At 33.0% G+C, this 72,089-nt stretch overlaps 1 long non-coding RNA gene across 1 annotated transcript; it reads left to right on the forward strand.

Annotated features, from left to right (window-relative positions):
• Positions 1-9,865: 9,865 nt before the first annotated feature.
• On the forward strand, positions 9,866-49,597 carry LOC116423548. The gene is made up of 3 exons (XR_004234157.1): positions 9,866-9,914; positions 44,722-44,825; positions 49,154-49,597. It is a non-coding gene; the product is annotated as an uncharacterized LOC116423548 (long non-coding RNA).
• The last annotated feature ends 22,492 nt before the right edge of the window (positions 49,598-72,089 follow it).

Consider the following 72,089-nt stretch of genomic DNA (forward strand, 5'->3'; position numbering starts at 1 on the left):
GATACATCTACCTATATATGAAGGTTTACCCTTGGAGGAAAATGAGTAGTACGAAATTTTACTTAGATTTACTTAGATCAGTAAGACCATTTTTAAAGAAAAAAGTCTTTGTAATAGTTATCAGTGAAAGCTAGATTATATTGCTTTTTGGAGAAACAAAGTCATAATCTCAAAGTAAACATGAAACAAAAAGCAAGGGGAAAGGAGATTTAGCAGTTTCAGATATCAAAGTATACCACAAAGCAGTAATCATTAAAATTATTTGGTATTGGTTTAAAAATAGATAAGTGGAACAATTTAGGTACAAATGATAAATAAACAAATAAAATACAATTGCGTGTATTTGATAAGCTGTAAGACCTCATCTACTGGAATAAGAATTCACTATTTGACAAAAATAATGCTGAGGAAAGTAGAAAATCAATATAGCAGAGCATTTTATATGAGGTGCCAAGATAACTTTCAAATAGATAACATGATTTGGGCATAAAGAATAACATGATAAACATATTCAAGGAATTATAATACACTTTAAGATATAATGAAACAAAAGAGAGGATTGCAGAAGACAATTTAATTTTAATTCAATTCAATAGTATTTCTTAAATATCTTCTATGTGCTAGGAACTCTGCTAAGAGCTGGGGATAAAAATAAAAAGACAATTTTTGCCTTCAGAGAACTTTATAATCTAATGGGAGAAGACAATATACAAAAGGAGACTAGAAAACATAAAGGAAGTGGGAGAACTACTAGGGGATATCTGGTAAAGATACATGTTGTTCCAGAAAGTTGAAAGCAGCAGAGCTACCAATGCAAAGTAAAGTGAGTTAGAAGCCCAGTTTCTATCCTATAAAAAGTAAGGCTTTGGGAGGAGTTTGGTCCTTCTGGTTACAGTTCACCAAATCAAAAGCTAGAAAAGGCTGAGAGATATCCAGGATTCAGTTAGCAACACAGTGATGAAATTAGAAATGATGTACTTATCCTGGGAGGTTGAAACCAAGCAGATAAAGACAAAATCCACAAAAAGGTCTTGCACAAATAAATAAATGAATAAATAAATAAAAGTAAGAAAACATTACTGAGAGTAGGGAATCATTGCAACAAGGCTCTATAGCAGTCTCTTTCTAAGAGCCTTAAGGAAGTGATTCAAATTTAAAAGAAGTGTTAATCCTTAATTGATAAATGGTCAGAAGATATGAACAGGCAGTTTCTAAGGAAGAAGTTCAAGCTACAAATAACTATATTAAAATGCTTTAAATCGATAATAATTAGATAAATGCATCCTCAACTTAGTTCTAAAATCAATTTATACGGTAATGAATAAATTGAATTAAGATAAACATTTCTCCCTTCCTTGGCATTACTATCCTCTCTGTTATTTCCCTCTGTTAGGAAGAAGAGCTTTGAATGTAGAAATTGTCCTTGTTATTTATATCTAGCCTCAGTACAATGCTAACTAGATAGGAAGAACTAAAATTATTTTTCACTTATTTATAATAATTCAGCTATTAATAAAATTACTTTGGATATAATAAATAGATGAAGAGAGAGCCATAATACTAAAATGAATAAAGCATAATAAATAAGAATAAAATAAAAAAGGAGTTAGAACAACATGAGATATAAAGCATACTATTTTAGGAAGTGTATTGGATGTGGAATCACAGTGGTTTGTGGGCTTTAATTTTATTTCAACTACTGACAGGTAATGTGACTTTGAGTAAGTCATTTCCATATTATTGAGGGATTCTAACTCAACATTTGTTGAAGTCCCTTTCTTCACTGAGTATTACTATATATCAGACTTATTTGATTTGTAAGAAAAACCAAGAATACTTTTAAAGTAAATATGTAATTAATAGGACAGTTTATAGCAATTTGTATTTTAATAATGCAAAGTTATACATATAAGCTTACATCATATGTACATATATGTATATATTTTTTTCATATATGACTATATTCCTTTATTTTTATATTCCTTAGGGCATAGGATGAATCTTATGATTTCATTAGTGTATAGCATTATTCTCTGAAATTTAGAGTTGCCTTGGGGCATGGAGAAGTTATTTGCCACATAGTCAATGTCTGTTCTGCCTCTGAGAATATATATTTTTGAATACATAAACATATACATGTGGAAGTATATACACTCAAATAATATATAGCTATAAACATGCACTTATGTATACATCTATACAAATATGTTTAAATCACTTAAGAACTGTACTAAGATTTTAAATGTGAATATATCTCATATCAAATCTACATATTTATATTTATGTCTATATATCTGTAGTCTATATGTCATTTATCAATTGATCAATCTCTATTTCCTTTTGGAAAATCCTGTTGTATTCAAGGGACAAACCTAAGGATGCTTAGTGTCTGTGATGTGTTTATGTATTTACATGTTTCATCAATAAATTGTTGCCTATTAGTATACTAAATTTAAGATTTGGATTCCTTCATTTTTCAATCATTTATCTTTTATTTTTATTAGTGATCAGAAATTATTGATCAAATTTGAGGAAGGAGCGAATGTTTATCTTTCTGTTTTAATAGGCTGAAATATACATTTCTGAGTTACACTAGGAAGGGTTGTTTTTAAAAAATTGGAATCACTGAATTAATGATTACATATATTTGAGGAAGGCCTGTGCAAATTCACCAACCTCACTTTCTCTTCCAGAGCTATTTGGTTGCTCCAGTGGCAAGAAACTGGCTCTCATTGACTGAATAAGTACCAGGTCAAGCTCTTCCCCATATACATGCAAGCATGTATTATGTATTTAGATGCATGAATTTATGTGTATCACATGTTTTACATAAATATGAACATTGTATATTGTGTATATCAGTGTATGTATATTAGTATATATGTATATTTCTATACACACATACATATATGTTACTATGTAAGTGTGTGTATATTGGAAAAAAGAGGTCATTTTCTGGCTTATTTCTTTCCTATTCTTAATCACTGAATAAGCATTGCCTTAATCCAACTGACACCTGTTAAAGACCTTAACTTAAAAAGGGCAAGTTCTCCCAATACATTCAGGACCATATCTAGTTGTCCTGATCTATACCTCTCCAGTGGAGGGATAGTAAAGTTAGTGACTATATAAAGTCCTCCCTCACTTAAATCCAAGTCACTTGAATGTCATGAAAACCTATCTGATGGCATGGTCCTTGTTGAGAAAGAACAAAGAAAAAACACTTTTCCTACAACTAGACATTCAAATATTATTCGCTTTTGCTTTTGCTTTTCTCCTTCCTCCCTCTGTCCCTCCTTCTCTCCCTGTGTGTGTGTGTGTGTGTGTGTGTGTGTTAAGGAATTTGGGGACAAGTCTATTATGTATGAATGAATAGGTATTTTGGTATCCTATATATATATGTGTGTATATACATACACACACACACACACACATATATATATATATATATATATATATATATATAACATATACATATACATATATAATGTTTTGTTTAGAGATCCTAGAATGTATAGCATTGAAAGAACTTGTGACCATTCAGTTCAATCCATCATTTTAAAAATAACTAAACTTAAATCTAAAGATGTTATAAGTGCTTTGACATGTTTCACAAGTTGCTGAAGAGAAGTTCAGACAAAGATACTTAATACATTTTTCAACACAGTTCAATTTTTTTTCATATCCACTAATTTCTCTTGAAAAAAATTTAGCAAAGATTTTATATGGAAATATTTTGAACTGATTTTTAAAGAAATATAAATTATAATTTAATATTTATCTTTGTTGTTTGGATTTTTTCCATTTTCACTAATCATTTTCAGACATAATTGTAAAATGTGTTGTGTGTAAAATGTGTGAAATCATTAATAGTGATGAAATATTTAAAATATTGGCATTTGAAGATTATTAGTTCAAAATGGAAAGGAAAGCATAGTGAACTCTTTAAAATGTTTTTTCCTAAGCAATTATTCTCAATTTCAGAAGTAACAAAATAATGAGAAAACTCAATTTTTACACATATAATATAGAAAATGATGTCTATGGAGCCCTTGGTTGCTCATTAGTAATTTGTAGTTGTCAAAATATTTATTTCCCTTGCATCATTTGCTCTTTTGCTTTTATAGGTTAGTCTAAATTTCTGAGTAGAATGAAATATCTTACCCAGAAGAGATATAAAACATACATATAGTATGAAGGGATAGGGAGCAGATAAATAGTGCATTCTAGTCAGTGACTCTTAAGAAGAGTACTCTTTCAGAGTGTTTTTCATGATTATATTGCTAAATTATACTGATATTTTTGTTGTACATAATTCTGCCTATAATTCTTTATTTTCTTATTCTTTACAAAATAATATGAGACACGATGAATAAACATGTTCCCATTTACAATTCACTTGAACAGTTTTTATTTGTTAAAATACAGATTATAGAAGAAGGAAATGATTTGTTGTAAATTCTTGTGAATTTCACATTTTATTACTTGCCTATATACTTATTTTCAATTTTTGATCTTTCTTGGGAGTATGCTAGTGAAATGTGAGTAAAATGATCCAAAATAGAACTCCAGAAAAGCAAATTAAAGTTATTAGCAAAGGGAGAAGGAAATATCTGTAAATTATAGCATCTATAGACAGCTATGTTTGCAACGTTCCCTTAACCAGCCTATGATATTTGCTAACTGAATTTTTTAGCTTTTGCTATTTGTTCTTGTTACAGACCCAGATGGCCCAGGGTGATCTTTAATTTGTTGGGCTCAAAATAAAATATTGCCCTCTCCAGAGTTTAACAAAGGTTGTCCAACTGTGAGGTTTAAGAAAGTACAAATAAATCTGTTTCACTCTGCAATTTGACCAGAGCCTAAGTATAAAGATTAACACCTTTCCTCTGGGACTTTTCAGCTGCTCATATTCAAATGCCCTTTTTACATGGCCATCTTCTTCTTGCTTTCCTCATAGATGTTTTAGGCTAGAACCAGAGTGAACATTTTTTTAACCACTTTCTTTTTTAGGAATCCAATAAATTTTGTCTTTACAAGCCTGATGAAATCTTTACTTCTCTTCAAATGAGAAGTATGCAATAGAAATATTCTATAATATTATTTAGGTGTTAAACTCAAGACCTGCCAAATCAGATAAAAATTTAATTGAGAAATATTTAGCAAAATAAATAGATATCAAATACAATATATATAAAAATGTAATTGAAAAATATTTAGCAAATAAGTATAATATAAAACATATATGATATAAATTCATGTTATCTACAGGGATCCTTTTCTATTTGAGTTTGACAACACAGGTATAGAATATAAGCTCTTTGAGGAAATGGTCTATAGTCTTTTTTCCCCTTTTAATCTATGTATATTCTAAGCACTAAAAAATGATTGCTAGAAGTGTATTTATATATTCTTTTAAAAGGCAAAGGTTTTTGTATTTCCCTTTACTGTTCTCCCCTTTAGGTACTGGCAGGATCCTATGAAAATCTGAAACTGCTTCTGGCCTGATTATTTTATAAATTAAAAATATTATTAAGAGAAGGAGATAATCTGGGATTTGCCAGAAAAATTTGAAGAGTTCATTGACCCTCCCTTTATCCTGTAGTCAATTTTTTAGAATAACAAGAAGAGGACGTTAGAGGCAAACCTTCTAGAAAATTAGAGCTATACACTTGTTCCTTGTTAAAAGGATGATTTTTATTTCAGTTACTGCAACTGTCTCCAGGTTTCTAAGATAAGTGGTGACTGAAAGTGAAGTGGCTTTGAGATCAAAAGATTTGCCTTCTCTGTGGCTTATAAAACTGGGCTTGTCCTATATCATCCACACTTTTTGTCACGAACTTCCAAACTAGATTGCTGTATTGGAAGAGGAAGGAGAAGAGACTGATTAATTCATTTATTTGTTTATTTTTCCCAATGAGTATAAAATGTTTAGAGTAGAAATGCAAGAAAGAAAGCCTCTGTTCTCCTGGGTGAATCTGAATTCTTGAGAATCCTTTTCCTGATTTCTCTGTTTCTAGAATTGCAGTATTGAGAAGGATATTTCTTCTTGGAGATATTTCTGGCTAATTGCGATTTCAAAGTTTCTAATTTGGAGGGATGAGATTCTCAGAGATAATTTCCTTAATAAGCATACCTCTTGAAGAAGAGGACCATTCCACTTAGAGAAATAATTAGACTTTTCCAACTGTCCATAAAATTTATATGAGTTGGTTTAAAAAAAAAAAGTATACATTTGAGGTGAATAGAAATAATTTTCAGTTCCATTTACCTTATATGGGAATCTAAATATAATAGACTGAGTATCTAATGTTTTCTGTATTTTTAAAAATTGGGTTTGGCACATTCACAGAGAGGCTCTGATGCTACTTTTCCACATGGAAGAATTTAAGGAGTCTGCTTCCAGGAGAAATGTAATGACATGTAATGGAAGTATCTTGGAGGGAAATTGGAAAATGCAAAACAGTCTCTAATTCATTTCAGTTGACTAACCATGGTGAAAAAGTAGGATTTTTGACCGCATACTCTTTGGTTGCTCTGTACTTCTTTGCTGGTAGTGTCCAAAGTAGTGTTCTCTTGTAAAAGGAGAGGATTTGGGATTTCTCCTTTGTAAGATCATGTAGCTTTATAAGTACAAGCACAGGTTTAGATTCTTCCCTTGATACCATTTTTCCATCTTTAGTATAGACAGGCATTTCCTTAGGAAACAGTACTGATGAAAGTTGACCATTATTTTCCCCTGTGGATTTCAGTCTCCAGCTCTGATAGAGATAAAATGGAACAAATAAATGGAAGAGATAGTAGTGAAGGAAATAAGGTCCCTAATTCTCCTTTACTCTAGATATAATCCCTTTCTTCACTGCTTGAGGAAAGTGACAGATACTAGATCTGATAAGTTGAATTACTTCCTTTGGATATGGTTTTGTTTGGAATTATGTAGAGAGCATATTCCTTGAGAAAAGTCCAATCCCACCAGCATACACACACACACACACACATACGCACACACACGCACACACACACACACATACACACAGGAGCTCAGGATTTAGAGAACCTTAAGAAAACATCCCATCCAACTCTCCATTTGTACCAATGATAAGCAAACTGAGAAAGAAGATCTTAACAATCATACAGCCCATGAATAACAGAACCAGGACCAGCCTAATTCCAAATCTAGGAGTCTGGACTGGATGAGGGGGAGAACTTGCCATGTCACCCATAGCATTTCTATAAATATTGTTTAAATGTGGTAACTAGTAGCTTAATTACAATGAGAATTTTTTTTTTTTTTGGCTGAGGGAATTGGGGTTAAATGACTTGCCCAGGGTCACATAGCTAGGAAATGTTAAGTGTCCAAGATTTGAACTAGGGTCCTCCTGACTTCAGGGCTGGTACTCTAACCACTGCGCAACCTCGCTGCCCCTACAATGAAAATTTTAAGGATTGGAATAAATCAAGTTAAAATTTTAATTATATATTAAAGCAAAAACTCAAAATTATTGGTTTGCAATCGGGGTTTGAATATAAAGAGATCCAGAAGTTTCATATATATGAAGGGAATAGTAAATTTAGGTTAGTATACAACACTAGATTAAGATAAGTAGCTAGAATGTATATTAGTTGAACACAGAACTTGTGAAAATTATTATTCCTATATATTTCCTCTTAATTTTTATACAAATACATGTTCATATTGATTTTAATAAAGATTTTGTTATATACTAAAACAATACATCTAGAATGTCCTAACCATTTCTATTTAAAAATGTGCAGACAGGGCTGGTTATTACTATATAACAAGACAATAGGACAATCTAGATGATTGATGTCAAAAATTCCAAGGATTATGAGTCTCCAAGGGACAAGATTAACTACTTAATCCCATGGAGAGTGACTAAATGCCATACCCGGTAGCAAAGTATTCAAGAAGTTAGAATATAGAGATCATTATAATAAAATTAATAAAGATCTCAGGAAGAAATAGAAAACTTGAGTATTAGAATTGTATGGAAATGTATCATTTCACTTTCCACGTAAATTTCATTCTCTGTAGGAAACTACATGAAGAATTAAATCATATTTTGAATTAAGGTTTGAGGTTGCAAAAAATAACAGAATAAGAAATTTAAACAGGATAGCATAGGAAAGAAGTAAAAAATAACAATGTCAAGTCATAACAAAACAATTAAAAATGTTAGAAATAATGGCAGGAGGTGTTGAGGGATCAAGAAAATAAAAATAATACTAACAAGCCAATAAAATAGTGCTATTTAGCAGTTTACCATATTATGATTTGCTATAGTTCTATTTAACTTTGTCATTTGCTTTTCAGACAGTAGACCTTTGAAAGAGTTGCTTCAATTTCCCAACTTTACTGATAAGAAAACTGAGTATAAAAGGTTAAATAAGCTCAAAATTATAGAATAATTGCACAGGACAGGATACTAACTTAGATCTTCCTGAGTGCGCATCTATAATGCTATTGTACTTCAAATCTGTCCTGAACTTCCCAAGACCTGGATTGTGATTCTCACAAGTCCAAGGCATCTCTCCCCTCTTCAAATAAAAACATTCCAAATAAACAGTTAATTTGTCCCTTACCCAGCTTCAACTTAAACCAAGTAAAACTCTTGGCTTCATACGTGGTAGTTTCATCTCCTGGCAGAGCTGGGAAGAATATTACAATAACTTTGGAAGAAGTTTTTTTTATTTATGCACTTGTGCATTATATATTATTTCTGCATAATGTGTATTAAGGAGAACAAACTTATATGAATGCTGTACTCTTTCTATCTTCTTTTACTATGAGATGGTTTTTGTATTCTATATTTTCCCTCACAGTTCAATAACTTTTGCTCTTGAACTTGGTGGCTTTATTTGGAATTACACTAGGAAATTGACTAAAATCTCTCTAGACATTGACCCAGTTATCCATCTGTTGGGAATATACTCCAAGGAAAGTTGAAAATGGAAAATGATCCTATTATGTACCAAAATTTTCATAACAGCACTTTTTTTTGTGGTGAAAAACAAGTAGAAATAAAATCGATATCCCTTAGTTGGGGAAGACTAGACCTAATGGAATATTTACTGTATCTCAAGAAATAATGAGTATGAAGAATTCAGAGGTAGAAAAAGATTAATAAAAAGTAATCAAAACCAGAAACATACACCCAAGTGTAAATAAATCTGTGTGATCCATATACATGTGTATATATATAATGTTGTATTTATATGCATATATAAGTATGTATATTTGTATATATGCACATACAAAGAGAAAATGAGAATTATGAAGATCAAGCAAGCTTAGAATGGAATATAAGAAATATTGAAAAGTTAGGTTTCCACAGAATTTTCTAAGCATCAAGATAATATGATACCACTTGGAAGTACCATTGACCAATGGGTTTTCAGAATGTGAGAAATTAAGAAAGGTTAAGATTCCACAAAACAATTAATCCTCACTCTCTCAGAAACATTGAGCAAACAAGAAATTGGGGTGCTAGGGAGGTACAGGTGGACTGAGCCAATCAAAGTTTTGAGAAAACCACAAGCTTAAGATAATAGCCCATCCAGCTCAAACTGATTGGGGTCAATGACTGACTTTACCAAAACTCACTAGCTTATTAGACTAATTAAATATTAAACAACATACTGGGTAGGTGGAGTTTCCTATCTTTTTGAGCTGGGAATGTATGATGAGGAAAGGGGGGATATGCTTATACATGTTTAGGGGAAAATATGTAATTGAGCGTCTCAGAAAGAGTGTAACCAGAAAGGGAACAGACCAATCCATCCTCTCAAGGGAGGGTACTGTGCTGAACTAACAAATATAAAGCTTCTCTATCTTCTCTGCTCAGGATTCCCTTTTCCTGAAGAGGAGTGGAGGCTGCTTCTGGACAGAAATGGTAAGACAATTCCTTAAAGTTCTTCTTTAATAAATATTCCTTGGGCAGCTAGGTGATGCAGTAGATCCAGCACCAGGCCTGAAGTTAGGAGGAACTGAGTTCAAATTTGGTCTCAGACACTTAACACTTCCTAGCTGTGTGACTCTGAGCAAGTCACTTAACCCCAATTGCCTCAGATAAACAAACAAACAAACAAATAAATAAGCAAATAAATGAATGAATGAATAAATAAATAGACAAGCAAACAAATATTTCTTGATATCCAATTTTTAGTAGCAAGTAGGTGTTTCTCACAGGAAGAATTATCACAGAAGAATTATCCATCTTTCTCTTTTATTTGAAGAAGTGGAGTACTAAAGGGTGTTTAATATTGCTTATACTGTATTGGAATGTGTTACTTTGAACTAATATTTTTCTCTTTAAAAAACTATTAGGAGATGGCTTATAGATAGGGTGGGGAAGGAGGTGTAGAAATAAAATTTTATTAAAATATTTTATAATGTCAACCTTATTTCAAGTTTTATTTTATTATATTAAGTAATCTAAAATTGCATACAACAAAATATAATATACCTGATAGTTTTACTTGAAGCCAATGATTTATTTTGGAAAGTGTTCATGAAGAAAAATGAGAGATGTAACACTTTTTCTAAATAATTTTATTTGTTCACAATACATGCATTTTAAAACAGATGAATCATAGCCATGAACAAGTTATCAAAATATATAACAAACATAAACCCAATTCTCTAATATATTAATAAGTGGGCTGGTATTCACTCAAAGTCTTTTAGAGACCCAGAGAGTTCTGAGCTACTTATTTATTTAAGCTCTCTCTCACTCCCTTTTCTTTTTATCCTTTATGTGGTTTTGCTAAATAATTTTATTAGCAATCATAGATTCATTCACTCACCATCTCTATGCTGATGATTCTTATATCTATTGAATATATATATATATATATATATATATATATAGAGAGAGAGAGAGAGAGAGAGAAAGAGAGAGAGAAATATATATATGACTATCTCTAAGAATAGAAACAGTTCTAGTTTCTGTCCTATTTTCCAGTCAAATATCTCCCACTGCCCACTGAACATCTTAACATCAACATTCCATTAATATCGTCTTTATGCCAGTCATTCTGGTTATAAAACTGGGGTCATTCTTGACAAACTCACTGAAATTCTCTTTACCTTTTCCCCTCTTCCCCCTTAGCCTCATCCATTATTTTGCAAGTTCCTATAGGTTTTGACTTAACATCTGTCCTCTCACATTGCTACCACTTTGGTACTGGTTCTCATCACATTATGCCCAGAATATTCAAATAGTCATCTGAATGAACTCTTATTTGAGTCTCTCCTCACCAGTCTATCCTCCATTCACTATCAAAAATGTCTTTCTAATATACAGTTCTGACCTTCCTACTTATACATACACACACTCTCTTCAGTTAATTTCAGTACTTCCCTAAATACCTCAAGGATCAAAAAAAACCAAACAAACAAAAAAAATCTTCTCTAGTTTTGAAAATACTTTATTCCTTTAAAATGCTTTCATACCTGTTCAATACCTTTCCAAGTTTTCTTATACATCTTTAATTCTCCCTTTTTATTTTGTGAATGACACTAAGTTCCTTAGTTACTTGAACTATAAATTCCATCTTCTGACTAGGCATTTTTGCTAGCTGCTTTTTATGTCTGCAATTCCTGTCTCCTCTGCAAACTCCCCTTTATCTCTCTCATTCTGGTTTATAACCTAAGACTCATACCCCTCCCATTCCCTCAATCCTCCCCTCCATATTATAGATTTGTTTCAGACTTTATGTAGAATCCAACTTCCTGCAAAGACACTTGTCTTGATTGTATTTATGGAAGATAATGTTTTCCCCTCTAAGACTTTCTCCAGGCTATTTTGTTTATATCTTGTTTGTACATAAGTTGTTTGATTGTTGTCTCCCTCCATTAGACTTTCAGCTTCTTGAGAATAGGAACTGTCTCTTGGCTTTCTTTTAAAGCCCAATTTTTGCACAGTTCCTGGCACATTATCAGTGCTTAATAAAAGCTTGTGGACTTTTAAGGCTGCTACTTTTAATTAAAAGGAAGAAAAATTGAAGATGCAGGAAAACACTATTGGCACTAACAATTGTTGGACATAATTTGACTATAACTACATTATTTAGCAGTTTCTTTCTAGCATGTCTGTGCAAATACAATAATTGGATTACAAGGCCTAATTTATTCTCATTTAGTAGTGAATTGTATGAAGTCATAGACAGCTTGTTCATCAAATTTTCATAAGGAACAAAAGTGAGATGGTGAACATGTGGAATGACATAATCACAATCCAAAAAATTCTCAATGGACTAAAACAAAAATACTTGAATCTAGTAAATTAAAAGTATAGATAAATGTAAGATTTTTCCCTTGGTTTGAAAAAAAAAAACTTTACAAGTAAAATGAGTTAGCTCTAAATAGACAAGAAAGGTTCTTTGATTCTCTAATTCTATGATGGCTATGTAGTCTTAGGCAAGTTATAAACTCCCTTGAGACATATGTCCTTTGTCTGTGAAATTATGGGATGAGGGGGAGGGGAAAGTTAAGAATAATTAGGAAGTGATTCCAAAAATTGACTGAAAAGTACAGAGAAGAGATAGCAATGTGTTTATTATTTGTTGACAGCAAAATAATATTGAACTCAGGAAAGGAAAAAAAAAAGCTAGCTTAAAAACTTTCTTCCCTTCAAGGTTTAGAGAAATCACAAAGAACTTTTTGAAAGACATAATTAACAGTAGCATAATTAATGCAGTGCTTAAGGTTTGTGGAGTGTTTTTGATCCTCGCAGCAACCATGGGGAATATCTGTTAGTGTTTTTACCATTTTATAGAATAGAATACTGAAATTGGGGAGAGGTCCTTACAAATTTGAATAGAAAAAAATAGGATTATTTTCACTTATATCTAACTGAAATCCATCATTTCCTTCAAGTATTTAAAAATTGTGTTGAGAAGGAGTCCTTTGGAATCCATATGCTTTAGCAGACTATTAAAGGAGTCCATCACACAATATGCCCACACACATACACAATTAACAATTGTGAGTTAGAACTCAATATATTTATATCATTTTTTAATATAGGAAATATTAGTTTATGTGTATACATTGTCAAATAAATTAGTCTTGTTCAATGAATTACTAAATATTCATTAATTACTTATTCCATATTTTACAATGTACTAGTATTTGCAGGGGTACAGAAAAATATCATTGTCTTTGGCAAAAAGAGTTCAATTATACTTCTTTTAAATTATTGTAAATATGCCAGGAACCATAGAGCAAATGACAATTAAGTAAAGCATTTACAGAACAATTCTATGTAATCATAATCTTTCCAAACCCCACTCTCCAACTTTGTGGCTCATTCAATTAATTAAAAAAAAAAAAAATAGAAAGTTCAGTTCTTAGAGATTATCATAATAATGAAAAATTGTGGGTTTGGAATCTTTCCATCTCCTTTTTTCTATCTCCTGAACCCATCCATAAAACGTTAGGGAAGAATTTCAGTGTCCTTATGTTACCCTATAGCTTCTTTGAGTCCACCCATTTTGCCAATGGCTCAAACTTGCCAATTACACAGTTAAGATTTCTTTTCGCAACCATGCCTTCAAAACTCCCATTCCTTCACTATACTCAGGTCTAGAAGTGATTAGAAGAAAGCAAACTAATTAAATACATTAATGATAAGGAATAAAATGACTGATAGTCTGCCATTGTTATCACTGCTGGGGGATTTGAGTTTTAGAAGAAATTACTTGTTAACCTAAAAGATGAAATCTCTAATGGTGGAATTTTAGAATATAACAAAGTAAAGACCAAAAATCTTTGAAATATAAGGGAGAGAAGGATATTTTTGGACTGGAGAAACCTGTCTAAAATTCCTGAAATCAAAGCATTTTAGTGACTTCATACTTTCTACATTTAAATACCAGCCCGCACACCTTAAAAATTCACCAAAGGTAACATTTCTTGAAGTAATCTAGCATTTTGTAAGAGAAAGAAAGCTAGCTTTGGACTCTTTTTTCTTTCAATACACCAGATGGCATATGACATTTTGAAGTGATACATACATTATTTCCATAGAAAATGCATTACTTTTACTCTCATTCCAGGGGAGCAGGGATGATTTTAATCCATAGATAGTATTATAACATTCACTCATCATTCTCATAAAATGTTATCTAATGGAAAAAAGAACTTGCCTGAAAATAAGGAGATAAAGATTTTTTTAATACTCTAGTTGTATTTCTCTGTGATTTTGGAGAAATATCAGGTTTTATTTTCCCTGTTTCTGTTTTGCAATAGTAATATTCACAATTTACTTAATTCAAGGGTGAAGGATGGGATTAAGGGGGAAAGAAATCATTGTTAAAGCAATTGCTTTGTATGGTTTTGGAACAAATTAAAAAATACTGAAATCCTTCTCCTCTCCTAAGGTCAGAGCCACAGAGCTCCTGGCCCCATCTATTGCTATTACTTGCTTAGTATATATAACCTTGGGCCTCAATCATCCGTTGCACTGTATCAGGACCCCTAAGTCCAGATCCCTTCTTCAGGTTTCACTGAGACCAACCTCTGAGATATAAGTAACAATCCTGCCATTTGAATAGTGCCAGGCCCTTTTGTTCTGGATCTGGCACTTATTCTAGCCTTAAGACACAACAACTGCAAACCCTCCTTTGGTGGGCTGAGAGGCTTTGCATGGTGCCTTCCTTGATAGATGCTTTCCTCAACTTTATAAAAAGTCATTTCTTTTGATTCAAACAAGGGATACATTTTAAAGATTTCACCAATCTCTGATGCCCTGTGTTTGTCTTACTGAGCTAATAACTGACAGCAATTCTAAGAGCTGATGTCTCACTCAATAAAAAAAAATTTTTAATTCACCCTTCCCATATCCTGTTAAAAGGAGAAAATGTTTCCCAGACTGTCATTACACTTGATTTGTTATTTTTGTTTTCATATTTCATGAAGCATATTTATGATATTTCTAAGCATCTATATTCATACAGAATCAATACCTAGGCAAAAACAAAATATAACTGGAAGTTAGTTTCTTTTTTATTTTTTTTTAATTATAAAAGTTATTTTTGAAAGGCAATAGACAGGAATTGAGTTGATCTGACATATAATCTGACAAACAGGGATTTTGATTTGTTTGATTAGAAAGTGCTTACTTTTTCTGATCATTTATTTGTGTTCTATTCTTGTATATAATATATATAGTACATGGAAAAATACAAAGGAAGGAATAATTTGGTACATTTAAATTATAATCAATCTGATTTTCCATTCTGCATGTTGAGGAAAAGATTCAAATAATCTTGCATTAGGACCTTCTTGGTGAACTTATGTTTACATTGCAAAATTACTCTCTTCTCTCATCTCCTAACTCCCTTCTTTCTCTACTTTATATGCCTAGGTCTTATTTAGTAGCAGGTAGAGGATAGATTCATCTTTATGAGTTCAAATGTGGCCTCAGATGCCTACTAAATGTATGACCCTAAACAAGTCCCTTAACTCTGTTTACCTTGATTTCTTTAACTGTAAAATGAGCTAGAGAAGGAAATGGCAAGCCATTGAGATAGCCCAGGCAATTAAATTCAATTTTAGAATTTAGAAATTTAGAAATCTTTTAATCTTTTATTACAGGCTGGGAAAGAACTCTCAGTAGAGATCCACCCTGAATAGAAGTAGAGACAGACTTATAAACATCCTTGTTCAGCCTTGCAGTTACAGTGACTCGACTTTCCACTTACAAGGGGAAAAATAGGGGTCTTACAGGATTTCTGAACATAGTTGAGCAAGGACTTTGTAAAAACTCTTCCTTTAATTTAGTTTAAGCAACATTTTCCTATAAGCCTAGGGCCCCTTGACCCAAGGGCCAGTCTTTTGCCCATTTCACTATTACTGTATTTTTCCAAAAAAAATCCCAAATAGGTCACAAAGAGTAACACCAGACATGACTTAGAACAACAACAACAAAAATCTCCTGATGTGGTCACATGTATTTGAATTCATAATACTTAGAATTATGATTATTTAAAATATCCAATGGCTCCAACCCTAAAAAAATATGCAGTGCAAATGAAACCATTTCTTGGGATTCTTGGAATACGTGACAGTACTTAACACAAGAGTATACTCTTCTAGTTTTTTTTTTTTTTTTTTTTTTAATACTATCTAATAGAATACCAGGGTAAAACTATTAATCAGAACTGAAACTTAAGTAGGGACTCTTGGGATTTGCCCCAGAGTAACAAATTTAGAGGTTTCTGACAATTTAGAAACACTGTAACTGAAAACATTATTAGCAAAACTAAGTACAACATTAAAAGTTAACAATCTAAGATAAAACTTTCCTCTAATGCTTCCTTTTCTTTCTTCCTTGGCAGACTCCTGAGGAATTGTGTCCCACTAATGACTTGTGTTGTCTTTATTTCTCCTCATAATGGGATGATATTCAGCCTCCTCTCTCAAATGAGCCAGGCATATTTTATGATACTTGTAGGGTAAAACATTACTACTTACAGTAGTTTGCATGTATGTATGTATGTGTGTGTGTGTGTGTTTCAAGTATCTCTAGTATAAAATGCTTTTGTTAGTTCTTCTCTGACTCTTTGAAATTAGTACATATATGGGCTACTGACTGCAAAAGATCAAATGTCAATTTATTCCAGGAGGAATCAAGTTGAATAACATGTAGGAGAAACATGTGCCTACACTGTGGAAGATCCTCACTGTTCCCCCTCTGAACTTGAAATCTAATGAATTCATATTGAGCTTCCAAATTATATGAAATTAAATAACTGAAGAGAATTGAGAGAGACTAAAGACTGAAAGCTTCCACCATTCCTTGTCTCTGAGCCCCCTTCTTGTAGCAGATATTTATTATGAGGTTACATACTTTCAAGTGTGATGAAGAGTTGCTACATGTTCTTCTCTGGTAGTGAGTGATTCAGTATTCTGGGATATTGACTCCAAAGGAATATTATGAGAAGACATTTTTTCCTAAGAAACTTTTTTCTTAGTTTTTTTATTGTTTATGAATTATGATGCAAATATATGATGTTTGCTCTTTTTTCCTTTTTCCTGCCAAGAGTCACAAGAGATTAAACAAGAAATATTTAATCTGAATGGCTGTTCAATCTCTTTAAAATCCCTACATAGAAGAAATAATCTGCTTTTGAAACAATGGCAACAGCAACAAAAATAAGCAAACAGCTTATTTTAAGTAAGCAAAAGTCAACTTGGCACAGATCATGACACCTAAGTTGAATTCTGCCTCAGACTGTCACTAGTTTTGTGATATTGGGCAAGTTAAGTTCTTTGAGCTTGCAAAATCTACTTTACAGAATTATTTTGATGAAGTGATTATAATATTTTAAAGTGACATACAATTGTCAATTATTATTAATTCTTGCTTTTTTATCCTAATACTATTAAAATAACTTTTTAAACCACATTTATTTAAGCATGGAAGCTGTTGAACTACATAGGCTACAAGAGTAACATAGAAGAAAGTAATAACAGATGACAGGAACATTTTTATCTGTGTGGTACTTGCTGTACTCTATCTTCACCCCCCTAACCCTGTTCCTTTTACTGTTTATGCTCCGTATGTGCAAGTATCTATGTGTGTGCACATGTTTCTGTTATGCATGAGTATGGAAAAATTCTGTGAATAAAAGATGAAACTCTGAGGAAATTTTAGTTTTGTTTAGAAAAATTGATGTTTTAGAGGCAGTTAGGTGGCACAGTGGATAGAACACAAGCCTTTAAATGAGAAGGACCTGATTTCAAATCTTGCATTAGACACTTAACACTTCCTAGTTGTGTGACCCTGGGCAAGTCACTTAACCCCAATTGTCTCAGCAAAAAGAAAAAAAAAAGATCTTTTATATTTTATTAATTCTTAATCACAATGTGGAGCAGCTTGGTTACACAGTTCATAATGTGTTGAATCTGGAGTCAGGAAAACTCATCTTCCTGAGTTCAATTCTGGCCTCAGACACTTAAAAGCTATGTGACACTGGGCAAGTCACTTAATTCTCTTCGCCTCATGCTCCTTATCTATAAAATTAGCTGGAGAAAGAAATGTCAAATCACTCCAGTATCTCTGCCAAGAAAGGATCGTGATAAGTTGGATACAACTAAAAAAAAACAACTAAAGAACACATCACATTATGCCTTTATATCATCACTATTTATAAATTATAAATGGGGGAAAAAGTGTTGAAAGTTCAGAATTCAAAAATATAAAACAAAAACAAGAAGTAGAAAGCTATCCTGAAATTTGGTGAATGATATTAATATTAGTAATGGCTGCTATCTTTAATATTCTTTGATAAATATTGCTTAGATTTTTACTGAAGGACAAATGAGATTCTGATATTTATGACAGTATTTTGAAAGTAATAAAGTGTTAAACATTAATTCATCATTTTGGAGCATTTACTTAATTCTCCCCATGTTTTATATTGATGAAGAAGCCTCACAAAGCTGTGTTCTCAAGAAAAAAGCAAAACAGCTTAATCTAAGGTTGATTATAATTAGCAGTCATTGACTTCCTCTTTCTAATCCGACTGAATGAACTAATTTTCTCAGTTTTCTCAAACTACCCATCAAAAGACAAAAATAACAACCCAGATAAGAATTCCTGCCCTCCTAGTAAACACATTGCTCTCAGGACCTAGATTCAAATGGACAGGTTTCACAGGAAGCACAATGATTCACAGGAAAGTAAAAATGAGATAGGACTGTTTGCATTACAATTATGCAAATCTCCAAGTCATTGGGCTTTGAAAGAGGTTTTCTTGAATTTTTTATTACTTTGTTTCAACTGAATGGAAGCTAATGGTTGGAGAAGTCACCAACAACACTAAGCTACAGCAGTTGTATACCTGTACAGGATACTGGTTTGATTTAATCTGTCACATTACCACACTCTCTCTCCACCTATGCCAGACTTTTTTTGTGCATTTTTTTTCAATGTGCTTTAATAACTCCTTTCCTAATAAATCCTTTTGTAGGGATCATGGATTCTACAAGATGCACATTAAAGGTCAGCTGTTTAGAGATCTGCATAGGAGCAAAATAAGGGGAGGGTAACATCCATTATGCAGCAGCAGAGACAGTATTTTTCTGTTTTGATTTATCTCTTGAATATTTCCAAAAACAGAAAGTAAGGCATAAGGGCTAGAAAGCCAGTTTTGAAGCCAGGAAGACCTGGATTTGAGATCCACTTTTAACACATACTGAATCTGGGGCACTTCTCTAGGACAGGAGTTATTAACATTTTTCTTGAGTGTGTTGTGACACCAATAAACCAATAAATCTGGTGAAACCAATAAACTCTTTTACTGTATGATGTGTACAAAAGCATACAATAAAAAATAGGGTTATAAACAAAAACAGTTATTGAAAACCAGTTATTAAAACATTGAGAAAAAATAAGTTCATGGGCCCCAAGAATGCTTCTTCAAAGACTATGATGTTAATCTATATTGATAGAGGAAGCTTCTCATAATGATGTACTTATAGGTACGATACAAATTGCTATCCTTAACTCAACAGGATAATTATAATAAAATATATTTCAAAGGTTCTACTATAATTCTATTGCTAAATATGATCTTTGTTATATTCATTGCTACTTTCCCTCTTGCTTTAAGGAGATACTGGCCTTTGGGGGTTGGAGGAGTGAAAAAAGTTATGTAAGTGGTCAAGATCAGACCTGGAAAAGATTCAGATATGCAATAAAGGTAGTGATAGCACCGTCCTTTGCCTCAGGCTGTGAGGCTGATTTCATTAATTATGTTCTTTACTGAATTTGCTATAGCCAGAGGGGGTCAGGAATTCCCCTAGAGGAAATAGACAAACCTCCATTCTTATGAACTCTATTTCAAATTGGTTCTGTAGTCCTGTTTCCAGGGCTTAGAGCAAACTGAAAACCTGGCTTTACAGTTTCTGCATTTGTCACTGATGACCAGTCCAAAGGGAAGCATGAATTAAGAGACCTGTGGGAACTGTCTTGTTATATTCCTTTGTTTGCTTAAAGAAGGAAGCTAGCTGTGAAGTTCCCTAAATCTAGGATCCTGAGATTAAGAGCAATTCTACATTTGAAGGATTTTTCAATTCTAGAATAGCATTGCATCTTAACCTGCTCAGTTAATATTTGTGTGCATTATTATGTGTTCTCCAGTTATTTCATGTTGTTTATTTATATTTATTGATTCTGTGCCAGGAAGAAAAAAAAACTTGTCTTGAATTCTGGCTTATTCCAGTTTCTGAGGGGAATCAGTGCCATTATCTTAAAATCATATGACTAATGCTCATTGAAATACCATACCAGAAAAGGAGATAGGGCTAGTTAAGGAAATGATACTTTAGATTATCATTTATATCTTTTATATAGAGTTAGATATATTGACATATCAACACATTGACATATTACATTGTTAGATATATTGACTGACTGGTGGGGAGAATTTATTACAAATATCAATAAATATGTTAATATCTTTATAATCTATTATTTACATTTCTTTCTATTTCTATCTACCTAATTTTTCATCAATCCACACATCTTTAGGTACTCAGTGGTTCTGTATCATAGAGAAAAGTGAAGCTCTGGGACTCTGACTCTACTAACTCTAGAGCTCATTGCATTGACAGTCAGCAGGTCCAAACTACCAGGATTCTAATGGAATTGTCCAACGAATAAAGTTACTTTTAATTTTAAAATAATTAGAATAACTTTTAAAAATTTGTTTTAGAATAGCCTCATTAAAGTTTCACAATGAATATCTTAAAATGGATAAGAGGCTAACATAGCAATGTCAATACCAATTAACAGAAACTCTATAATACAGCTATGTAAATAAAATTCTACACAGTGGTGAAATCATCATATTTTTAATGGCACTTATTGAGAAATTGAAAAGGAGTTAGTCCCTTGATATTTTCTGTGCAATATTGTTTAATTATGAAGTTTTAAGTTATCTTAATTAAAAAATGCATCTATTTAATAATTATAGTTTAAAAGGATCTGACAGTTATCTTGTTGCTCTAGTTCTCATAAAGTATTTACTAAATTTTCAAGGATTTTGTGAAGGTAGAACTTTTTTTTTTAAATTCTAGATTTGCCATTTGTTATTTTGTAAAGAAAAGTTAGCACTAGCTGTATGATGTTACCCTCCTGATCATGTCTTTCTAATGATTTAAAACATGGTATGTTTTTGTAACCTGCAGAGATAACATTTCAGTTTCTCACTTTTAAATGCCTCATCTTCATTCAGGGTCCTTAAAGGTAATCTTTATGCAATTTCCAATGACAATGACCAGATCTTAAATCTGTATCCTAAGCTGTAATGTCCTGACTAGCTCTCTGCAACACCTTGGGATCAGCCCAAGTCCTTGGTCTTAGTGGAGCAGTGAAGGAGTCGGGAGGGCCATGTGGCTGGTCAAAGATAGAGTCTGGAATCTGGCATCTTCTCTTGTGTTTGTGGCTGAGAGCTATGGACAAGAAATTGTTCCCATTTGTCCCAGTTGTACAATTACATCACTACAATAAAATGAGCTGTGCAACCATTACACCCTATTAAGTACTAAGTATATACTTAACTATAAGTCCTTTGCTGACCTAGATTTAAGTACACCTTTTCAGAGTTCTGGTTCTCTACATCTCCAGATTTCTTTTGTTTTAGAATACAGGCAGTCGCCTTCCCTGATTTCTCAGCAAAGGAGATGAAAACACCAAAAAAGGAGATGATCACACCCTCCCTGACTTCTCAGAAGGGAGATGAAAACACCAAAGGGAAATAGGGAATCAAACCAAATATTGTTAGAGGGTTTCCTCTGGGCTAAAATAGGTCTACACAAATCCATCAGCATGGGAGGTATTGCACAAGCACATAGTAATATAACTTAGGCTAGTAGTGATGTAACAAAGAACATAAATGAACAGTGATATAACAAATAATATGAATATACATGTCCATAAATCCTAGAAGAAGAGTATTTAAATAACAATCACACATACACCTCCTTCAGCAGCCATCTGGTCCAAATCCATTCTATTGTCTATTACTTCACATGTCAGGGAATCCAATGATTCCTGCAGACTTTAAAGTCCTGCAAGAGTCTAATCATATTTTAGGGAATCCAACGATTCCTGCTGGTTTTAAAGTTCTGCAACAGTCTTATCAACACACCTTCCATGCTCTTTCAGTGGTGGGCACAGTCAGTAATGGAACCACCTGATGTTTCTTGAGTCTTCTCCTTTGTTTCAAAGGTCTTTTCCATCTCTCTCCAATAGACAAAGTGAATATGGCTCATTGGCACCCATCAGATTCCTTCTCCATCTGTAGAGATACAAGCAAACCCTCTCCTCCAAGCAGTTAATCTATCTGGCCCCTTCCATTCATCACTTTCTGGATCTCTCCACATCACCTGGAAATTATCTAAAGAGAGTAGAGCTGGTCGCACTGCACAAAGCCCTTCTGGTGGGTTACAACACTTCTCTGCTGGAGCCAGAGCATCTTTGTCAAAAATCAAAAAAATTGATGGTATAAAGAGCTAAATTTAGAAGTTCTCTAGGGTTACCTGTGGCTCCCACTTTCTTTTGTTTTTTGGAAGAGTGTCTTAATGTCTCTGTTTCTCTTCTCTACTACTCCCTGTCCTTGAGGATTAAAAGGTATGCCAGTGGTGTGTAAAATCTGATAACTGTACACAAAAGTGTGCAAAATGTTTAGAAGTATATGCAGGACCATTGTCTGTTTTTATTGCTTGTGGCATATCCATAATTGCAAATGCTTGTATGAGGAATTCAGTGACCACTCAGGCTGTCTCTTTTGCTGCTGGTATTGCAAAAGTGAATCCTGAAAAGGTGTCTATCACACCATAGATATAAGACAGACAACCAAAAGATTTATAATGGGTCACATCCATTTGCCCAATTTCATTGAATCTCAAACCATGAGAGTTCTTCCCTGAAGGGAGTATAGGAGCATAGAAAGGAAGGCAAGCTGTACAGGCTTTCACTATGCTCCTAGCTTCTTCCTTTGTTATCCCAAATTGCAAACATAAAGCTTGAGCAGCTTGATAATATTTAGAATGAGATTCTTGGACTCCTGGAAATAAAGGAGTATTGGCCAACATGGTTAGAAGGCTATCAGCCTCTGCATTACCATCAAAAAATAGGACCTGCAAGTCCACTATGAGAGTGGACATTCAAGATATAAATCTTACCTGGGTGCTTTCTCACTTGCTCTTGAAGTTCCTTCGAGAGCTGATATATATTGGAAGCTACACATTTTATTTGGGCTGTGGCAATACTTTGTACCATACCTACTGAATAGGTTGAATCAGAGATTATATTTATATCTCCTGGATAATAAGTAAGGGCTAGAATGATTGCATACAATTCATTCTGCTGAGTGGACTGAAAAGGAGTTCTTATTACTCTCTTTATCATTAAGTCACAAGAGTATACAACACAAATGTTATGTTTGGCTGCATCTGTAAAGATAATTGGCCCTTTAAGAGAAACTTTAGAAACCTTTTCTTCAAGAATCCATTGCCATTTATGTAATAGTCAGGTTATCTTTAATGGAGACCCGTGAGTAAAATTTGGAGCCATGGCTAATAAAATTTGCCACTCTGGGATGGTTTCAAAGCACACATTAATTTGTGCTTTAGTATAAAAGGTGTATATCTTGTCAGATCTTATCCCAGATAATTGTACTGCTTGCTTAATGGCCTTTAGTAAAATTCTAGCCACAAGCACTGGGTTAGGGATAAGATTTTGTTCTGGTTGTGCTGGGAGTTTCATCCACTTTATCACACTGTCTCCTTGTTGAAGGACTGCTGTGGGTGCCTCTTTTGAGCAAAAACTGCTATTTTCAAGGGATTTTAAGTGATTCTTTCCACCACATTGAATAAAACCAGTTCAACTTTTCTCAAAGCCTCTTGAGCTTCTTTTGTAAGCTGGCATGGTGAGTTTACAGTACTGTTTTCCCCTAAAATGTTGTATAATGGTTGCAATTGATAGGTAGTCAAGCCTAACGCTGGTCACATCTATTGGTTATCTCCTATCAATTTCTGAAAGTCATTTAAGGTGTTCAACTTCTCTGTTCTTAAGGAAAGTTTTTGTACAGTAAGAACCTAAATATTGAAAAGGAACATGTCTTTGAATATTTTCTGGAGTTATATGCAATTTGTAATTCCTTAGTATTTCTATGGTCTTTTGTAGACATACTTCTACATGTTCCTCAGGTGCACATCCCCATATATCATCCATGTAATATAACAATATAACTTTTGGAAATGATTTTCTTACTGGAGCAAGAGCAGCAGCAACATACATTTGACACACAGGGCTATTTTTCATTCCCTGTGGCAACACTGTCCATTCATATCATTTATAAGGCTCAGTTAATTTAACGCTGGGCATTGAAAAGGCAAATCTTTTCATATCCTCCTTATCTAGAGGGATAGAATAGAAACAATCCTTAATGTCTATAACACAATCCTATAATGTCTATAAGGGTCCATTCTCTAGGCAACTGAGTAGGAGATGGAAATCCATGCTGAAGAGTTCCCATAGTTTCCATCTGTTCATTTGCTTCTTTTCTTAAATCAGTTTTCTTAACATCCTCCATTTTTCAGATTTTTTTTTTTTTTAACAACAAATACAAGGGGATTCCAAGGATTTAGAGAAGGTTGTAAATGTTCTTGGTCAAGTTACTCCTGTACTATATCTAATAAGGCCTGAATTTTATTGCTAGCTAAGGGTCACTGTTCTATCCACACTGGTGTATCAGTTTCCATTGAATTGGAACAAGTGAAAGTGTTGGCAGGCCTTCAACAGCAGCCCTGCCTAAAAAGCCAAAATACTTATTTGTAATCCTAACTATTGTAACATGAGTCTTCCTCACAGATTGATGGGGATTCTTTTTCAAATATAAAAGGAGTAAAAACACCTGTTTTGCCTTCCAATGTCCACCTCAAAGGGGTAGCACTAACTTCAGTTGCTATTGACCCTCCTATGCCAGACATATAGATGTCTGCCTTAATCTTTGACCAATGACTGGGCCAGTTGGCACCTCTAATGACTGTAGAATCTTCACCTGTGTCTACTAATCCTTCTAATTGTATGCCATTTATATAGATAGTGAGCATAGGTCGGTCAGCTGTCAGCAGCTGCTGTCTAGAATATTCCTGGATTCTGTTGCTTGGAGTCAGAATCTGGGCAACTATCACCAGATTGCCTATTAGGGGTATGTATCAATAAACCTGATGCTACTACTTCTCCTGAGTGATGTCACACATTGTCTACCTGTGTTAGTGACTGGGATATTATCTACACATTCCCCAGTTTCCCACATCAGTGTATGGATGAACACTGTTTTCTTAAGTACTCTCAGGAGGTGAAATGGTCAAACCTACTGTGCCTGGAGGCAAGGGATTCATAGACTGGAAAGGAACAGATTTCACCTCTCCAGGGGGTATCTCAGTAGTCCCAGCTGCATACAACTCTATTCTTCCCAATTGTAATCACTTTCTCCCATCAGATTGCTTCTTGATTGATTGGTCATGTCTGGGTACTGAACTTCTAGGCACTCTCTGGGTGTAGCCTCAGCTGCTATCATGCTCCAAGTATTTTTTGCCGTGGACCCTGGGGCTGGGCCCCCCATCCCATTTCCTTGAATCAATCTACATTTTGATGCTCAATGGAAGCCTCTGTTGCATTTTGGACATAGAGTATTGGGTCTTGTTCTCCCACCCTGTTTTCTCTCTCTATGCTAACACTGAGCTTTCAGATGCCCCACTTTACCACATTGAAAGCATTGAGAATTCTCTCTGGAAGTCCCTTGACAAAAGGAACCCTGTCTTCCCATGTCTGGATCTTGGGAAGTCTGCATCATGGCCTGGGTATAAAAGGTATTTGTGACTACTGTGGCACAGCGTCTTATGATCTCCTTTAAAGGAGCATCTTTGTATAGTCCTAGTATAATTCTTTTACAAACTTCATTAGCATTTTTTTTAGCAAGTTGCCTTATTATAATTTCTGTTGCTGTATTTTCACCAATAGTTCATATGACAGCTGTTTGCAGACATCCCACAAAATCAGCAAAAGGTTCATTTGGACCTTGTCCTATTTTCGGGAAGGCTTCTCCTATGTCTTGTTAACTGGGATAAAGCCCATGCTTTGATAGCAGCAGAAGCAATTTGCTCATATGCTGCTTTTTGGGGTAATTAATCTGTGCTGAAGTGTCGCATAAGAACCTAAACCTGTTAGTTGGTCACAGGTGATTAGTGTATTAACTCTAGGTTGCCTATTTTGTGAGCTTGTATCCTACAAAGTTCACTATATTCAGAAAGCCACAACAAGTTTTGTCCAGGTTCTAAGGATGTCCTTGCTATAGATTTCCAGTCGCTATGGGTTAAAATTTCATAAGTTAAATTCTATAATTACATCTTAACATAAGATGATGTAGCCCCATAAAGAATGCAAGCCTTTTTCAGATCTTTGATAATTTCTAGATTAAAAGGAGTGTATTTTCTCCTTTCTTTACCTGAAGAGTTAAGCTGTTTAATCACAGGATACATTTCTATTCTCAAATCAGTATCCCACCCTTCCTTTTTGGCTTTAAGTAGTGCCTTTTGCAATGAAGTCATAGTGGGGTGGTGGGGGAGGTGCTGGTGGTATCACTGCTCCTCCCACTCCTCCTCCTCTCACCACCCAGGAAGGTGAAGTTGATGGGGGAGGGTCAAGAGGCTCCTAGGATGTAAATGGAGTTGAAGCTGGACTGTGAGAGTGAGAATCATCATGTCCTTCAAGTTCCCCATGCCTTTTGGCAATATTTTCATTAACCTCTCCCTTCTCTTCCTCTTTCTCCTCACACTTCTTTATCTGGCTGTTCTTAAAACTTTTCTTTTCCTTTTTTTTATTTTTTTATTTTTTTTTTTAAATGTGTGCAATTCTTTAAGGCCAATTATATTATATTGTACATGTAGAATGTTTCCTTAGAAATTGGATCAGGACCTTTATTATTGTAATATTCACATAGTAGTTGATCTCCTACTAGTTTCCAATTATCTCCTCTATTTCTTCTTCTTTGAAGAACCAAGGGGACATGCATTCTAATGTATCCAAGAGCCCACCAATCTGCTCCCAAGATAAAAGCAAACCTTGACTCTTTATTAACCTAAGTATGCTTTCGGTAAAGCTCCCTCAGGGTAAGGGTGAGGTTGTGCGGGGGGAGGGGTGGGGGAGGAGGGAATCTTTTCCTACTATCTGCCCCATTTCAGCTAGAAAACAAAAGTTACTAGTTTAGCTCTTCAAAAAGTAAGTTCCCTGTTTGTCTATTAAAATTCTCACCCTATTTCCTGGTCACAGGGACTTTTTAGTCCATGGTGAGTACCAAATGAGAGTATGAGCTAGCTCCGTGGAGAGTTTTGAGGTCAGCCAGAGTCAGGAAAAATTAAAGTCCTTAGTCTTTAGGAGGAGAAGTGAAGGAGGTAGACGAGCAGAATCCTGGATTCTGGAGTCTGGAGTCACCAACCTCTCTCCTCTTCTGGCCTTTTTCCCAATCCCTTCCCTCCCCTCCTCCTCCTCATCAATCCTTGCCTATGATTATCTTAACACCAAACATTCAGCAAGCACTAATGGTGAGAAGAGCATATATTACCCAAATATTTACTAATAGAGTGATTATCTCACCTCAAATAGGTAATTAGCCTTAAGTGCTCTGTTGTCAGATTCAAGCACACCTTTTTGGAGTTTTAGCCCTCTACAACTGTGTGTTGGGAGGCAAGGGATCCATAGGCCACAGAGGAACAGATTTCACCTCTCCAGGGGATATCTCAGTAGTCCTAGATGCATACAACTCTATTCTCCCCAATTGTAATCCCTTTCTCCCATCAGATTGCTTGTTGGTTGATTGATCATGTTGGAGTACTGAACTTCTAGAGATTCTCTGGGTGTAACATTGGCTGCCATCCTGCCCAGTTGTTTTTTTTTGTTTGTTTGTTTGTATGTTTTTGTTTTGTTTTGTTTGCTGACCATGTAGTGCTCTTTGAAATCTTCATTGTTTCAAAGTCTTCACCAGAATTAAACAAACTTAATCATATATTCCTATTGCCAACCCTTATTTCTAGTTAATGAAATAAAATCTATTTATTCTAACAGTTTTTCTGTAAGCTTACCAATAACATTTCCTATAAATTTCTAAAACAATAAGATTAAAAAAAAAAACAAAACACTCTCAACTTGTTCAACAGAGTTCAGATCCAGGTAGTCCTTGGATAAATCTTTATTCTTTTGTTATTCTTTGCTATTTAATATTCTGTGGACAATTACAATTGAAAAAAAAAAAGACAGCTTTTTATAGTTAATAAAAGAATAAGGATATAAACTCAGCTTCTTTAGGCTCACTGAAAGTATCCTTAGGATACCTTTACCAGCAGATAGACTAAGAGGAATATATACCATATCCTCTCCTTACAGATTTTGATTTCATTTACTAGATTCCTATTATCTGATTTTCTTTTTTTGTTTGTTTGTTTCAAACAACTTGAAGAAAGGATCAATTTTTTTCCCTTCATTTCCCTAGAGCTTAGCACAATGCAACTCTTATCAAAGACCAAGTCAATGCCCACAATCACACAGACATAGCATTAATCAATTTAAAAACAATCAGGCAACCAAAAAAAAAAGTCTTAAGAACTAATATTTTAATAAATTCTTCCATGTCAGTCATATGCATCCAAATTTGAAGTATCATATGAAGACATAAAGTCTCATGTAATACTTTCAAAGGAAAGAAAAGGTTATTATCACTTTCTTTTGGTATTTTATGCTTCCTTGAAACATTTAAATGTCCATGGTTTAGATATTTTAAATAACTTAATGGCTTTGTTTTTCATCTCTGTAACTATATAAAAATATCGTGGAAAGAGTCTTTCTTCCATGGTCTTCATTATTATAGTATTACTTTTATAATGCTAATCTTTCTACACTACTTCAACCCCTAATGTCTTAAGTCTTTGGAGATTCAGCACATTTTAAATGAAACACAATAAAAAAGTGCTTGCAGAAATCTGTGTATCCCTTCTGGTGACATCCTAACACTATCTCTGAGTCTTTCTTGATTGCCTTGCCAATCCCAGGTGATTTCCTGTGCCTAGCTCTCAGCATTTTAACCATTATCAAAACAAAATTCTTTAGATTCCAGAAGGTCTCACAGGCTATAAGGAAGTTGAGTTTTGTATTAAATGAGGTCTGTGAAAGTGAGAATTGATAAAGTGAATGTCCCAAATATCAATACTTTAAAATCAGAATTTAGAAGAATAGGGCAGATGTGACAGGTGTAAAATGAATATGAAGGGGACATACTGTGTCCTTCTCTTTCTTTTGTGCTATTTGTAATGATAATGTTTGGGAATTAAAATCTTTGTTTACTGTCACCATAATAGAGGGTAAATAGACAAGCTGTGCTTAAATATTTATTGATGGCATGTATTAAACATGGCACTAGGGAATCTTTCAAACAATCTGCTTGAATCTCCCCTTTGCCACAGGAAGTGTGAATTCCCATCCCTTGACAGCATGTGTGTATTTTGAACAGCTTGTTCCTTACTATTCAAAAAGGGTGAAAGAGTGAGGGAGAGTTCATTTTTTAATTGACAAAGTATTATTTGTTATTTCCCTGAGTTACTTAATGTTTTTTATTTTTTTCCCAATTAGAACAATTCCCATAAAATAGAACTCTAGAATATATATATATATATATATATATATATATATATATATATATATATAATATCTGCTAAGAAAATAGATGATAGAACAATGAGATAAGGATTTACTATGTGTGGGGTAGCTACATGGTTCAGTAAAGAGAGCTCTCAGTCTGGAGTCAGGAAGACCTGAATTCAAATGTAGCCTGTGCGACTCTAGACAAGATATTTAAACTCTGTCTTCCTTAATCAACTGATGAAGGAAATGGCAAACCATTTGCCAAGAAAATTCTACAGACAGTCTGGTCCACAGAGTCATAAAGATTTGGATACAACTCAATTAACTGAATAACAACAACAATGTGCCATATGTGGTAAGCTCTAGGGAGGCATATACAACCAAATTAGACATCTTTTAACCTTATGGAGCATGTACTTTAATGTAGAAAGGCAAGACATGAAAATGAGTTTGAAGAATAAGGGGAGAGAAGTGTGATAAAAGGCTAAATTATTAGTCAAGTTACAAGCGACAGAAAGTATGATTAGGAACCTTCTCGGCAATAAGTAGAGTAGATTGCCTCTCTATCAATATCAATCAGTAGAGTAGAACAGAAGAATTTACATGGTAGTAGAATTCTGAGGTGCCAAAATATCTAAAAGCTATCAGGAGTGATAGTAAAGAACTAGTAGAATAGATACCCATCAAATGGAGAGTGGCCAAACAGAGTGTCATATATGAATATAATGGAATGTTACCTGGCTATAAGAAATAGTGAATATGATGAATTGAGAATCATAGAGAGGCTTACATGAACTAATAAAAAAGAAAGTAATCAGAGCAAAGAAAATATACAAAATAGCTATAGTAATGTAAGTTGAAAGAACAATCATCATATAACAAAAGAAAATGAATGTTTCAAATTACAAAGAAGGTGGACAAAGAAGAAATATGATATGCCATTCTTTCTTCCTCATTCCTTTTCTGAGATACTGGGGAGGAGCTGTCAATGGGTGAAGATCATGACATTCCAGACATTTGAAACACTTTGTATATTTGTTTGCTGAATTATTCTCTTTTCTTTCCATTTTCCCCCCTTTATGTTAAAAAAATACTTTCAAAGGGAAAAGAGGAATATGTACAAAGATATCACTGACATAAAGACAAAATTTATCAGATATCTGTCTTAAAGAGCTGTTGGAAGAGTGAGGCATTCAAAAATAAATAAAAATAGAAGACACAAAGAAAATAATTAAATGAAATTTTGGAGGACACGAGGATCAAAGAGCCAAAATATCGGTCTCCAAAATGTTGATGCATATTTGCCTTGACATTAAATGATCAGCTTTGTTGGGTGAATCCATATATATCATTTACTAGGTTTTTCTGGTGTATATATAGACAAATTACATAATATATAATATAATATGTAAACATATAACAGCATATAATAGGGAATAATACACAACATATAACTTATAACAGGGAATAATATAGAGCATAGTAATCAAGATAAAATATCTTAAAAAGTGAGCCAAAGAGAAGAAAAACTTGGTTGATGTGCTTATAACTCATAATCAAAGACAAGCTAACCTAATTGAAGCCTCAGGACATCCTGAAGAAGAGGCAGGAGATTGCATGCTGAATCAAACCAGTCTCACCCCCTTGTTTCAGAGTCCCATCAGGATCTCAGATCTTCTTACAGGTTATCCCACAGTATTCATCCAGTGAAGTAATAGATAGAGATACAGATCCTCAAAAGAAAGTTTTCAAGACTTAACTCCTCGACACTGTCAAATGGTTCAACAGTTAAAATGGATACAGTTTATCAACAGAAATAACATTTAAGAGGATTCATTATGATGTGCTTTGCAGCCACACCATAAGGACTGGATATCTTTTTTGTCTCATTTGTTGCTAAAATCTGCAAATATTGTCTCCCTTATTTTGTTTATAAGGTCTTTGAGATCAGGAAAAACTTGCTATTTCTTTTTGTATTTCAAATTCTTAATATTTTATTTAATATAGTAAATATTTAGTAAATCCTCAATTAGTTCATTCATCCATTCATACTTTATAATGCTTTCTCTAGTTATTTAAAGAGAGATAATAGATTACAATCTGAAAGCAACCTTTGAGATCATCCTGTTTAATACCTCCATTTTATTTTTGAAAATCTGATGTCATTTATTCTTTATGTTATAGACTTATCCAAATGTCAATACCACTGAATTCTTTTTTTGCAACAATGATAGTCTAGCAAACAAACTATTGTTCTTCAATTCACATAATTCTATTGTTGGATTGAATTTAAATATTTAAATATTTGTTCCAGGTCACACAGGTAATAAGTAGTAGAGATGATTAAAACCAGGTCTTGTGACTCTAAATTCACTGCCCCTTGCCTCCATAGAGATTTGTTTCAATCTGTAGAAAAATTTTGTCGGGGGAGAAGAAAATAAAAGCAAAATCAAGGTTGAAATGGATTCAAAAGTCAGCCAAACAAGCAAAGAAACAAAATACTTTCCAAATATGGTTTATTCCCATCCCCCCAAAAGAAAAAGCTAAAATAGTAAATACTGTAACATGTGATATATTTTCTAGTCAGTGAATAATTTTTAAAAACCTGATTTAATATTCCTTTATTACTTTCCAATTTCCAAGAAGATGATACTTATTCTCAAACAGGAAGATGACAGATGTTCCTGTCTTTAAATATTGAATTAAAGTAAAACTTAAGGATATTCTAAATTTTGAAGGTTTTATCATATGCACACATATATGTGAGTGTGTGTGTGTGTGTAAGGAAGGGGAGAGAGGATAAAAGTATTGTAATTACTAAAAATAGCTAGTTGGTGTAACATTTCAAAGACTAAACTTTACATTAGGAAGATTTGAATTTTAATTCTGCTAGAGATTCTCACTACCTCTGTAAACCTGGGAAATATATTTAATCTCCATTTATCTCTGATTTTTTTTATCTGATAAATGGGAATAATAATACCTTCAACTTCTCTAGGGGTATTGTGTGGAACAAAGTTTGTAAAGTCTTTTTGCAAGCCCTAATATGTTATATAAAAATGCTAACTATCATTAAACAAACTTTTTTTTAAGCTAAAGAAATAGAAACTCTTAGTTATAGGCAGGAAATGTGAAGATGAAATAACACAGTACCTATCCTTAGAGAGTTTAAAATCTCACTCAAGGAAGGGATAAGATATGTACATAAACACCTTTAATACAGTAAAATGAAATTTGTCATATAGGTAAGAAAACAATGACATTGAATGTTAAAAGAAAGATATATCACTTCTATTATTTTGGAGGGTGATCAAGATTTTAAAAAGCTAAATTATACATGGATGTTTAATAGAAAATATTTCTGTTTCAAATAGAGATATGGCTAATACTATGGAAGCCAATTCTTTCAAAAGCTTATTTGCAAAGCTATCATTCACCATATTAAGAACTATTACTTGTAGGGTCATCTGAATTGCATTTGCACTAATCATTTCCAGCTTTAAACCAATCAAGTAGTATGCCAGAAAACCCGATCAGAAAAAAAAGTAGCTGTAATTCTTGATTTAAAGTAGCAAAAAAAAATCATTGGAAATGATAAGAGACTTTGTACATGGTAACAATTTCCCAATACTTTTTCATTTTCCAACAAATTTTAGCTAGCAGTCTCGTGATAAATGGGAGGTATTAGACTAGATTCTCCAAGGTCCCTTCAAGTTCTGTGTCTTGTCCTTGGAGAAGCATAGATGCGTTTGTCTGTCATAAATCCACAGAATGTAAGTTCCTAGAGGGCACATACATTCCTGTATTTTCTGCATATAACAGGCATTAATAAATTCATATCCAAGAAGTTTTTTAGGAAATCCTATATACCCAAAATGCCAACAAGCAACTAAGTGCCTACTAGGTAGTAGGTACTGTGCCCAATTAGCAGGGAAAAAATGGCATGTATTTATCAGGAACTTGTTCCCTAGAACTATGGGGATGTTGATAATTGAAATTTTTCAGATTTTAATATTTAAGAATTTTTTCTTCATAATCCAAGAGAAGAGTTATTAGCTTCATTTTTTAGGTTTCAATATTTTTCTCAAATCTCATGCTGGTTTGCCTTATATGCCATATAAAATATTTGTTTATATTTCTCTCTTTTTAAATTCTGACCCAAAACAAGGGACTTGCATAGTGTACAATTATGAACAAAATTTTTTAAAAATAGCAATTAAATACTAAGGAACTTCTAATTATATAAATTCCATTATTTTTCTTACAAATGAGGGTGAAAATGTGAGTTCCTTTTAAGGTCCTTCATATTGTCAATTGTTAAATTTTGATGGCAAATGGATTTCACCCCCTTTATTCAGGAATATAATTCTAAACATTAACAGCTATAGTGGCACAGAATATGGCACACTTTTGTAGTCAAACTTCTGCTTTCAATCTTTAGAAGGAGATATCCTGGACTAGAAAAATAGTCTATTCTAAATAGAACTCCAGGAGCGGCAACAAGATGAACTAAACACCACACCTTTCATCAATGTAGTGAAACAATTTAATTTGTGAGAGGGTGACATGGAGAGGGAGACAGAGACAGATTTTAAAGTACTAAAACTTTAGGAAATATATGCCCTACTTTTAGGAGAGAAATAGGAAGAACAGCATTTTTGTGAAAGACTATAATTCTGATTCATTTTTCAATACAAAATATCCTGATCTATTTTTCACACAAGTTTTTTTTTTTTTTTTTCATCTTTCTAAATGGAGCTCTATAAATACATAGAAAGTAAAACTCAACCCTAGGTTGACTGAAGAATAAATATAAGCTGTTTACATTCCATTTTCAGTGCTACTTTTCTTTGCCCTTTTTAGTTTACTGTTGAAATATGATCATCCCAATATAATATGCAGGCCAAGGCTTTAGTTATATATGTAGAGGTGAGAAAAGACTTTATTAAATGATAGTAGAAAGTCCTTCAGGTTTCCTAAATCATTATGGATTAGATGAAAGGGGAATGACTTTGTTTTTCATACTATAACATCCTTCATTTTAAGGAAAATGAAAAAAAAATTACTGTAGTGCCCAGACTGTAGCAATAAGTGAAAATATCTCAGAGATTTAAAGTGAAATGATTATGATTAATTTTGATCATTTGTATGTCATTTGTATATTTAGATTTGCTTTCATGATGTAACAGTTGGCTTAATCCTCTTGCTTAAAGGTCAAAGGGGCTTGTCATAATGCTATGGAGAAAAATCCTCTGTGGCTTTCCCTGTAGTGTTTTTCCATAGTGCTGGCTGTGTGAAAGTTTAGCTATACTCCTACATTTGTAAGTTGTGTATATCCCATAAACAACTCTAGTAATATCCAGGGAATAAAATTCTAATCCCTAAGTATCTATATATCATATAGCCTAAGACCAAAAAGGAAAATTCAGTATCATTTGGGCCAGTATCTGAAGGATAAATATCCTTCTCCAATATCCCTGACAGACGTGGTCCAGCTTCTGGTTTGACAACATCCATTAACACATGTAATTTCACTTTTTTTTTTCTCAAAGAGAAGTCCAGAGAAGTATTAAATTCATGCAAATGACCCTGAGAACAATGAGATGTTGGAAGTGGGTAGAGAAGCATAAGGACACTGAAGAAACAATTAAAATAATGAAAGGGTTGCCAGTTTTAAGGACTTTATAGTCCAGGGGTGAAGCAATATGTAAATATATAAGTATAATGGGGGGGAACTAACAGAAAAGAATGTATAAAGGAAGAAAAGCAGACAGAAGCAGACAGACAGAGACAGAGGCAGACAGTGACAGTGACAGAAACAGAGACAAACAGAGACACAGACGGATAGTCAGAGATGGGTGGATGAATAGAGGCAGAGACATAGACACTCATTCAGAAACACAAGAGACAGAGAGACAGACACACTGACACAGACAGAGACATATAGGGACAGACACAGACAGACAGAGACAGACACACAGACACATGAAGAAAGGAATAGGAAAAAGAGGAGATGCCATTTGAGTTAAATGTTAAAGAGACTTCTGGATTGTAATAATACAAAAGCAGGAAGGGTATTTAGCCTTGTCCTAGGGGAGCCATTACAGAAATATACAGATAGAATATGGAAAGTCATGGGTAGAAAACAGATTTGAATGGAGGTAAAGAATGTGTGAAGGGGAATACTATGTAATAACTTTGAGGAAATAGGGTAAAATCAGTGGCTTTAAATAACAAATAGCAAGGTTTATACTTAATGCTAGAAGCCAAAGGGAGTCATTGCAGCTTTTTGAGAAGGAGATTGACATTACAAGAACTATATTTTTTCTCAAAAAAGGCTGCTCCTGAGCCTCCAGCTTTTTCTCTCTTCTTGCTTATCCTCCTCTACCCTTAAGGAATTGTGATAATGAAGAAGTTCTGAAAGATGTAGTTTCTGGGTAATTTAATCAATTCATTAATACAATCAACACACTGTTAATAAAATGGTTATTTGACTATCTCTCTTAGACTGTAGACACCTCATGGTTTTGGGCTAACAGTATATATATGCACTTTAGAGAATAGATATTGCCACGGGATACCTAATCAAAACTGATGGGTTAACACAATAGGAGGTAGACTATCTTGGGTTGCATGACTTAGGTTACTCACATTTTGGTCAAAGAAATGTCAATCTCTATATCACCAATTTTGATAATAAGAAGAATCAAAATTTCCCCAGATTTTCTAATCTAATGAGTGGTAATATATCCATTAGCCCAAAATTAAAATTTCTTTTTAGTGTCTGATTCGATCTTAGCCTGGGTAAATCTCTAAGAGATATTTCATGCACTGATTAATTTCTGTATGAGGAAGCAGAAAAGAGAAAAAAACCTTTGGTGCTAGTAAAACAATTAGCGATTAAATTTAAGGGAGAAATATTAGTGTCTCATATGATGAATTCCTACTCCAAAATTTTATTTGAACACCTATCCAGGCCCACTATGTTCATTTTGAATCTGTCTCTGCTTCTCCTCTCTTGACTTTTTCATTCTCTGATGTATTATCTTCACTGATTAAAATGTAAGCTCCTTGAAAATTTGGAATCTCATTTTGCCAAATATTTTTGTATTCCTATTACCTAGCACAATGTGTAGCACATATCAAACATTTAATAAATTATCTATCAATCTATTTATCTTTCTATCTATCCATCCATCCATTTATCTCCTATCAATTTAAATCCATAATCCATTGACCCAAGACTGACAGCTATATGAAAAATGGGTTGAACAGAGAACTAAAATTCACACAAGTCATTGATAGTTCAAATAAAAATATATTTCATAATGTATATTATATACTTATATACACATAAGTGAAATAGGTACATATATGTATATAATATGTTCATAAGTTATATCCTAGGTTCATGTAATATATATGTGCAGATATAATGTATATATGCATATACATATGTATACACATATATCTTCCTTTTAAGAACTTCACTTTTATTTGAATACTTATTGGATAACTGATCCAACCCAAGGTCACTAAACTGGTTAATATCAGAGATACAACTATGGATTTGCTTCCCATATTTTAATTTAATGCTCCCTCCATCACAATACATATAATCCTCCTCAATTTCTTTTTCCATCATGAAGAAAAGCAGTAAATATTCTGTGGAATTGGTTTTGTTAAACCAAAGACAACAAATTGGTCCTTGGGATTAAGCTCGGGAAATGTGAATGTTGAATTAGCAATCTTATAATCACATAATACTATTTAATAAATGGGGTTTTGGTATCCCAGCTCACCATAGAAGCAAATCCTCTATTATTTTGTGACATTAACCCATGAAATCTAATAATTTGCAGTGTAATTAAAGGCAAATAGAATCCTTTTGACTCTGTAAATTAGCATTGCAGCTAGTACCCTTTAAATATCCCCAGGGCTTCCTAACATTTAGACCAATATAGAGTTATTAAGTGGCTGAACATTTTACATAATTCAAAACTATTACACAATAGGAAGAAGAGAAAAATTCATGAAGTCTTTATAACTCTAGTATAATACCACCCAGAATAATCTCTCTTCCATATTTAAGGCAATGACAGTTTTATTTTTTTGTTTTACTAGCTTGGTCCAAAAATAAAAACAAAAGAGATTTTTAAAAAAATAAATATAAAATGATATTAATATTAAGTGCAATTCAGTCTCCCTTATTTACTTCCCTTTCCTTTCCTCCCTTATATCTCTCCCTGTGTGTCCCTCTACTCTAACCCCTCCCTCTAATAAACATATAATTCAAGCCAGAAGGAGAAAAAATATACAGTTTGGGACTCAGAGCCCAGCTGTAAATGTGTGGTTGAATAAATGCAAGTTTAAGTTGGAATGTTATGTAAAGTGATTTATGATTATTCTTTTGTAACCTGTTAAATCAAATACCTTTCAAACCTTTCCATTTAGATCTCTTAAACAATAAAAGAAACTAAAGATTTTTCTTCAATGCGTCATTTTTTCAGATTATAAAATCATACCTATAATTATTCTTTTCAAATGCATTAGTAGTGAATAAGCCCCTACATTATTACAAAAACAATATTATTCCACAGGAATGGTGTTATTAGCAATTAAGTACAAAGGTCTAGCTTTAAGGTGTCATTTACTTTAACAGAAGTCATGGGTGTTAGGGTATTATTGCTGCTATATAATGGGAGCCAAACTCATTTGTGACATCACCAAGGTAACATATTACTAAAGATGATTAACAAATCCAGATTCTGTTGAAATACCTTGAAAGCTTTCTCTTGATCCTTATTCCCCTTACCATATATGCCAGTTTATCTTTATGCTTAAAAAAAAAGTGTTGATAATTATATTTACATAAATATGGAGCTGTTCATGTAAAGGCAATTTTCAATTAAGTCTGCAATCCAAAGAATGTCTTTTTTGCAAAATTTAAATTACAAGAAAACCTTATTTTAAAATATAAAACTAACTCTTAGCATGAAAAACTATAGAAAAGCAGGTTGAAATGCTATATTTGGTCTGTGGACCATAATTTTCCGACCTCTGCTATATTCTATGTGAAAGCTACATTTATATGTTTAAAAGTCAGCAGCTATGACCAAGGGACTTTGTGGAAAGTGTTCTTTAAGCTGTTAGTGCATGCATATACTTAAGAAATATACTGATAAAGGAAAAAAATGGGAATGATAAATTCAAATAAACGAGGAAAAAGTTGAAACTAAAACACATAGGTCAGATGTAGTACTGAGGGAGTAATACTAAGAGAGAGACACAGAAGGAGAGGGAGAGGGAGGAGGCAGAGAGGAGAGGAGAGAGAGGAAAAGAAAGAATTGAAGATTGAGGAATTTTAGTCTAGAAGCAGCATTTCAAAGTAATTGAAATAGGGCCAGTCATTTTGGATATAAGCAAGGTCTACCATCTTTTTCATTGAAAACTAAGGAATACCAATTATCCCTGTCGTAAATAGATAGTCATAATAGTAGTCTGTCGTAGTAGATTTTTTGATAGAACCAAGAAACTGGTCACAGGGATTTTTTTTTTTAATTTTGATTTGGACAAAAAAGAAGAAACAAAGAAGGCAAGGGATATGTTACAAAATACTGAGCTGCAGGGGAAAAGTTCCACTTAAATGTTAAGATTATCTTAAAGATGCTTTTTAATATAAAAAAAGAATGTTGAAGACTTAAGGGTAAAACCATATTTGTTCAAACTTGATCTTTCTGCTACTTGAGCGAAAATGGAAATTCAATGGACTATATTTTACAGAAGGCTGTCTATCAGAATATAACATAATAATTTAAAATTGTTTATCTTCTGATCTTCCACATAAATTTCTGGGGGGGTTCATTGATATGGCACTGAATAAGTAGATTAATTTAGGTAGAATTGTCTTTTTTATTATATTAGCTTAGTCCACCCATGAGCACTTGATATTCTTCTAGTTGTTTAGATCTGAATTTATTTGTGTGAAAAGTGTATTGCAACTGTACTCATATAGTTCCTGACTTTGTCATGGCAGATAAACTCCCAAATATTTCATATTATCCTCAGTTATTTGAAATGGAATTTCTCTTTGTACTTCTTGATATTAGACTTTGTTGGTTACATATTGAAATACTGATGATTGATTTTGTATCCTGCACCCTTTCTAAAGCTGTTAATTGTTTCTAATAGCTTTTTCATTGATTCTCTAGGATTCTCTAAGTATACCATCATATCATCTGCAAAGAGTGATTATTTTGGTTTCCTCATTACCTACTCTAATTCCTTTAATTTCTTTTTCTTTTCTTATTGCTAAAGTTTAACATTTCAAATATAATACTAAATTGTAATGGTGATAGTGGGCAACCTTGTTTCAACCCTGATCTTAATGGGAATGGTTCTAATTTATCTGCCTTACATATAATGCTTGCTGATGGTTTTAAATAGGTGCTACTGATCATTTTATGGAGAATTCCATTTATTCCTATGCTTTCTAGTGTCTTTGGGAATTGAATTTTATCAAAGACTTTTTCTGAATCTATTGGGATAATCATGTGATTTTTGTTAGTTTGGTTATTTATATAGTTAACCATGCTAGTAATTTATCTAACACTGAACCAGGCCTGCAATCCTGGTATAAATCCTACTTGATCATGGTATATTTTCCTGGTGATAACTTGCTGTAATCTATTTGCTACTATTTTATTTAAGAGTTTTACATCAATATTCATTAGGGAAATTGGTGTCTAATTTTCATTCTCTGTTTTGATCCTATCTAGTTTAGGTACTAGCACCATATCTCTTTCATAAGAGAAATTTGCTAGGATGCCTTATTTCCCTATTTTCCCAAATAGTTTTCATAGTATTGCAATTAATTGTTCATTAAATGTGTGGTAGAATTCACTTATAAATCCATCTGATCCTGGAGATTTTTGCCTGAGGAATTAATAGCTTGTTCTTTTTATTTTTTTTTCTAAAATGGAATGATTTAAATTATTTATTTCCTTTTCTGCTAATTTAGGCAATCTATATTTTGTAAATATTCATCCATTTGACTTAGATAATCAGATTTATTGTGTATGCCAACTGTATGCATTGGGCAAAATAGCTCTGAATTATTTTTTTTTGAATACAGCCAACTTGGTTTTGTTTATTAGTTCAATAATTTTTTTTACTTTCAATTTTATTAAATTCCCTTTTTATTTTCAGAATGTCAAATTTGGTATTTAATTCCAGTTTTTTATTTGTTCTTTTTCTAGCTTTTTTAGTTGCCTGCCCAATTCTTTGTTCTTCTCTTTTTCTATTTTATTTAAGTAAGCATCTAAAGATATAAAATTTTCCCTAAGAATTGCTTTGGCTTTTTCACACAAATTTGGCTATGTCTCATTATTGTCATTCTCTTGGATGAAATTATTGATTGTGTCTATCATTTTCTTTTCCCATTTTAACCATTTTCTTTTTTTTTTTTTTCTTTTATCCATTTGTTCTTTAGAACTAAATTATTTAGTTTCCAATTAATTTTTGTCCTGTTTTTTTCTCTGGGTCTTTATTAGTAATTTTTATTCTATCATGATCTGAAAAGATCCATCTCCTATTTCTGCCTTTCTGAATTTGATTTTGAGATTTTTATGGCTTAATACATGATTAATTTTTATGTAAGTTCCAGTTACTACAAGAAAATGCATATTCCTTTCTGTCCCCATTCAAAATTCTCCAAAAGTCCATCATATCTAACATTTCTGAAATTCTATTTATCTAACTTCTTTCTTATTATTTATTTTGTGGTTCAATTTATCTACTTCTGATAAGAATTCCTCATTAGTATAGTTTTACTATTTCTTCTTGCTGCTCTCTTAACTTCTCCTCTAGGAATTTGGATGCTACACCATTTAGTTCATATATTATCAGTACTGACATTACTTAATTATCTATGGTACTCTTTAACAAAATGTAATTTCCTTCTTTATTAATCTTTTAATTAGGTTCATTTTTGCTTTTACTTGATCTAAGATCAGCATTGCTACCCCTTCAGTTTTTTCTTGTTCTTGTTGTTGTTTTACTTCAGCTGAAGCATAATAGATTTTACTCCAGCTTTTTTACCTTTACTCTATATCTATCACTTTGGTTTAGGATTTTGGCCTTTAATTCAGTCTGCTATCTTTTTCCATTTTATGGGAGAGTCCATCTTATTCATATTCAGAGATAAAATTACTAACTCTGTATTTCCTACCATCTTATTTTCCCCGTTATACTTTTCTCTTTCTTTTCCCCTTTCCCTTCTGCCTCAGTGTTTTGCTTCTGACCACCACCTTCCTTAATCAGCCCTTTCCTTTTACAGCCTCTTCCCCTTTTCTTTTTCCTTTTCCTTCCTCTTTAGGATGAGACAAGTTTCTCTGTCAAACTAAATATGTCTGATATTCTTTCTATGAGACAAATCTGGTGAGACTAAGGTTCACACAATACTTATCCCCCTTTCTTCTTTCCCTCAATTGTAATAAGTCTTTTTTGCCTCTTCATGTGATATGTTACTACATTTTACCCTTTTCCTCTTCTTTCAGCATGATACCTTTTCTACTCCTAGTTTCTTTTTTAAATCTTCACAATTAAAGGAAATTATACTTATATTCTCTAATTATGCCCCTAACAGAGATATAGTTTTCAAAAATTAAGCATATAATTTTCTTTATATACTAAACATTTTAACCTTAAAATATTTTTTCCTTTCCCTTTTACCTTTTTTATGCTTTGAAGTTCTGTATTTGAAGACCAAATTTTCTTTTCATCTCTGGTTCATCAAAAATAAATACAAATTCCCTATTTCATTGAATATCCATTTCCCCCCTGAAAGATAATGCTTAATTTTGCTGGATAATGGATTCTTGGCTGCAGTCCAAGTTTCTTTTCCCTGTGGAATATCATATTCTAGGTCCTTCAATCCTTTAAAGTAGAAGCTGCTAGGTCCCATCTAAATCTAATTGCAGTTTCCAGATATTTGTTTCTATCTGACTGCTTGAAGTATTGTCTCCTTGATCTGATAATTCTGGAATTTAGAGAAACAATATTCCTTGGAGTTTTTTATTTTGGGGTCTCTTTCAGGAGGTTATAGTTGGATTTTTTCAATAGCTATTTTACCCTCTGGATCCAGGTGATCAGGGCAGTTTTTCCTGATGATTTCTTGAAAGATATTGTCTAATTTCTTTTTTTCAATCATGGTTTTCAGGTAATCCAATGATTTCTAGATTGCCTCTCCTGTATCTATTTTCCAGGTCAGTTGTTTTTCCAATAGGTATTTTACATTTTCTTCTATTTTTAAAATTTTTTTGGCTTTGTTTGACTGATTTTTGATATTTCACTGTGTCATTGATTTCTATTTGTTCAATTCTAATTTTTAGTTAATTATTTTCTTCAATGATCTCTTTTTAAATCTCCTTTTGCATTTGGCCAGTTGAACTTTTAAATGAGGTGTTTTGTTCTTGGATTTTTCCATTTCACCAATTCTGTTTTTTCAAGTGACTATGTTCTATTTCCATTTCATTAAAAATATTTCTTAAGCATTTCTTCAATTTCTGTGTTTCCTTTTCCAAATTCTTTTGCAAAGTTCTAATTGACTTTCCCCATTTTTCTTCTAACTCTACTTTATGATCCTTTCTGAATTCTCCAAGAGAGCCTTGGGAAATGGGGATCAACTCATATCATCCTTTCAGGATATATCTGGAGACATTTTGCCTCTAGTGTCCTAGAGTTTGAGGTCTGTTCTTCTCTGTCTTCCTAATAGCTATCTACAGTCAGAGTTCTTTTTTTCTTTTTTTTTTGCTCATTTTTAAAGGTTGAGGTCTGCTCTTAGTGCAAAGGGGACATTGTCCCAAGCTTCCTCTACAGGCAACACTGGATTCACACTGCCCTGTGGCAAAGCTGCTGGCTTCCTTCTCTTCTGGATTGGTGTGGGAAAATCCTGCTGGAGTTCAGAGGCTCCCTATTTTCCTTCTGTAATTGAATTGAAGGTCTCACAGCTAGTCAGTTGATCCACTGGCTTCTGAACCAAGACAGAGCAGCCAACGCTGCTATATTTTGGCTAATACTCTCCCGAAGATTCTCAGGCATATGGATGTCTCTTTGGCCTGGGTTGCTCTGGGTTTCCAACCACTACATTGGTGCTGAGCTGCCTCCCCCCTTCCCTAGTTGAGACAGACATTTCCTGAAGTTCTTCCATAGATACATTCTGTTGGAAATATGTTAACCCTCCAAATATTTGTGGGTTCTTTCACTCCAAAACCAGTTCAAAGGTTTGATCTGGTGTTGATCTGAAGGAAACCAAGAAGAGCTCAAACAAAGACCTGTCTTCTTTCTTTTCTTGGCTCCACTGATGCTAGTATTATTAATAAAATAATTAACTTCCAAGAAATTGTCCCACAAACTTATTAAATTTTCTATTATCTTCAAAAGATCACATATAACATTGGAATAGAGAGTTGAGGCATTTATATTTGAAATTAATATGTAATTCTAGTAGCCCAAGGAAATTTGTTGCCAAAAATTAAGGGTTGAATTATATAGTTTTTCTGCTTCTTTTTCTATAGCTATAGTAGGAAGATGGAAAAATAAGAGCTCTAAACTATGAAAAGAGGCATATGGGTAATGTGAAATTAGTTCAAAATGACCTATACATTAGCTAGACAAAGATTGTTGGCATAATTAAAATGATTGGGAATGAGGTCAGTTAATTAGAGAGAAAGGTCAAGATAAAGATACCTTTTCTCTTCAAACTCCTGCTTTATATTTTATCTCATTCAAGATCTTCTAGTCCAAACATCTAATTTTATAGGTAAAGATACTGAGACTCAGATAAAAGAAGTATCTTGCCCAAGTTCACATAATTAGCATGTAACAATCAAGATTAGAGTTAATTAGCATCCAAATACCTGACAGCACCATCCATAGGCCTGTAAGAGAAAGCAAAAGTGTGTATTTTACTTTAACAACCTTCCAGGCTGTTCCATTTGCCCAGGACCCCAGTTCTACAAGAGAGAATGTGAAAAGAGGAAGGAAAAAGGAAGATGTGGAGAGGAATGATAAATCCAAGCTGTTAAATTGGTAAGTTATAAAATTTATTTTTATTGTCATTGATCATATGGCTTTTTCTCACAAAATTGATTTTGACAGGAAAAAAATCAATCATATAACTAAATTGTTTGCTTTAAATTGACAACTAAGTTTATTTTCTCAAGTTGGGGAGACTTCTACTTGAATTATTTACCATTTTGGGGAAGTATTGAGCTACTTTTAGAATTTTTACCTGGCCAAATCGATTTCGCTTACAAAATAATCACAAAAAAGCACTGTTTCAAAAATGTAAAATGTACCTTGGTTGACCTGTACAATGTCTGAAAACAAATTTAACTGTTTTGATTTCTCAATTAAGAGTTATTTAATGTTAACATGAGATGCCAAATTATGGTGCATGACTCAAATTTGTATTCAGTCAATGCTTATGATATGATAAATTAATATTTTGTTTTATGTCATCTAGAAAAACTGTATTTAGAACTAATATTTATATATAACATTGACGTTTGTAAAACACTTCATGCCACTAGAGCCTCAAATCAACCCTGCTACTTGGGTATTGGGGAAATTTTTATGAGGAAACTGAGTTTAGGAAAAATTAAATTTTTTTCATCTTGGTTACACAGAAACAAGTTTCAAATCAAAATAATCTTGATTCTAAGCCATTTTAAACATGATAGCATGCTGACTCATATTCTAATGTACTTAATTAAATATAACAATTGCAACAGTTCAAAGAAGGATGCTTGGTACAATGGAAAGATAATTGCTTCTGAGGTCAAAGCAATTAAGTTCAAATCCTTTATCTGACACTTATTATCTGTGTAACTTTGGATCAATTTGTTTATCTAATTTTCATTATTTATTAAATGGTGATGAAATTACTTTTGAGGTTTCTTTGACCTCTCTTAGAGGAGCCATAGATCCCACTATTAAAGTTTACATTTTTTCCCCCCACACTTTCAGTGCCACCAGTTTAGTCCAGTTCTTTAACTTTTTACCTGGCATATTATCATAATCTCCTAATTCATCACTCTGTATAGAGATTATCCCTTCATCAATATTTTACATTCAGATTATTCTCCCTAACTCATATTACTCATTATAAGTCTTCCTTGCTCAATCAACCCTGGATGGTTCTTTATTTTCTATCACTTCTACAAATTAAAGTCCTTAGGCTGATTTTCTTGAAGCTTCGCACTTTGATCTCAACCTTGGTTTCTGGCATGAATTATTAGTTTGTTTCTCCTCAAAATTTTTCTTTTTGTTTTGTTTTCTTTCCATTTTCATTCTATTCTCAATAACTCATAAGTACTAAAAAAATCATTCTTTATGTTTATAATACTCTCTCCCTCCTTCTCTGTCTATTGACAGAGAAGTAGCTCAGGTTCAAGTCCCAGCTCAAAAGCAACTACCTCCAAGAAGGTAATTATTTCATTTCACTAAATGGAAATTATTTATACTTCTGATTTCATAGCACTTTGTATTCTTATGCATATAAATTCTAATTTGTACAAAACTTGTTGCCTTACTTGGCTCAATATATATTAGATTGTGAGGTGATATTCAATTAAACAAAAGTTCAAACTTATCTTTGTGTACCTTATTCATCTTTGCATGTTCCCAATATTTCATAATGGTCATCATGTAACCCAATATACAGTTTAACAAATTGAGCCTAATAACTATTTTTATTGAACAATGAGGAGATCAGACAAGCAGATGTGGAAGGCTTCTTTTTATAGCAACATAGTCTGATTTCAAGACTTGGCAATCTGCATTATCCCAATTTCTTTGACTTTCAAACTTTTTTCTTTAGAGCTAAGCTGTTTCTCTATAAGTAGCTTGCCAAAAAAAATCAAGAGAACTCAACAATCAATTTGTCTATAGGGTACTAAATACTTTGACTGATGTTTTAAGTAACTTAAATTAACTTAGTAGTTATTCTTAGCAATGTGCAAATGCAGCCAAGCAGTGCTTTAATTTTCTCTCACTGTTTGCATTTCAGTGCATTATTATAAATCCTTAATGTTGAAGACATTGTGAAAAAAAGTTTCATAAATAGATTTGCTTCTTAATTGTTTCCCCAAACATCCAATCACAGCCCTTTTTAGAGTTAGGGTCAGTTTCTGGGTGGATCTGATTTCCCTTTGAGGGAAGAGGAATGGCTTAAATTTACATAGACTTATGGAATTTTGAGTTTTTGTTCCTTTCCCAAAGCAAGGAAATATTTCAGCCTTTTGGAATGGGGAGAGATGTAGACTGTTAAAAAAAAAAAAAACATGAAAAACACAGGAGAGAAAGAGGGAATGACTCCTTTCCCCAGCAACAATGCTACCAGCCCCAAAACAGATATATTGCCTGAGAGTAGATCCTCTTCCCACTGTTCCATTTTCTTTTCCCCTCCTCCCAATCCTGCCAAACTAATGGAATTAAGAACTAAACCAGGGAAAGAAGCAAGGCATAAGCTTGTCCTGATTCCACTTCCCTTGTCATTCTGCTTCTTATGTGATTGATAACAATTTCTGAGCTTTGTTATGTATTTATATTTTATGTATTTTTACTCTGATATAATTTCATTTTTCATAAACATCTGCATTTAAACCACACATGTATATTGCTTTGTATCTCTTGTCACAGTTTGAGTGTTTAGTACGACATCCAGCTTTGGAAATGTTAACTATATTGAAGAATACTGACAGGAAATATCTTCCTGGTTCCAGAATGGAAACCTCAATCATTGGTGACCCTTGGCTTATCACTGTCAGGTTACCTTCTCTAGAAAGAGCATATATATATATATATATATATATATATATATATATATATATTATATATCTGTATGTGATATATATATATATGCATATATCATAAGCCCTACTTATTAGCCCCCAAAAACAACTCAAAAAGGTAATGCAAGTCCTTTTACAACCTTAGATGAAATGAGCTTGATTTTTATTATTACAACTAGCAGTTATAAAGTAGAAATCTTATTTGGAACTATGTTTATCATATAGACAAAAACAGAGATGTCAATGTTGAAGTAGGTTAGCATGACATAATGGATAGAAGGACCACTTTAGATCAAATCTTGGCTCTGATTCCTATTAGCTTTGTGACCATAGGGAAAATCACTTAGCTTTTCAATGTTCCCAGACAACTCTCTAATATTACAATTTACAGAAGAGCTGTTGACTTGCATCAGTAAAATAAAGTTTCTGCACCCAGAATTCCCTAGAGAAATAAAGTCTTAGGTCCAGCCACTACCCTTAACAAAAAATGATTTCCATTAATATGTATTTTTCAGTTGAAATGAATTCCCTTTATAACACATTTTCTTACATACAAAAAATCTGGAAAATGTCACCTAGTAATGTCTAAAATAAATATGTTGTGTTAAGAATATCAAGAAATGAATCAAGAAATACTTCTGGTAGTCACTTACAATGCATGACAATACATACATTGATTCACAAAAAAAGTATCCATGGATATGATCTATTCTTTTGTTCCTATATAAATAGAAACTCTCTTTTAAAATAATATAGCCTCAATATTATATTTGTCTTTAAACTTCAATTTTCAAGGAATTTTGATTTACTTTTCTACACCTCCAAAATAATTTTTTTCTTTATATATACTAATCCAAAGATCTATTTATCTCCCATTGCCTTTGAGACTGTTTTACGACTTTGTTTTTAAGTATCCATTACTTTAAATGTCTTAAATCTTTAAGCCTGCAAGATAGTTTTGCATGTATATATTTTAAGATTAGGGATGAGGTAGAGAGGTGTTTAATATGATGGAAGAGAACTAGAAAACATGGTGAAAATGTAGAATTCTCTGATTAGAATGTTAAGATACCAAATATAGAACTAAGGAAAATGTCAGGCAAGCATCTTTATGGGAAAGATTTGAGAATGTTACCTCTATACTATCTCCTGTGTGTGATTTTCTTGTCCTTTCTCCAAGCACAACAGAAATTAAGTTTTCAGCAAAGTACTACAGTGGGACTTGCTTTATCTCTTAAAACAACTTTGTACAGCCCGAATATAATAGTATAAGAGAAAGCTAGATTAAAGGGGCAAAGGAGGGCACTAATATTTTTAACAGGTAATTTTCTTTTGAAATGGTTAAATACATGGTCCAGAATCCTGAGAAAATGAAAGCCTATGCTCTTCATGACTCTCTGTCACTAAATCACAATATCACCTGCTCTCATTTGAGGGAGTCATTTAATTTCATGTATCTTTGTTCTTTTTTTTTTTTTTTTATGAAAAAATGAACATTTCTATTTACCTCTAATTTTGTAATTTTGTGAGCCCAACTATATTTCTTTTTTTTTTTTTTTTAAGAGACAGAATTATATTGCATTTATACTGAAGAGCTTGACCACTTAGAAATGGATACTTTGCCTGGATATAATCCTGCCTGGCTAAATCCCCAAGGATAAAGGTGACTAAGATTTGCTGCAAGTGGAGCCGGTGACTGAAGCTTTATAATGATTTTCCAGGACATGACTGTCAATAGCTTTACCTAAATAGACATTTTAGTAAGCACACTGAAAACATTTGTAGCTTTTTATTGTGAAGGTTCTGGTCACAAAACAGTGCATACAACTCAAGTGGCAGCCAGCTTATCCTCCACCTGCAAGAAAGTACAAAAATGTGAGGTCATCAAAGTGAATACAGGATTTGTTATTTCCACACCTGATAGGACACATTGCTAATATTTTATTTCACAAGGGAATTCTGATTTGAAACCTTGGGTACTTATTGTGCACATTTAATTGTCATTTAAAACCATTATTAGAATAAAAAAATAAAATATACACTCTTTTGTTGTATTTAAGTAATAGGCAAGCATGGGAATTATAATAATATGAATTAGATTTTATTTATAGGATATCTGTATGATATCCACAAAAATAATCCATAAGTTTAATGAAAGGCAAAAGGAAGAAAGAAATTCATCCTTTTCTCCTCCCACCAAAACAATTTCCTCAACCATTATTTTCCTGATTTTCATACTTCATTTATAGCTCCACAAAACATTATTAATACTTTTAATCATTCACAAAATATTTCCTATTGGTACATCTACTTTTATCCAATGATAATAGTACTTTACTTCTCCTAAAGTGAGGAAGACTGCTTTTGGTTGCAAAAAATAATAATAGCATGAATAAATTTTAAAAATGTTTCCAATTTACAACATTAAAAATAAAATCTACACTGCCTCCCAAAAGCCTCTCAGTGAATTAAGTTCCACAATCATATATTCCAAATAGAGAATTTCATACAAAAATCTATGAAATTTTATGCTCCTATAAATTGACTTAGTTTTCAAAAAGAGAAAATTGTGAAGTAATTTTGTGTTATATAATTTATTTAAAAGAAGTCTTAAATAATGATTATCTCCTTACTTAGACATAACTGCAAGAGGATGTCCAGGAATTTATCCAAAGGGGGAAAAAAATTTAAGGACCTCCTGATATGTTATGGTATTTTTCCAAGAAGGAAAGTGGATGGGGTACCAGTGGTGCTGGTGAAAAGTGGAGGAGAATTATTGCCTGGGTCTTTAGCCTGGCCATGGGGCAGAAGAGATTCCTTTTTAATTAATAATTGTTAAATTGAAAGTTTTGGATGTTTGTGCCTGCATTTACCTTCACTTCAGTCATGACATTTTGCAATTGAGATCACTAATCCTCAATTTTTACTCCAAGTGAAGTTTAATATTTTCTGTTCTAGCCCCTTATTTCAACTCTGTATGTGTCTCACAGTTTCAAGTGTATTTCTTGCAAAGCACATATTGTTTGATTTTGATTTTTAATTCATTCTGCTACCTGCTTCCATTTAATGAGTGAGTTTGTTTCATTCACATTCACAGTTGATTGCCAACTCTGAATTTTTCTTCATTCTGTTTTCTTCTACTTATTCATCTCTCTATCCTATTCCTTCTATTAAATCTGTTTTGCTTCTGGTCATTGTTTTCTTTTATCTGCTATTCCTTTTATCAACCTCACCCTTTTCTGTTATTATCTTTCCTTCCCACTTCCTTATTGAGTAAGGGAGATTTATATTACCAGTTGTGTGTGTATGTGTGTATGTGTGTGTGTGTGCATATTTTTCCACTGTGCTATTCACTTCCATTTTATGGAACAGTCACATCCCATTCACATTCACAGTTATGGTTACCAACTCTGTATTTTCTTCCATGTTTTTTTTCTCCTCTCTATATACTTCTGCTCTTTCTTTCTACTCTGTCCTTACTAGTCTGTTTTTTTTATCCCTTATCTCCTATCACCCCTCCTCCCTTCTCTTACCTTCTTCCCTAGTGTGTCTGTCCTTCCTTCTGTCCCGCCCTCTCTTTTCTTTCTTCTTTCTTCTCTTCTTTATATGATTAGATAAATTTCTATAAGTGAGTAAGTTATTCCCTCTTAGAGACCAAACTGATGAAATCACACTTCACACAATGTTCATCATCCTCTCTTTTCCCCTCCATTGTAATAGGTTATTTGCAGCTATTCATGTTATCTAATTTGTTCCATAATACATTCCATTTCTTCTTGTCCTAGTACAGTCCTTTTTCTACCGATTAATGTCTTTTTCTTTGATACCATCATATCAGAGTCCACTCATAACCACTGCTTCTGTCCCTTACTCCCTTTAACTTCCTGAATAACAGATTCATTTCTCAAGAATTATAGAAATGATTTCCATCAAAGATATGAACAATTTCACCTTTAAATTATGTGCATATATAATATATATGTTATATATATATAATATTCCTATTTACATTTCTATTCTTTTCTTGAATGCTGTATTTGAAGAGCAAATTTTCTGTTTTTCTTTCTCTTTTCTTTTCTGTTTCTTATTTCACTGAAACTCCATCACCTCCCCTGAAAGATGATTCTGAATCTTGCTAGGTAGTTAATTCTTGGATGTAACTCCAGGTCCTTTGCCTTCCTGAATTTGGTATTCCAGGCCCTCCATTCCTTTATTGTAGAAATGACTAGATACTCGGTAATTCTGAGTGTGGTTCCTTGATAATTTGGCTGTTTGAAGTATTTTTTCCTTGAGGCTATAGTTCTGGAGTTTTGCAACAATGTTCCTTGGGCTTTTCTTTTGGGGACTCTTTCCTGAAGGTGATATATGGATTCTTTCAATAAGTATTTCCCCTTCTGTTTCTAGAATATGGGGGCAGTTTTCCTTGATGATCTCTTGGACAATGCTATCCAGGCTCTTTTGTTGTTGTTGTTGTCATGGCCTTCAGGTTGATTGATAGTTTTAAAATTGTTTCTCCTGTATCTATTTTCCAGGTTGACTGTTTTTCCAATGAGGTATTTTACACTTTCTTACATTTTATTTCATTCTTTTTAGTATTTTTGACTGATTTTTGATGTCTCATAAGTCATTAGCTTTCATTTATCCCATTCTAATTTTTAATGTGATTTTATTCATTTAGTTTTTGTATCTTTTTCATATGATTAATTCTACTTTTCAAGGTATTGTTTTCTTTCTTTCTTATTGTTTTTTGTATTTTTTTTGCTTTTGGCCTATTGTGTTTTTTAAGTAATTGTTTCCTTCAATCAATTTTTGACTCTCTCTTGCTTCTTGTTTCATCTTAATTTTACTTCTATCTCTCTTATTTGCTTTTTAAAATTTTTATGAGCACTTCCAAGAAATCTCTTTGGACTTGAGACCAATTCATATTACTCTGAGATTTCCTCTGTGGACATTTTGTCCTTGTCTGAGTTGTGTTTTGGTCTTTCCTGTCTCCATAGCAGTTTTCTGTGGTCAAAGTTCTTTTCCGTTTCTTTTTTTATTATGGCAAGTTTATTTATTTTTAATATACATTGCTTTATGAATAATTTTGGGAGACAAAAATTTGAACAAAAGGGTTTTTATTTCTTGCTCATTTTTTCCTCCTTTTTTTTTTTTTAGTATTCCTCCCCCCCCCCCTTTTTTTTTTTTTTTTTTTAAACTTATATGATCAAGTTCTGCTCCTGGGCTACAGGGGACACTGTCCCAAGCTTCCTATGCAGCTATGAACCTTGGCTTTGAGCACAGCATCCCTTTGTGTTTTCAGGGTATAACTTTGCCTTCTGAGCTGGGACTGGAGGCTACCCTGCTGCTGTGCTCTTCTGCTGAGCCAGGACTGAGGGTCTCAGTGGCTGATCTGCTGTGATTAAGACCCTCTCACCAGCTTTCTTAGAGTCTGTCTGACGTGGGCAGAACATCCTCATTAACCCAGTGAAACAGAGCTTTCCTGAAGTTTTTCAGTCTATCTTGAGCTGGAGAGGGATTTCATTCTATTAGACAGTGTTCAGAGGGTTGGTTTCAGGTGTTTTTTAAAGGAAACTGGGAAAGCTGGAGCACCCTGACTTTACTCTGCCATCTTGGTTCTCTCTCTTCCTCCCCTCCCTCCTCCCCAAACTTTTAGGATGTTTATCCTTGAAAAGAGATGACTGAAGGAGAAGAAGGAGCATAATAATTGTAATCAAACATTTGAAAAGCTATCATAGAAAAGAGAGATTAAATGTTGTTTGGCCCCTGATTGGGGGAAAAAAAAAAAACACTGCAATGCATAGATATTGTTAAAAAGAAGGGGGAAAGGGAGAGGGAGGTATAGTCTTACTATAAGGAAACACATCCTCCCAGTCCATAAAACTGGGAATCATGTATATTTTAATTTTTGAACCAGATGTCAGGGAATTTTAAAACACTCCTTCCCTTTTCCCCACTCCACTGAAGTAATTCTTCCTTGCATGCCTCTTAATTTCCCCTATTTTTCCTCTCCCTTTCCCCCTGTCCCAAGGTATTCCTATTTCTTCCCTATTTTTTTTAACATCACCTGAACTTAATTGACTCACTCCACCTACTTTGTATTTAAATTCTCTTAACTATCCTAATGATAAAGTTTTTAAATACATCATTCCCCCTTATTCTGTATCTTATGGTATCCCTTCGATTTTTACTACTTCTCTTGAGTGTTGTATTTGGAATTCATATTGTCTATTTAGTTCAGGTCTTTTTTTATCACAAATGCCTTAAAGTTCTCTATTTCATTGTGTCAAATTTTTCCCTTGAAGGAATATATTTAATTTTATTGGACAGGTTATTCTTGATCACAATCCCAGTTCTTTTGGACTAATATACTCCAGGTCTTCTGATTCTTTAGGGTAGCAGCTGATAAATCTTGTGTGATTCTAACTGTAGCTCCATGATATTTGAATAGTTTCTTTCTTGCTGTTTTAAATATTTTCTATTTTACTTCTGAACTTTGGAGTTTGATCATAATATTCCTGAGAATTTTCATTTTGAAATGTCTTCCAAGTGTTAATCAATCAATTCTTTTTTAAAAAAATTTTTCATAGTAATTGATTCATTTTCTGTTTATCTATGTGTAGTAACTTTTTAAAAAATGCATGCTTCTTTTTGAATCATGTTAGGAGAAAAAAATTAGTACAAAAGGGAAAAAAACAGAAGAGAGGAAAAAACTGAAAAAAAGTGAATGTAGATGGCATTTTCTTGTACATTCTTGCTGTATATAATGTATTCTTGGTTCTACATGTAGAGTTTAACATCAGTTCATGTAAATCTTTCCAGGCTTTTGTAAAATCAATTTATTCATCATCTTTTATAGAACAATAATATTCTATTATCTTCATGTACCCCAACTTGTTCAGCCGTTCCCCAACTGATGGGCATCCATTCCTTTTCCAATTCTTGCTACCACAAAAAGAGCTGCTACATTTTTGCACATGTGAGTCCTTTCCTCTCCTTTATAATTTCTTTGGGATACAGACACAGGATTGGCACTGCAGAGCCAAAGAGTATGCACAGTTTTGTAGCCCTTTGGGCATAGTTCCAGATTGCTCTCCAAAATAGTTGGATCATATCACAACTCTACCAAGAGGAGTGTCCCAGTTTTTCCACAACCCCCTCCAACATTATAATTACTTTTTCCTGTCATCTTAGCCAATCTGAAATGTACTATAACTTTATGTTAATAAATTCATATTTATTACTCGGATACAAAAGGTGTGAGGTAGTACCTCAGAGTTGTTTTAATTTGCATTTCACTAATCAATAGTTATTTAGAGCATTTTTCATTTAACTATAGATGGCTTTAATTTCATTTGAAATTTGAAAATTGTTTATATCCTTTGATCATTTATGAGTTGGGGAATGACATTTGTTTTTATAAATTTGACAAAACTCCTTATATGTTTTAAAAATAAGTTCTTTGTCAGAAATACTGAATGTTAATTTTTTTCCCCAGTTTTGTACTTCCATTTTAACAGTTTATATTGGTTTCGACATTTTTAATTTAATGTAATCAAAGTTGTCAATTTTGCAGTTAATAATGTTCTCTAGTTCTTCTTTGTTCTCTTAATCTGTTTATGGTATCACCTCTTTTGCCCAAATAATGTACCCATTTTGACTTTTTTTTGGTATGGGATATAAGATGCAGGTCCATACTGAATTTCTGACATTATTTTCAGTTTTCCCACCAATTTTTGTCAAATAGTGAGTTCTTATCCCAGAAGCTGGAGTTTTGGCATTTATCAAATACTAAATGACTATAGTCATTGATTATTGTGTCATGTGTATCTAATCTATTCCCCTGATTCATCATTCTGTTTCTTAGACAGTACCACGTTGTTTTGATGACTGAGGCTTTATAATAAATTTTGAAATTTAGTACTGCTAGGGCACCTTCTTTTGTATTTTTTCCTCATTAATTCCCATGATATTCTGGCTCTTTTGTTCTTACATATGCATATGTTATTATTTTTTCTAACTATAAAATATTTTGACAGTATGAATGCTATGACAGTGAATAAGTAGATTAATTTAGGCAGAATTGTGGTTTTCTTTATATTAACTCAGCCTATTCATGAGCAATTGATATTTTTCCAATTGTTTAGATCTGACTTTATTTGTGTGAGAAGTGTTTATATTGTGTTCACATAACTCCTGGGTTTGTCTTGGCAGTTAGATACTCAAATATTTTATTTTTTCTACAATTATTTTAAATGGAATTTCTTTTTCTATCTCTTTGCTGGGCTTTTCCAGTAATATACAAATATGCAAATAATTTATGTGGGTTTATTTTATATCCTACAATTTTGCTAAAGCTATTATTCTTTCAAGTAGGTTTTTAGATGAATTTCTAAGATTTTCTAAATATATGCAAAGAGTAATAGTTTTATTTCCTCATATTCTAATTACTTTAATTTCTTTTTCTTTGCTTATTGCTAAAGCCAACATTTCTAGTAAAATATTGAATAATAGTGGTGATAATGAGCATCCTTATTTCATCCCTGCTCTTACTGGGAATGCATCCAGCTTTTTTCCATTACAAATAATGACTTTAGATATATGCTGCTTATTATTTTAAGGAAAATTCCTTTATCCCTATGCTCTCCTGTGTTTTCAATAGAAATTGGTTCTACACTTTGTCAAAAGCTTTTTCTGCATCTATTGAGGTTATCTTATTATTTCTGTTGGTTTAGTTATTGCTATGATTGATTTTGGCAATAGTTTTCCTGCATTCTTGGTATAAAGTCCATTTGGTCATAGTGTATCTTGCTGATAAGTTGTTGTATCTTTTTGCAAATATTTTATTTAAAATTTTTGTATTAATAGTCATTAGGAGGATGGGTCTGTAATTTTCTATTTCTGTTTTGGCTCTTCCCGCTTTAGGTATCAGTACCATATTTGTGTCACAGAAATTATTTGGTGGGACTCCTTTTCCTATTTTACAAAATAGTTTACATATTATGGGAATTAATTGTGCTTTAAATGTTTGATAGAATGCACTTGTAAATCCATCTGCCCCTAAAATTTTTTTTTTTTCCTTAGGGAGTTCATTGATGACTTGTTCAATTTCTTTTTCTAAAATGGGACAATTTAAGCAATTTATTCCCTCTTTTGTTAATCTGGGCAATTTATATTCTTGTAAACATTCACCAATTTTGATTAGATTGTAATATTTGTTGGCATACAGTTGGGGAAATTAGCTCGTAATTATTGCTTTAATTTGTTTTTATTGGTGCGAAATTCATCCTTTTAATTTTTGATTCCAATAATTTGGTTATTTTCTTTCCTTTTTCTAATGAAATTAGCCAAAGGTTATCTATCTTGTTGTTGTTGTTTTTTTTCTTTTTCATAAAACCAATTCAGTTTTTAAAATTAGTTTAATAATTTTCTTAGTTTCAGTTTTAATATCTTTTTTAATTTCAGATTTTTAAATTTGGTATTTAATTGTGGGTTTTAATTTGTCTGATCAGTAAAATTCTTTCAATTTTGATTTTCATCTTTGATATTGAAGAGCTTTGTTGAATGCTTCTCTACTCTGACATCTCGGCTCTGACCCCAACACTGAAATTTCTTTTCTTTGCATAATGAAGGCTTTCAGATTGTTCAATAGTTCTTAAATTATCTCCTCCCATCTATTTGGAAGGTTATGTTTTATTCTATTTCACTTTTTTTTCAATTTCTAATTGTTTCTTAATGCCTTTTGAAGACATTACTTCCAGTTGTTCAATTCTAATTTTTAAGGAATTATTTTCATTAGTCAGCTTTTGTACCTCTTTTTTTTGAATTGGCCAATTCTGGTTTATTGAATTATTTTTGATAGTGTACTTTTTGCCATTTGGCCAATTTCATTTTTTATAATTTTTTTTCAGTATTTTAGTTTCTTTTACCAAGTTGTTTACTGTTTTTTTTAAAAATATTTTTCTTCCTTTATTTTCATTTTTTACCTAATTTTTTCTTTTACCACTCTTACTTGATCTTTTATTTTTTGTACTTCCAAGAATTATAGTTGGGTTTCTGTCTAATTCATATTTTACCTTAAGGGATTGCTTGGATTGATTTTAACTTTATTATCTTCATCTGATTCTGTCTGTTGGCCTTCCTTTGACCATAGGTTTTTTTTTTCCCCCTCAGTTAGGTTCTTTGTAATGTTTAGTCATTTTTCTATCCCATTCCTTGATTTTTAACTTTATGTTAATTCTGGGTTTTATTATAATTGAGGTGGGTGGGGAAAGATATTTGTTTTAAGCTTCAGGTTTTTTCACACTATTATTTTCAGAGTTCATTCTAGAGGTTTATAGGTTTTTATTTTTATTTTTATTTTTTTTTAATGCTTCCTTCCAAAGTAAAAGCATTTGGGAAGAGATGCGGTCTCTCCTTTCCTGGGTCTATACTGTGTATTCTTATCCTGGAATAGCCCTTTCTTCTATGGGTTAGAAGTGATACTATCCCTTAAGTTCCCTTATCCCTCAGGGCCTAAATTGATACCTCTCTGCAAGGTTTTCACTCCCTATTGATCAAAAGTGTTCCCCTCTGTCCCTTTACTGTGAGCCAGAAATATGTATATACAAGGGCATTACTAAATAGTTGCCTCTCAGAGGTCCTTGACTGAAAGTACTATACTTTGCCATTGATCTGTATAACCAAAAAGGCAACAGAAATCCCAAATGGTGTCTGGTTCGACATTTAGAACTAATAAGAGAGGTACTCTCTAATCTCATTCTGAATAGTTCTCAGGCATCTGCAGTGTCTCAGGCCTGAGAACCCCTGAAACTGCTGCTGTTTCAATCACCACTATTCAGTCTCATCATTGGTGTTTTGCCAAATAAGTCACACTTCTTTATCATTTCACATTTTTTTTTGAACCTTTTCATTCTCTTGGTCTAAAAGAAAGTCTCATTCTCACCATTTTTTGGCTCTACTAAATAAGTAGATTAATTTAGACACTATGGGCATTTTTGTTATATTTGTTCGACCTATCCATGAGCACTTGATATTTTTCCAACTGATTAGATCTGACTTTGTGTGGAAAGCACTGAATTCTCTTATCCTGAAGCAGAATAGTGATCATGGAAGAGGCATTGAACACTGAATCTTTATTGATTATATCCCAAACATCCCATCTCTCATAAGAATGTTTGTAAACACATACACAAATATGTGTGGATACATGTATGTCTCCATTTCAATCTACACATCCATGCATACATAAACATACACACATGCATATATTCATATGAGGAGACTTGTGATTTAGTGGATAGAATGGTAGCCTGGAGTCAGGAAGATCTTACTGCAAATCCAACATCAGACAGATCCTAGCTGTGTGATTGGGGATATTCACTTAAACTTTGATTCCTTGACAAAATGGGTCCATTAATGAATTGGTGAAGAAAATGACAAAAGACTATTATCTTTGCCAAAAAATATTCCAAATGGAGTTATAGAGGATCTGACTGAAAGTACAGAATAAATACATATATACATGCATATACTTATATACATATAATGCACACATGTGTATAAAACACACATATATGTCTATTCATTTACATGCACAGTATACATGTGGATTTTGTGCATGCACATGTGCACGTATATGTGTCTATGGGCATATGTGTATATGTAGTTATATGTTTACATGTATTTTTAGTTATGGAAAGTGAGAGAGAGAATGAGAGATAGCACAGAACAGATGCAATATAACTGCACATTAGAAGTGTATATACAAGTGTTTAATAGCCATTGTCTTTAAACTAGTAAATGAATGATTGGGAATTTATCTTGGAAGCATTGTTGAATGTAAACAAACAAATAAGAGCAAAGAATTAGGTAGCTCTTCACAAATTTTCATTGCTTCATTACATATAAAGAACTTTTACTATAAACACTTTAATAATTCATCTCTAAGTCTTTGCTTAAAGGTGTTGTGAGCAGCCTCTCTGGGTGTAACCTTAATATATAGTAGAGTTCTTCCTCATGATGTGTCATTCTGTTTTGAAGAGTGCTAATTAAGCTAGATATTAATAATACTGTTGGAATCAACTCTAAGACCAGTCATTTCATATTTCAGATCTAATGTTTTATTGACAAAAAAGCACATTTCAGTCATTGAAGAGTTTACAAAAAGAGGGCAATTTTGTCCTAACAAAGCAAGGATATAGGGTAGGCGACCCCCTGCTTCTCCATATGAAAAGACTTCATCACAGTAGGATATGATGAAGGACATGGTGATCCACTTAATCTTCAGAACTACACCAATTCCGAGAGAACTATATTCCATGATGTTGGGACTTTTTATGACCTTAGATGATTCTCTTTAACTAACTGTGTTAGGGGAGTCAGAGCCAATAAAATCCTCTGACAGTTTTATCATTTTCTTATATAATCTCACTTTGTGGATGGGAGAGAAATTCTTGTTTATGGCTCTGATTTTTTGTATATAATTCTATTAAATGACTAAAAGTAGTCACTAAAAGAGTTGGATTAAATTATCATTATTTTTTTTCTATGGTCTTCTCTTTGTATTGTAGTTTGTTTGAACTGGGATCTAAATTGAGCCAGGGAAGTATGTCTGTCAGAATCCTGTGAACTGAAATATTTCCTAACTAACTAGATTTATTCTTTTCCTAGATTTTAATGTCAGTTGATACCTGATTTTATATATATATATATATATATATATATATATATATATATATATATAAAATACTTTAATACTTTTCCCCAGTCAAAACAAATTTTTTTTTTTACCTTTGCCATATAATACTTTTCCCCAGTCAAAACAAAATTTTTTTTTTTACCTTTGTAAGATCTGGGTTCTCTCCCTTATCCCCGCCTGCTTTTAAGAAAACTGTATGAAATTATACAAAACATTCTCATAAAAGTCAAGTTGTGAAAGAATATATAGATCTCTGGGCTGTGCTGGGATTGTATACCAGACTCCCACTCTGTTGCCACACTCCTTCTCCATTGATCTTCTGAGTCTTCTCTGATTTCCCTGGCCTGAGAGGTCCAGAAGCCTCCAGCACGTGCTGGGATTGCATGCTGGGGTCAAGTATGGGAGTCCCACTATGGTTTTACAGACTTTTCCTGCTAACCTTCCATTTCCTTTTTGATGTCCCTGGGCTGAATGGTCTGAATGCCACTAATATTGCTATTGATTCAGAGATTGGGCCCCTGGCCAGAACTGGGGCTGGGTCCATGGCCTGCCTCGGACCTCTCACCAATAATGTCACAGACCTTTTCTGATGAGCTTCTAAGTTGCCTTCAGCTGGAAAATTTGTTTAGAGTCATTATTTAAAGGAACGTGAAGCAATTTGGGTAAAAGATTGGGGAAATTTCTGCCTTTATTCCCCCATCTTGGCTCCCCGCCTTTGCTCACTGATTTTAACACACACACATAATCCAATTTGCCATATGTTGCATAAACCTGGGTCTCTCCTTTCCTAGAAGGAATTCCAATTTCTTTCAGTTTTCCTTATCATTTATATTCCTCATCTCTTTGAGTAACAGACTAAATTTTATTCTTCCTCCAGATCATAAACAAGCAATAATTTTGAAAATGGAATTTATGTCAGATAATTATGAGAAGAAAGATATCTTAGAACTTGAGACAGAGACAGAAATAAATTTCAAAAGGCAAATGAGTGTGATAGTTCTAGTGCTAAAAGAAATCATAGAGTACATTTATAACACTTGTTTTACATGTAAAACAAAATGAGAGATTAAATGATTTCCCCATGGTTGCACAGTTAGTGTTTGAGAAGCAGTTTAATAATTAATAAATTTCAAGTACTTTTTCATTGTGTCCTAATGTTTATGAAACCATTTTGGGGTATTCTTGTCAAAGATATTGGAGTTATATGCCGTTTTCTCCTCCAGCTCATTTTGCACAAAAGGAGACAGAGGGTAAAGTGACTTGCCCATGGTCACATAGCTAGTAAAATTTTAAGACCAATTTCAGACTCAGGAAAATGAGTCTTCTGGACTCTAGACCTAACACTCTATCTACTATTCTATCTATCTGTACAATTGAATTAAGATAATACTATAATATTCTCAAAGTGCTTTATTTTATTCAACAGCAACCTAGAAAGGTATATGCACTGAGGCATAGACATGTTACTTGGTCAAGGTCACACAACTAGTATCTGAGGCACAATTTGAACTTAGTCTTTCTGATTCTAAGCTCAGTGCTTTCACCCTTTCCACTAATGAAATACAATTCAAAATTTTGAAATAATCCATGTAATTTTTTTTCATATAAAAGGTGAAATAATAAGAGTTGTTTCAAATTGCCTCAGTCCGGTACCCTTTTCACTAATGGAATTCAATTCATTTAGAAATAATTAATGTACTTTCCCACATAAACACAAGTCTAAGGTGAAATAATAAGAGCAGTTTCATAAGTTGCCTTTCAGTTGTATGTATATCTATTTTAAACAAACTTTACTTCTCTTTATTAAAAGAGCTAGAATTGCCAATAATTTTCTAAGACTGTCAAAAGTTAAATGAACTTGTTAAACAGAGTATCATTGGTTGAAAATTCCCTTTGTGTGTCCTTCACCTACAGTTTAAATGATTTTAACAGAAATGTTGTCCATAAATCAGTTGTTATAGTGATGTGTGTGACTTGAAACCTAAGCTCCTCTAAGTAATGGAAAATAATAGATTTTAACAGGTATCTTCTCTATTAATTACTTGCAATGGAAAAATTGTAGGCTTAGTTTGACTTCAATCACTTCCTTCCATTTAAACCATTCCATTCATCTAATTCACATGTGATATTTCTCTCTGGAAAATTTCCAAACTGCTTAGAAAGAAAAGCACAACTCTTGCAATACAGAGGCCTGTTTTTGGTGCTCTGTCCCTGTTAACATTCAAGGTTATGTTGTCAATACATTTTCATGCAAAACATTGGCTGTATAAATCCCCATTTGTTTTCCATCAGAGAAAACAACACTAGAATAGATTGGGTTTTCTTCGACAATGGCAAATCTCTATATTAACAATAAATAATTGCTTTTTTACAGTTTTGTATTGGTTCTATAATTATAAATTGAGGATAAGAAATAGTTGATTTTATTTTGTGGTGTTTTTTTATTTTTGAATTTTGTTTTACTTTCTCTGAGCGTGCTAAGGATAAAACTTTGATCATATTTACTGTTGGAAATGATGGGAGAAAAAAAAACTAAAAAACTGGCAGGATGATTAGTTATTACTTCTATTAAATTTGACTCTTCCCTCCATGAAGAACTTCAGAGCCTATCTATCAAATGGGAAGCAAAAACCTCTGTATAAAACACAGTCCTGGATAACTTCAGAATTTATCTGTTTGCCCAGTCATGTAGCTGGGGAAAAGGAAAAATGTGGAGGATGAGTTTTGAAGTGATAGACTGTAGCCAGGTAGTCCATAAAAATATTTCTTCAATATTTTTGGTAATAAAATTAAGGAAATTGTCTTTTTGCCTGCAGTTTTTTCTTTTTTCTTTTTTCTTTTTTTATTTAATAGCCTTTTATTTACAGGATATATGCATGGGTAACTTTACAGCATTAACAATTGCCAAACCTCTTGTTCCAATTTTTCACCTTTACTCCCCACCCCCCCTCAGATGGCAGGATGACCAGTAGATTTAAGTACATTAAAATATAAATTAGATACACAATAAGTATACATGACCAAACCGTTATTTTGCTGTACAAAAGAATCAGACTCTGAAATATTGTACAATTAGCTTGTGAAGGAAATCAAAAATGCAGGTGGCATAAATATAGGGATTGGGAATTCAATGTAATGGTTTTTAGTCATCTCCCAGAGTTCTTTCTCTGGGCATGCTGTTCAGTTCATTACTGCTCCATTAGAAATGATTTGGTTGGATCCATTGCTGAGGATGTAGGTCCATCAGAACTGGGTCATCATATAGTATTTGTTGAAGTATATAATGATCTCCTGGTCCTGCTCATTTCACTCAGCATCAGTTTGTATAAGTCTCTCCAGGCCTTTCTGAAATCATCCTGTTGGTCATTTCTTACAGAACAGTGATATTCCATAATATTCATATACCACAATTTATTCAGCCATTCTCCAACTGATGGACATCCATTTAGTTTCCAGTTTCTAGCTATTACAAAAAGGGCTGCCACAAACATTCGTGCACATACAGGTCCCTTTCCCTTCTTTATAATCTTTTGGGATATAATCCCAGTAGTAACACTGCTGGATCAAAGGGTATGACAGTTTGATAACTTTTGAGCATAGTTCCAACCACTCTCCAAAATGGTTGGATTCTTCACACCTCACCAACAATGCATCAATGTCCCAGTTTTCCCGCATCCTCAACAATCATCATTATTTTTCCTGTCATCTTAGCCAATCGACAGGTGTTAGTGGTATCTTAGAGTTGTCTTAATTTGATTTCTCTGATTAATAATGACTTGGAGCATCTTTTCATATGATAGAAATAGTTTCAATTTCTTCATCTGAGAATTGTCTGTTCATATCCTTTGACCATTTTCAATTGGAGAATGGCTTGATTTTTATAAATTAGGTTAATTCTCTATATATTTGGAAATAAGGCCTTTATCAGAACCTTTGACTGTAGAAATATTTTCCCAGTTTATTGCTTCCCTTCTAATCTTGTCTGCATTAGTTTTGTTTGTACAAAAACTTTTCAGTTTGGTATAATTGAAATTTTCTATTTTGTGATCAGTAATGATCTCTAGTTCTTCTTTGGTCTAAAGACTTCCCTTCCACAGGTCTGAGAGGTAAACTATCCTCTTCCTCTAATTTATTAATAATTTCATTCTTTATGCCTAGGTCATGAACCCATTTTGACTTATCTTGGTGTACGTGTTAGTATGGATCAATGCCTACTTTCTGCCATATTAGTTTCCAATTTTCCCAGCAATTTTTATCAAACAGTAAGTTCTTATCCCAAAAGCTGGGGTCTTTGGGTTTGTCAAAGACTAGGTTGCTATATTTGTTGGACTGTTTTTCCCTTGAACCTAACCTATTTCACTGATCAACTAATCTATTTTAAGCCAATACTAAATAGTTTTGGTAACTGCTGCTCTATAATATAATTTTAGATCTGGTACAGCTAAGCCACCTTCATTTGATTTTTTTTTTTCAAATTCCTTGAAATTCTTGACCTTTTGTTTTTCCATATGAATTTTGTTGTTATTTTTCTAGGTCATTAAAATAGTTTTTGGAGTCGTTGGTATAGGCTAAAAATAGATTAGTTTAGGTAATATTGTCATCTTTATTATATTTGCTCGCCCATCCAAGAGCATTTAATATTTTTCCAATTGGTTAGATCAGACTTAATTTGTGTGAAAAGTGGTCTGTAATTTTGCTCATAAAGTTTCTGATGTTCCCTTGGCAGATATTTCCAAAATTTTATATTATCAGTAGTTACTTTAAATGGAATTTCTTTGAACTCCTTTGATTTTGTTAGTGATATATAAGAATGCTGATGACTTATGTGGGTTTATTTTATAACCAGCAACTTTGCTAAGTTGTGGATTATTTCTTAACTTTTTAGTAGAACCGGGGTTCTCGATACCACATGTCATCCCAAAAGAGTGAAATTTGTTCCTCATTGCCTGTTCTTATTCCTTTAATCTCTTTCTCAGCTCTTATTGCCAAAGCTGCCTGCGGTTTTTTCTGAGCTAGTCATGAAAATAGGAGTGATGAAAAAAGCAAATCTGGTACTATTTATGTAGAAGGTATTTTAAGGATATAAGGATTCCACAAAGTTCCAGGGGTGGAGTCAAGATGGTGGAATGAAGCCAGGATGCTACTCAAGCTCTCCCAGTTTTCCTCAAAAACCACAGGAAACCAAGTCTCTGAACAGAGTCTGATGGAATGAAACTTCTCTCCAACTCAAGATAGACTGAAAAACTTCAAGAAGAGTCAGTCTCACAGTCTCACTGATAAGGTGATCAGCCCGACTCAGACAGAATCTGGGAAAGCTGGAGAGAAGGTCTTGATCACAGAAAATCACAAACTAAGACCCTAAGTCCTGGCTCAAGAATACAGCAGAGCAGAGGGGCAGTTTCCAGTACCAGCTCAGAAGGTAAATTCTGGGAAACCAGGCTCTTAACTGGAAAGAGCAGATAAAGCTACTCCCTGTAGCAATCAAGACACCAAACACAAGAGGCTCTTGTGTTCAAAGCCAAGGTTCAGAGCTACTTAGAAAGACTGGGATAGAGCCATCTTTGCCCCAGAAGCAGAGCTTGACCATAAATGTAAAAAAAGAGGAAATACAGAAAAGAAAAGAAAATGAGCAAGTAACAGAAAAGAACCTTGATCACAGAAAACTACTATGGTAGACCAAAACACCAACTCACATGAGGACAAAATGACCACAGAAGAAATCTCAAAGAGTGATATGAATTGGTCTCAAACCCAAAGAGGCTTCTTGGAAGTGCTCATAAAAGACTTCAAAAGGTAAATAAGAGAAAAAAATGAGAAAGGAAATGAGAGGTATGCATGAGAGAGTCAGCAACATGGAAAAGGTAATTCCTTAAAAAATACAATTGGCCAAATGCAAAAAAAAAAAAAAATACACTGAAAGAAACAACACCTTCAAAAGTAGAATTAATTAATTGGAAAGAAATACAAAAACTGACTTGTTATGGGCCAGAATTCTTACAAGATGTTAAGTCAGTGGAATTGATGAGACAATGGTTATCTAGTTTAGCATGGTGATTAATAGTTCTCAAAATTCAGTATGATTGATTTAATGTTACAACAAATAATGATTTCCTAGTGATATAATGATTGATTTATACTCAGTGTAGAGCATATAAGCTAGGAGCTTTGGCCAGATTCATTCAGAACTAGGGAAGACAAGTGGACTGGAGGCTGAAGCACAAACCTTTGGACTCAGGATTTATTCATCCCATTTCTTACCACCTTGGTGGCAGGCTTTCCTCCTTAGTTTCTCTACTGAAACCAAGACTCCAGAAGTCCTTTAAGAAAGCTGTATTGTAAGAAGAGAAAAAGGTGAGCTATAATGAGACAATCAGATCACATTAATAGATGCAAATGACCTATTATAATGGAGGGGATGAAGGGAAAGAGATGAGCATTATCTGAAACTTGATCTTATCAATTTTGGCTTTAAGAAGGAATAACTTAATCATTCAGTTGGGTATAGAACTTTATGTAACCCTATAAAGAAGTAGGAGGAGAAAGGGGAAAGAAAAGGGAGGGACAGAACAGAAGGGAGGGCAGAAACACTGGGGGAAAAGGTAAGAGAAGGGAGGAAGGAGTGATAGGAGATAAGGTTGAGCATGTTGTGATTAAAAAATAACGCAGGACTAAGTACAGGATGGAAAAAAAGAACAAAAGTATATGCAGGGGAGAAAATAGGATGGTGTGAAATACAGAGCTGGTAATCATAACTGTTAATGTGCATGGGATGAACTCTCCCATAAAATGGAAGCAAATAGCAGAGTGGATTAAAAAACAGATTCCTATAATATGTTGTTTACAAGAAACCATTTGATATAGACCAACATATGCAGAGTAAAGGTAAAATGCTAGAACAAAATTTATTATATTTCAGCTGAAGTAAAAAAAAAAATCAAGGGTAGCGATTGATCTCAAATAAAGCAAAAGTAAAATAGATCTTATTAAAAGAGATAAGAAAGGAAAGTACATCTTGATAAAAGGTAAACAATGAAGTAGTTATAACATTAGATGTATATGTATCAAGGGGCAGAACATACAAATTCTTAGAGAAAATATTAAGCCAGTTACAGGAAAAAATAGACAGCAAAACTATATTAGTGAGGGATCTCACTCTTCCTATCTCAGAATCAGACAAATGTAACTACAAAGTAAACAAGAAAGAAACTACCAAGGTAAATAGGATCCTAGAAAACCTGGATATGCTAGATCTCTGGAGAAAACTGAATAGAGACAGAAGAGAATATACTTTTTCTCATCAGTAAATGGCACCTACACAAATATTAACCATGTATTAGGGTATAAAAAGCTCAATAAAATGCAGAAAGGCAGAAATAGTAAATGCATCCTTTTCAGACCACTATGCCATTAAAAATTACATTCAATTACAATCTAGGGAAAGATAGAGTGAAAAAAATTGAAAATCAAATAATCTTATTCTAAAAAATGAATGAATCAGATAACAAATCACAGAAACTCCATAATTTCATCCAAGAGAATGGCAACAATGAGACAACATAATAAAACCTAAGAGACACAGCCAAAGCAGTTTTTAGGGGAAATTTTTTTTTATCTCTAAATAGCTACATGAATAAAATAGAGAAAGAGAAGATCAATGAATTGGGCATGTGACAAAAAAGCTAAGGGGAAAAAAAGCAAATTAAAATCCCCTAATTAAATATCAAATTAGAAATTCAGGAACTCAAAGAAGAGATTAATATAATTGAAACTAAGAAATCTATTGAATTAAATAATGAACTAATAGTTGGTTTTAGGATTTGAGAATTCCTTAAAGTAATTCTTCAAATGCTATGACCATATATACACACCTTCTGAGATTAAATTCTAATTATAAAATATTTCCCCTTCTATACCTAGAAAAAATAAATTGCTATACCATTGCAAAAACAAACATAGGTATTTAATGCTAAATATTCATACTATAGGCAAAAAGTTTGGAAGGTGCTAAAACCTGGAATAACCTAAGAACTAAATACCCTTAATGAAACTCTAATCATTGAAACTCTGCATGGACCCATATCACGTTTTTAAAGGTTTTTTTTTTTTTTTTTTTTTTTTTTTTGTGTGTGTGTGTGTGTGTGTGTGTGTGTGTGTGTGTGTTCTATTCTTTGTTTTTGCATAATATAATTCTTTGATACTTTTTCTGTCATAGTAATTCCAAGATATAGATCAAGGATGTGAAAACTCTATGCTCTATTGTCAACTATAGATCTCCCTCCCCTAAAAGCTTGGTATTTTTCCTCTTCTCTTTACTTTATTATTTAATTTTGTTATTCATCAGCTATCCTGGGTTCAACTACTTGAAAATGAATTTTAGATCTGTATAAAGAGCCCAAATCTCTCTCCTTGTTCTACTCCTGAATTACTAGCTGCCTCTGGGGCATCTCAAATTGTATATCCAATAAGCATCCTCAATTCAATGTATCTAAAACAAAATTCATTGTCTTTCTACCCAACACATTCCCTTTGCTAGATTTCTTAGAATTATCCAGAAAAACACCATTCTTCCAAACTCTTTGGCTATCAACATCATTGTAATCCTTTATTTATCACTTATACTCACTCTTCATGATCCAATCAATTTGTTACCAAATCTCATTTTTTTCCTTGATAAAATTTTTTATATGTCCCTTTCTGTCTACCTATAAAGCCACTCTTGATGCAAGCTCTCCTAGCCTTTAACCAAGACTAGTTCAATTGATAGTAAATATCCTTCTAATCTCTTCTCTCAATCTTTATGCTCTGCTAAATTATCAAAGTGATCCCCTAAAGTCCAGATTTGAGCATGTCATTCCCCTAATCAGTAAAATATAGTGACTCCCTATTCCTTAAAAAATCAAACAGAAACTCCATTTGGTATTTAAAGTTCTTTACAACTTTTCCCCCTTCCTTCCTTTCTAGATATCTCATACTCTGTTCCCCTCCAAGCACTCTATGTTCAATCTTATTGGCATAATTACTGTTTTTCACGCAGGAACGCTCCATATTTGACTATGCATTTAACTATGCATTCCCCCATGTCTAAAATGATATCTTTCCTCATCTCCTACTCTCTCTCTTCTCAAATCTCACCTTCTGTAGAAGACCTCTCTCTCATTCTCCCTCATACCCTTCCCTCAAGGAATAGCTTCCATTTATATCGTAAATGTGGGAAGAAGTGAGGAAGGGGAGGGATTGAGATACTACTGTTAGAGAACCCCCACCCAGGTCCCTTCTTCAGTACTGTTTTTCTTTTTGTTATTTAATTTTTTGATAACTGCATTATATGGTAAATAGTTTCCTTTGCAATCCTAAGTTTGTTTTATGATTTTAAAAACATTTTGAGAAAGGGTTCACTATCTTCACAAGACTGCCTAAACAGTCCATGACACACAAAAAAGAACACCCAGTTTATCACCATAAGGTGCAAAATAAATTTAGTAGAATTTCCTTATTGAGAATTTCCTAAACTAATGAAACTACAGGTCCTATAAAAAGACAATCCATTCAATTTTGTGCCCCTTTGTACATTGTGATGGAGGCAAATATATATATATATATATATGATTAACTCAACAAATTTGTAGAAATGTATTAAGCTCTTACTATTTGAAAATCCCTGTGCTAAGGGATGGGATGCAAACATCAAAAAAAATATATACCTTAAATACAAATATATTCCAGAAATGGAATTATACTTTTCCTAGAGAGGAATCAATAAAAACTAGTAGTATATTAGCGTTGGTAGATTTAAACAAATACTATTAATGATTTTTTTTCTTATGTAAGAACATGATACAGAAAAGTAGATGTTTTTTCTTTTTCTTAGAGAGTTTTGTTCTAATTTTCCAAACAGGAGAAGAAAAATTCATGTTACTATGGTAAATTACACATAGAATGTCCTTATAGTACTCCAATAACATGGATTAAAACCAAGCATGTTAAATGCCATATTCAGGCATTAAATCACTAGTCACAAAATATTCTATGATTTTAGAATGCATAAATTATATTTTTGATATTGGAGGCCACAGAGAAAGAGATTGTACCTAACTCTGATAAATTAAGTCCAATATATAATAGCTGTTTTGGTATCTAATCATCAATCCTAAATGTACAACTCAGCTGAATTGTTCAACAATAAACTGAATTGTTCTGCAAAAAATAAATTGTACTTCTATTTTCTTGTGTTCCAGACCTTCTTTGTTCTTTGTTGGTGATATTGTCTAGTTCATAAGTGGCTAATTAAATTGCTTCTGACAGAGTATGGAAAAAAAAGTCTGCAATTGGTTAAAAGCTCATAATTCACTTTTTTTCTTTTTGGCAATTGGCTACTATGAAATTATCTTCAAAAACATAGATGATCCAAATCACATTCTACATAAAGGGATATTTTTAGTAAGAGAAGATAATGTTTCCATCATTTCTATAGCATAACATCCTTATAGGTTGGCATTCTAGGTGTGGATGATCTTTATAGAACGCCAAAAGTGAAATGAAGATTTAAGGTGGTGTATTTTTTTTCTTCTTCCTATATTCACAGGCCATAAATAGCTATAAGCAGTGTGCACATGAGTTTTTTTTTAAATAATTTTCTTTCCATTTAATACCTAATTGTTCCTTACTTTACTAAAGTTGGATTATGTAAGTCTCAACAAAGGTTACAGATTTTGTTTGCCCCCTAATAAAATGAGTTTTCTTCAATTGAAAGTTTTTATTAAATTTACAAATATTTATTCGATCCATATATAGGAGATATATTGTTGGAGAAGAAAATTCTAAAGAATCATTTTGTTCTACCAAATGAAATTCTTTAAAAAGTAGCTCATAAACAATAAACAGAGTTAAATATCACATTCCCTATTTTTTTTGGTCAATTATGTGATTGACAAATTAGGGTTTAATTAAGAATAGAACTTCTCTTACGTATTCCTTACATTTTATACTATTAGATCCATGAAGTGAAATAGAGAGGGCTTTGTGTTCCTCCAGGGTTTTTATTACAGTCTACTATCTGACTCATAATTCCTATTAAATGTGTTCTGCATATTGCTTACCATAAAATCATCTCATCTTAGAGTTGGAAGGAAACTTGGAGCTCATCTAGTTCAAATTGTATCTAATGTCCTAACAGTATTTGTGTGTGTGTGTGTGTGTGTGTGTGTGTGTATTTAGATCAAGTATCCATGTCTCTAGAGTCATCTGGGAGGTACAGTGGATAGAGTGCTGAACCTGGACTCAGGAAAACCTGAATTCAAATCCAGCCCAAGATACTTACTAGCTATGTGACTCTGGGCAAGTCACTTAACCTTCCTTGCCTCAGTTTTCTCATCTATGAAATGAAGTGAAGAAAGAAATGGCAAACCTCTTAAGTATCTTTGATAAGAAAATGCTCAAAAGGACCTTTTCTATCATCTTGCCCATGCAGAGGAATAAACAAGACAGAAAAACCAGACCAAAAGGGTATACTGAAAGCTTGCAAACCCCAAGCCTGTACCCGAGGATCCTGAAATAATAGGATGCAAAAATACAGAAACAAGAACAGTTCAGATTTTCCCTCCAAGAGTGTGGCAGAGCCAACCATAAAATTAACTCTAAAATCAGAAAGAATATTGAAAGAATAAGCAAAACAAAAAAGAATGATTACAATGGCAGGAAGCTCAGGACATAAACGTAGGAGAGAATGAATTCAAAACATCTATAAATAGTGACTTGGAGAAAAAAATAGAGTTTGGACACAAACTCAATGAGGATTCTGGA

This window comes from Sarcophilus harrisii, chromosome 4 (genome assembly GCF_902635505.1).
Source record: "Sarcophilus harrisii chromosome 4, mSarHar1.11, whole genome shotgun sequence".
NCBI classification, from domain to species: Eukaryota; Metazoa; Chordata; class Mammalia; order Dasyuromorphia; family Dasyuridae; genus Sarcophilus; species Sarcophilus harrisii.